This window comes from Papaver somniferum, chromosome 1 (genome assembly GCF_003573695.1).
Source record: "Papaver somniferum cultivar HN1 chromosome 1, ASM357369v1, whole genome shotgun sequence".
In the NCBI taxonomy this organism is placed as follows: Eukaryota; Viridiplantae; Streptophyta; class Magnoliopsida; order Ranunculales; family Papaveraceae; genus Papaver; species Papaver somniferum.
Genome location: NC_039358.1, coordinates 100,593,974 through 100,666,062, shown reverse-complemented (window position 1 = coordinate 100,666,062; position 72,089 = coordinate 100,593,974). Strand labels below are relative to the sequence as shown.

The 72,089-nt window shown below is 35.9% G+C and overlaps 3 protein-coding genes across 3 annotated transcripts; 1 reads left to right on the top strand and 2 right to left on the bottom strand.

The window, feature by feature from the left end:
- Nucleotides 1-10,510: 10,510 nt before the first annotated feature.
- On the bottom strand, nucleotides 10,511-12,937 carry LOC113331585. Its single transcript, XM_026578290.1, has 4 exons — nucleotides 12,675-12,937; nucleotides 11,680-11,754; nucleotides 11,428-11,568; nucleotides 10,511-11,134 (listed from the first exon to the last, which is right to left on the bottom strand). Exons 1-4 carry the CDS (start codon nucleotides 12,843-12,845, stop codon nucleotides 10,799-10,801), a joined length of 723 nt encoding a protein of 240 aa, XP_026434075.1. The 5' UTR covers nucleotides 12,846-12,937; the 3' UTR covers nucleotides 10,511-10,798.
- A 38,257-nt stretch (nucleotides 12,938-51,194) lies between these two features.
- LOC113295293 (UDP-N-acetylglucosamine diphosphorylase 1-like) lies at nucleotides 51,195-57,890 on the top strand. Its single transcript, XM_026543647.1, has 15 exons — nucleotides 51,195-51,593; nucleotides 51,809-51,863; nucleotides 51,952-52,103; nucleotides 52,677-52,716; nucleotides 53,209-53,301; nucleotides 53,369-53,481; nucleotides 53,576-53,650; nucleotides 53,942-53,981; nucleotides 54,109-54,191; nucleotides 54,283-54,360; nucleotides 55,572-55,715; nucleotides 56,473-56,540; nucleotides 56,722-56,836; nucleotides 56,980-57,139; nucleotides 57,354-57,890. Exons 1-15 carry the CDS (start codon nucleotides 51,420-51,422, stop codon nucleotides 57,449-57,451), a joined length of 1,488 nt encoding a protein of 495 aa, XP_026399432.1. The 5' UTR covers nucleotides 51,195-51,419; the 3' UTR covers nucleotides 57,452-57,890.
- A 6,025-nt stretch (nucleotides 57,891-63,915) lies between these two features.
- On the bottom strand, nucleotides 63,916-67,442 carry LOC113295287 (urease accessory protein D-like). The gene is made up of 8 exons (XM_026543637.1): nucleotides 67,119-67,442; nucleotides 66,963-67,028; nucleotides 66,799-66,873; nucleotides 66,659-66,703; nucleotides 65,734-65,967; nucleotides 65,216-65,298; nucleotides 64,935-65,094; nucleotides 63,916-64,291 (listed from the first exon to the last, which is right to left on the bottom strand). Exons 1-8 carry the CDS (start codon nucleotides 67,215-67,217, stop codon nucleotides 64,178-64,180), a joined length of 876 nt encoding a protein of 291 aa, XP_026399422.1. The 5' UTR covers nucleotides 67,218-67,442; the 3' UTR covers nucleotides 63,916-64,177.
- Between the last annotated feature and the right edge of the window lie 4,647 nt (nucleotides 67,443-72,089).

Sequence of the window (72,089 nt, the reverse complement as noted above, 5' to 3'; positions counted from 1 at the left end):
GTAATTAAAAACCAACTTTATCTACCGATTAAGCATTATTTTTGTCACAAAAAAATCTATGTTGTTGAATCAAATATAATCGGTAGAAAGTAATCTCACATAGTCTTTTCACTTCTCTTCTCCCTTCTCCTAAAAGGAGAAAAAAACCCCTTAGAACTTCCACCTTCTTCTTGCTCAGATCTAGTCCTTTTGGGCTAGATCTGAGCAAGCATTTTTAGCTTTTTTTTTTATGGGTAAGAATAATCTAATTTTTGTTTTTTGGTTTTATTGTTTTTGGTGTTTATGGACACATTTCTTTGTTGTTTGGGCAATCTTTTCTTCGTCTTTTGGACGATTTTCTCTTTGCTTTAATAGCGATTCTTTCAAATATCCATGGTGTTTCTAGGCTTGCTATTCTCGATTCATCAAGAACATCAATGATTCTGCTCGGCGTCGATTTGGATTCATCTTCAACAAGAGGGATTTAGGGCACCCTGATTCATTTGGATCTACAAGATTTTGGGCAAAATACTTCATTTCATTTGGAGCATCTCTTATTGAAGAAGATAATCATTTTAAATGGTCGTACTTGATTCCGGTTCACACCACCATTCATCACTACTACATCTACAAAAATTGGGTGTCTTTGCAGTTCATGGCTCTTTCTCTTTGCGATGTACTTGCAATTGGTATCGTCATTTGTATTTGTGTTTTGACTATCTTGTATTTTGGTGTTTTTGATAATCTTGTAAGCAATCATGTAATCATCATTTTGGTTTGAATGAATTGAAATGTGATTTCCACAAAAAAGTAATCTCACATAACTATTGATTCAAATGTAGCCCGGAAATTATTTTGATTTTAAATATTATAGTCGGTTGCTAACAATTGCTACTTATCTTCCGATTAGTTCAAATATATGCTTCTCTAATTTCTCTAATCCTCTATTATAAACGGTAGACTTATTAAAATTAACTACCAATTATGTCAATATTAGGGCACAAAAAAGAAATAACCAAACACAATTGGTAGATAATTATCAATCTTAGGTACTGATTCTGGTCGATGTTCTTGAGGAATGAAGAACACGATCATAATCGAGATAAAAACTATAGTGAAACAACTGATTATGACCAGTATCGGAAACCCTAGAAAAAATTTCGACCATTCATTCCATTCAAGCAATAAAAACCCAAAAATTTAGTAGAATCTTACCTTATTGGGGCCATTTAAAATTAGTGGAGGGTCTGATTATCATAATTAGTGGATGATTCTACTTCATCTCCAACATCTTTGTCGTGTTCTTCGTTTTCTTCGTCATTTTCATTAATAATTTCTTTCGATTTTAATATGTTCCAAATTTTGGATCACTTATAGGGTCAGATTGATGATATAATTGCTTCACGCGAGCTCTTGAAGTTCGTTAGCTCTAGTCATCGCTATATAAAAGGATCGACGATAATTTGGTTCGAAAATTAACGACGGCGAAGAATTAGATTTGAATTGAACGAGGGAAAAGAATCCCTCCAATCCTCGATCCGTAGACAAAAGGAAAGAAAAAAAAAGAATGCTTAAAATGAAATACAAAACGAATTAGTTTAGGTTTTATTAGTGAAAATTGTATACGGGTATTTTGCATTGGCATCAGAACATCCTATAATGACAATTTCTTTTCGGATCGCCTTCAAAAATGGCAATCTAATTAAATAGGTACAAAATTGATAACACCAACGTCAAATTGTCCTGGCGGAAGAAGAAATGAAGTCAGCATACCTGTAAAACTAGACGGTTAGGGTCACTTCCATCAGCAGACATCCTTCTTTTTGGCTCGTTCGGTCCCATTGTCTTTGTTAGAGATGCTATTCTTATACATATGTACTAGATAGCATTGGAAAAATGGGATCCCACCCATTTGTCCGATTACAGTGACCTTTTGAATTTTTGTTTGGTCACGTTGAACGTTGCCCCTGGTGGGTCCAACTAATTCTGATGCGCAGGTTGATACAATTGAGATGTACATAAACCCAACATAATTTATCATCAGGTGGCGAAGAAGAAAGTAGTACGAATACAACCAGTGGACAAAGCTCACATCGTCACACGACGGGCAAAAGCTCATCTATTCCATCTATTTATCTCAGTGAAAAAACAATAACTCTTCTCACGGATGTTTAGAAATTCGTAAGATATGTTGGAAGAACATTGAACAATTTATTGAGAATTTTGGAGTTCACTGATCTATGACTATGAGCATCTTCAATGGTTTAGTTTTTTCGTTTAGTGTAACTGAGTCATAGTCCTAAAGTAGGTTTTAGTTTGCATTAGCGTGTTGGTTTAAATTAGAGTTTGTAATCGCATTGTGTCCTGTAACTTTACTCTGAGTCTTTCCTTTTTGTATTTTTGTTTTTTCAAGTACTCATCTAAAGACTCAGCTCAAAAGATTCATCATGAATCAAGAAGAAAAACGAGGAGATAAACAAGTAATGTCCGGGCTTCACACCTCAACAACTGGATTCATATTCATGGCTAGCATTTTCGATCAATTGCATCAAAAACCATCATCAACAACAATGTTTCTCTGGACAATTTTATGTCCATCAAAAATACAGATTTTCTTGTGGAAAGCATTAGTCGAAGGCCTGCGGATCCTCGACAACCTTCATCATTTTCACCTTACCATTTCTACCAGCTACCCCAACTGCAATCCTAATCCGGAGTCTGCTTTTCATTATTTGATCATCTATGTTGTTGTAGTTGATAAATATCTTGATATCTCATACCTTAATGTACAGACTCTTTAGTAAGTTAATAAATATTATGCTTCAAAAAAAAAAGATCTTCAATGGTGTTTGGATATATATCATACGTTGAGATAAAATAAAACCAAATTTATTAGTATGACCCACAATAATTTCAGAGGTATATTTATGTTTTTAGAACCATCTCCAATGGAATTTGAATACATATCTAGTTGTCTTTTCTTTAGAGCATCTCCAATGCATAGGGTCAAGGTCATCATATGTGGAGGTCTTATTAACACATTGTTATGTGTGGGTCATTATTAAATGACAAAAAAAAATGTAAATTTTTTTACCTCAAGTTGATCTCCAATCTCCAAGGTATTATCTAACAAACAATATTTGAATTTAGAGACAAAATAATGATGTGGCTTAAAGACCCAAGGTCATAGTGAAAGTCTTATTTACACTTTCTCCATTACCCCCACTTAGCCATGTCATCTCTCTCTATGACCTTGACCCTTGTGTTGGAGATGGAAATTTGGTGCAAAAAGTCTTAAATCCTAGGTGTCATTCAATTTTAAGATCTTTACCCCTTGCACTGGAGATGCTCTTATAAGTCAAATCCCATAAAAATAATTTAGCATTTAAAAAAAAGATGGCGTGGATATGAACGAGAGTCTTTAAAAATAGATACTCTCATCCAAACTCAAATTGCCAAATAAGATAAAGTTTTACTTATACAACTACCACTGGAGAGAATATTCTTAAAAATAATTTTTTAAACTCCTAGGTGGTATGAGTTTTTTTAGATACTCAAACTCCTTTGAAAATGCTCTAAGGAGTAACTTGTACAGCCCTTCTCTCTACTCTCTATCTTCCTCCTCTATTCTCTTTCGTCTTGCTCTCCATTGGAGTTGGATCTCATGAGTAGGTTTCTTTCATTTTCTTGCTTTGAAATTGGTTTGTAGGATTAAGATTTAGTGTTATTGTTTCTCTTTAATGTGTTGTTGTCGTTTCGGCTTTCTCCTTGGTTTTCATAGCGCTCTTATAACGTTTCTTCTTGGTCTTTATGGCCTTTTTAATGTTGGGTATGTCATTATGAAGAGCTTCTTCGAATCACACCAACAAAAATTGAATCTCGTTTTCAACAAAAGAGATTTAAGAATTCTGTTGGTTTTAGAAGTTGTCATGATTAATACTATGAGGCTATGAGCATCACACTCTCTTGTTTTGAGAGTCATCTTTTTCTTATGAAAAATATCTATCAAATGGTGGGATTTTATTCCAATCCTCTTTCTTATTTAATCGTATCTCTACATGTATTTGAAATTTTTTTCGGTATTCCAACTCTCTTCTCAAAAGAAGACTTGAATGTAGTTTTTATTACTTATAGTCTTGTTCTTGACCATAATATAATCGATTTGAAGATGTGAATAAAAATGAAGAAAATTTTGTAAAAAAATAAATAAAAATTACTTGTGTTAGTTGATTTTTTAATTTTCTTTGTTGAAGCAATGCTAGATGGTGTGGTCTCCATCCAGAGATTGAAATGTATGATCCATGAAAACCATAATGCGTCTAATATACTTCAACAACTTCAAATAAATAAACAACATCTCATCTATGTATGTTTCCAACTTCTAAACCGATCTCTATAACACCAAGCGAGAATGATAGATTTACTTTGGGCAAACTTTCGAAATAAATCCTGATAGAGATAAAAGGTGGGTCCAATTTGATTACAGCAATCTCAATGTTAGAATGACACACCAAAGGCCACAAGACACGATTTATTTTCAGAAGAAATCACGGTATATTTTTCACTGTATCTAGGTTTATTCAACTACGAGGTGGTAACAATTAGAGCTCAAGTAGTAAAGCCTTTGTAACACGAGTTATTGATTCTCTGGGTCTTCAAGATGCGGGATTTGAAGGGGCACCATTTACTTGGTCAAACAATAGAAAATGAAAGGCCAATATATGCGAAAGTATTGATGGAGCATTATCGTTCTAGTGGATACATATATTCCCTGATACAAAGGTAAGTCATCTAACCATGGTAGGATCCGACCACACCCCCATACTCCTTGATACAAATCCGGAAACCAAAAAAAACTCAAAAAACCATTTAGATGCATCAGATCCTGGTTATCTCATCCTATGTTAACTTCAATTATGGCGGCATATTGGAAATTTCACGCTACAGATTCCTCGACAAGGAATTTATTAACAAACCTTAAAGCTCTGTCTGCTGACCTAGCTCATTGGAATTCAAATGTCTTTGCTAATATCGACAAAAACATAAAGAAATTAAATAATAACATAAAGAACATCCATAAATCAGGAAATTTATCTTCCAATATAGATATTCTCAAGAATTTACAAGCTAAACTCGGAAAATGGTATGAAATCAGAATGATTATTACCATCAACTATCCAGACATAAATTCTTAAAGAATATGATCAAAACACAAAATATTTCCATGCCTCTGCTACAAATAGGAAGAAAATAAATGATATACACAACCTTCGAGAACCTTCGGGCATTTGGCTTTCAGATCGAGACTAAATCAACTCTCTCTTTATCAACCATTTCACATAAATCAGATCTACACAATTGACTAGCTACAACATTGATCTATCGGAGATAATCATGCCGTGTATTTCAGATTCAGAAAACTCCGCCTTAATTCAAATCTCATCTAGAGAAGAAATTCGGTCCACCCTGTCAAATATGAACCCTTGGGGATCCCCAGGCCCGGACAGATTTCAACCGGGTTTTTTTAAGGCAAAATGGGGAACCCTGGGTATGGATATTATTCTCTCGATTCAAGATTTCTTTAAGACAGGGAAAATGGCGAAAGAATTTAATCACTCTTTTATTACCCTCATCCCAAAAATTTCTACTCCACAGAGATCAACGGATTTCAAACCCATCAGTCTTAACAACACCATTTATAAAATTATATCAAAAATGCTAGCCGACGGACTAAAACCCATTCTAAATAGATTATTTCGCCTAATCAATCAGCTTTTCTTCCGGAGAGACAAATCACTGAGAACGTTATAATCACTCATGAGCTCCTGCATTCAATGAAAACTTCCAAAGCTAAAAGAAAACATTTTTTAGCTCTAAAAATAGATATCTATAAAGCTTTTGATGGGGTGGAATGGCCTTTCATTAAGAAAGCTCTATCTTCTTTAGGTTTTAGTGATGCCTGGGTTAATCTAATTTTACAATGCATTTCCACCACTTCTTTCTCTATTCTTCTAAATGGATCCCAGGCCCAACCTTTTCTAATTCTAGAGGAATTAGATAGGGAGACCCCCTATCTTCGTACCTTTTTCTTATTTGCATGGAGATCTTATCTAGACTCCTTGAAAAAGCAACATACGAGAAAATAATTTCAGGAATCAAAATAAATAAACATTCCCCAACTATATCATACCTATTCTTCGCAGATGATTTCTTCCTATTCACTAAAGCAGGCCTAGTAGAAGCAAAAATTTTATTGGATATTCTATCTTCTTTTGGAGAAATCACGGGGAAAATGGTAAATCTCCAAAAATCTGGAATTTATTTTAGCTCAAAGATTCATCCAAAACGTGGAAAAGCAATAGCGAAGATCCTTAAAATTCCATTGATGACAAAAAAAGATAGATATTTTGGAACCCCTCTTTTCTTTGATAAAAACAGAAAGGAAAACTTTGAACCCCTTCTCCAAAGATACTAGGCGTCTTTATAAGGTTGGAAGGCCAAGCTGTTATCTCAAGCGGGAAGGACAGTCTTAATTCAATCCATCCTCCAAGCTTATCCAACTTACCAAATGCATGTGCTGGCTATTCCTAAAGAAACTCTGGATAAATTAGATAGAATTCAAAGAGATTTTTAGTGAAATAAAGATGAGTCGAAAAGAAAAGGAGGTTATATAAAAGCATGGATTAGCATGTGCAAGCCAAAATCGCAAGGGGGACTAGGTATTAAAAATCCTCATAAATTCAACATAGCTCTCCTAACGAAATTGGCTAGTCGTCTAATGACATAAAAAGATCAATTATGGGTGAAGTTGCTTGTAGCAAAATATTACCATAACTCTAAAAATGGAGCTAATACTAAGATTTGGGAGGACAACTGGATACCCAATTCAGATAAACTTCAAAAACCGAGCGATATAGAAGATCCTTTACCGGAAAAAGTTCAAGACTAATAAATTCTGAAGGTTCTTGGGACATCGAAAAATTAGACGATCTATTTTCTACAGAAATAAAAGAAAAAATTGTAGCTATTTCACCAAATAAAGGAGAAGCAGATAAAATTAGATGGAAACATCATCAATCGAGAGTTTTTTCGACCAAAAACAATTTACAATTTTATCATTAACCAGAATCGGGCTTATGAATACAACAGAGATTTTCCTTGGAAGAAACTTTGGAAAATACAAGTTATCCCAAGAATTAAACTTTTTGTATGGAAATTATATCAGAAGATCCTTCATATGAGAAGTAGACTAGCATCTCATAACTCGGAGATGTCGCGAGAGTGTCCAATAGTTTGGTTGTTCTTTAGATGCATTAAACTCCAAAATTCACACGGATTTGATAACTTCTTGGATAGAAAAATGGATTACAGATGCAATTTTTTTCTGCAATTTATTGAGAAAATTAAGACAATATTATGGTTCATTTGGAAATATAGATGTGAAGTGGTATCCCGTCCCAAACCCAACAGTTTTAATAGATCATATTAAGAAGTTTATGATCTCTTCGAATATCAAAGATAAGAAACAAACCCATTGCATCCAGAAAGTAAAGGGTATAAAACCTTCTTGGTCCAATATTAAGAATGATTGGATAATATCCATAGATGCTTTTTACAAAAAAAGAGGACCTATTAATGAATTTTGCTTTCATGCATACTACAACAGGTTCCGAATGGGCTTCCTCGGCCCTTCATGCTGAAGCGAAAGTTCTTCTAAAGACGGTAAAATGGCTAGAAGAAAATTTATTGTCTAGCGTAGCTATCGTCACAGTCTGTAAAATTTTATCAGTTTCCATCATTAACAAAGACAATTCTTAGTTAGCGGAGAATACTATAGAAGAAACTATTACCATTCTAGGAAATCTTCCTCAAACTCAAGTTAGATATATAAACAGGAATCACAATGAAGCAGCGGACTCGAATGCTAAAGAAGCGAGGATCAGAAAATTTCAGCACAGGTCAATGCATATGCACCAGCCAGTTCAAAAAGAGAGCATTAGTTCTAATATTTTTGATAAAAATGAAATTGTAAAATTATTGAATTATTTTGTTTAGTTTAATATACCTAATCTTTTCATCAAAAAAAAAAACTACAAATTGATTTTGAGGAAAGATTCCTTCACACTCTCAAATTCATATTGTCTCACACTTTTATTAATATAACTAAAAGGTAGGGTAGTTGGAGCTAATATTTTAGGGGATACTTATCTTACAAAATTCTACATATCTGCACACAAAAAAAGGCATTTCGAGATTTTTATAAGACAAACATATCCCCAAAATATTAGTTTCACTTATAATACCGTTTAAGTTCTATTAAGAAAAACAACTCCCAAAAATACGAGATAATGTAAATTTATGAGTGTATAGATATAGAACCTGGCTTGATTGGGGTATACCCAAATTAATTGGGGTATACCCAAATTAATTGGGGTATACCAAATGAGACAAAATAAGGTCATTTTGAAGTAAAATACAAACCCCCTTATCCACATATTTACAAAAATGGCTAATCTACCCTTGAATAATTAACACTGATAAATGTGATTAGGATAATTAATTTAATTAGTTAATTAGTTGATTAAAATTTTGAAATTATGTTTTATTTTAGATTGAACTCATGGATGTGGGTAGATTTTTGAGATTTTTTTTTCTTTTAAGAATTTACTTGTAACGGAAATGAAATCGTACTACCCAAACACTTATAAATATGGGATTGTAGAGCCGCTGGACGATTTTATACTCAAAATTATAGAAGGAATCAACATTTTCAGTTATGAAAGTATGAAAAGTCGGCAAGGTCTATGGATGAAGAACATGCCGACTATATCCGGTCGGCAAGGTCTGCGGATGAAGAACATGCCGACAACTTATGGCCGGCAAGGTCGATAAAAAAATACCCTGCCGACTATATGATTTTTGACATACATAGAAGGTGTTATAAATGCATGATTAGTCGGCAAGGTATTAATTTCATAACCTGCCAGTTAAAATATAGTCGACAAGGTATAGAGATGGATATCTTGCCGACCCTGTAACTGTTAATCTCAGAGATGAAAAGTCGGCATGGTATTCAACCTTATACCCTGCCGACTATATTTTAGTCGGCAAGGTCGACAAAAAATACCTTGCCGACTTTTGGTTCGTTTTGATTCTTCGTTTTTTTTTTTTTTTTTTTTTTTTTTGATTTCACATGTATAGTTAGAGTGTAGAAGAAAGATTTTGATTTTTTTTTAATATGTTTTGGTCGGCATGGTTTTTTAGTATGGGCAATTTGGTCTTTTAACACCTTTTAGACACCCCTTAGCACACTAGTTTGGATAGGAATAAAATGGGTATACCCCAATTAATCTGGGTATGCCCCAATCTCGTCAGATATAGAACCCTCCTTAATTAACTTTTAAGAGTGTAATAATGGATATGGAACCCTCCTTGATTAAGTTTTAGGTTTCAATCAAGGGTTGAAAAACACCCGTTTTTCCTGAAAAACCGCCGTTAAAACGGTCACGCTCATATATCGTGGCCGTGAGGGTCCCCGAATCTCGTGCCTATAAAAAGCCGATAAATAGGAAATAACGACAGTTTTTTAGGACCGTTTTTCCGTTTTCACACACGTTATAACTGTTTTTCTAAAATTGAATTTTACGTTTTTTGCTTATAAATAACATTTTAATGCGAGTTTTTTAGACCTTTTTTTTTTTCCGTTTTCACGTCAGTTATAACCGTTTTTATAGAAAAATAATTTAAAAATATTTGTTAACAATTCTTTACTTTTTAAATTAAAGATTAAAAAATTACAATAATAACTTTGAAAATAAAAAATAAAATAACAATATATAAAAAATGTCATAACAACGTTATTAGACCCGTTATAATTGTTTTCACGCACGTTATAACTGTTAGATAGGGATTTCAGATCATAATTTTTTTTTATTTTCTATTTAACCATTATAACACCCGTTATTTTAAAATAACGTATAAAAAACGCGTTTTTTCCGAAACGTTTTCACACCTGACAAAACTCGTTATAACGGTCACATCCAGTGGCGATGACGTGAGGCATGACCCGTTTTTCAAACCCTGGTTTCAATAGAGTAAACTAACAAGTCTCGGTGTCCCCTCTACTCTTAAACGAAGGATCTTGTACTGCAAGCTAACTGTTCTAAAAGGTAGACCAACCTTTAATATGGTATAGGCGTATAGCTAGCTCTTCTCAGTTTCTCTTTCCAGATATATTGGAAGTGACCACTCGAAGATTCATAGAGTAGGGTATGAGATGAAAGAGTAGGGTATATTCATTATTCAATGCCCCTAGCATTCAAATCTTATCAGCTATGAAATATCAATCAGCAACGATCTCATATATAAATTTACACTTTGAGTTTCATTATAAATTTACGCGTAGTATTCAAATCATTTCTACTTATCAGTAACAATTCATTAAATTGATTTAGCAATTATAACCAAGTAAAAGAAAATTTTAGTAAATTCTTAAGTTTATATTACATAACCATGCATGCATATACCTATCTATATATTTATGTGCATTTTCCATTACATCGATTACAAAATTGGTAAACAATAACGTACCGCTTTCTACGGCTGTGTATTGCCACCTATTTCCGTAATGGAAACGCTCTAAGCAGCACCTTCCGACGAGATTAAAGAAGAAAAAGAGAAACCTCTCAACATAATATGAGTCGAGATTGCTAATCTCAACATACGTACATGCCAATTCTTCAGAGTTCATCGCTAACTAATTAATAACTACCTACCCTACAACCATCTTAAATTTTCTGGAAGGGTTTGATTTTGATTTCTAAGAAAGTGGTGCTCTTTGAGGAGCTCCCTTTCTTCTACTAAAGGAAAAAACATTACCAGGGAAAAACCCGTTTCCTTTCTTTTTCTTAACTAAACCTACCGAGGAATCTTGCGAAATACCAGAATTGTTCCTAGAATTGTTACTGGAACAAGATGAATTCTTGAAACCCAATGGGTGATCTTCCAAAATTGAATTAGGAGTTGTATCATCTTCTTCTGTTATGTCTGAACCATCCATTTGCAAACCCTCGAACTGCGAGAACTCGAAATCGGATTCGTGGAATCTGTATAGTATACTTGACAGGTCTCCACCTTGTAGTACCACGTGATCAACCTGCATTTCATTTCGTTTTCGAGGCGTACGTGTTATTAATAATTCAAACTTAAGCTCTCAACTTAATCTCTTTCGATAAAAACAGATACTCAAAAAGTTATTTTGTTTAATGGCACAATTTTAAGGTACGGGTCAAGGATTATGAAATGTAGTAAGTAACTATATATATGTATATGCTAAATTTCATGATGAAGAACGAAAATCGAAATTAAACATCTAGTGTGATCGTACGGATCAATCATATATTATTCATTACTTGTAAACTAGTGTTATTAAGTAACTTAAAGATATACCTTGCAAGAAAGTGAACAGAAGTGATATTTCTCTTGGAGAATTCTGTCACAATTGTAGCAAATATTGGCGGAACCCTTGCAAGCCCTTGTCTGAGGCCTTGGGTTCAAAAAGATTACTTTCGCACTGTTTATAGTGTAAGGCTGCAAAAACATAAGTGTGATTTCATTTAACAAACATGTCTTGAAATTTTAAAGATTATTATCATTGGTCAAACACAAGTCATCTTCACGGACTAATTAAAATTCTTCTACCTGAACATAAGAACAGTCGATAAGCTTCTCGAGATCATCCAATCGAACCACATCGTTGTAAACGTACCGTCGCACCTGTACAGCAACTTTCATTATTAGTTAAGATTTGTTGCAATGATTACCACCAGCTCACTCAAACTCGTTTAATTTAATTATGCAGTTCTTACTTTTTCTCATTAAACGTCTACAATTTGAATTAAGCAAAATATGATAACAATTCAGAGGTATGATACCAAGGATATTTTAGTAATTTATGAACAAAAATGACAGTTCTTAGGCACTAGGGCAGCATCATTGCTATTGAGGGTGAGGTTGAAGAAATTTGAATTATATGTTTTAAATTCAGTACAGTAAAATTATTGATGGAAGTAAAGAAGAAGGAAAAATTGGTCAAACTTTCACTTTCATGAAAGCAACGGGAGCTAAGGAACCTTACAGAAAATATGTATAATAGTGATTTTCTAAAAGAGGAAAGAAACAAATCTAAAACAGAGGGAATCAATGGAAAATCAGACAATAAAATACAAAATTTCCTAACAAACAATACTTCCAAAATTTATCCAACAATTACAAACAGAATACTATCAAAATTAAGTAATTCATATGAAATTTTCAAGGAATTGATGGATTCTAAAGAAACAGAAAAACGGAAATTGGATTTGGAATGGAATTAATCAACTAAAACAGCAGCGGATAATATAACAAAGAGCTTTTAAGTTGAATTAACAGTAACAGTGAAGCAAAACATTATTTTTCTTCTCTAAATACTATGAAATTTAGTTCAAGAACAGCAAGATCTTTTGAACAGTTAATTTACAACCTCAAATCACAAAATTCAACAAATGAGTATAAACAAACAAAGCACAATTAATCAAAATGATAGAGCTAAATTTCAAGAAACAAAAAAGAAAAAAACAGAGTAGAATTTGAATATAACCAGAGTAGTGAAAGAGAAATTGAGTAAAAGTGTGTTTGTAAAAAAAATGAAACTGAACCTGTATGAGTGGATGAGAACGATGAGAAGAAACACAGTGAGGGCAAATACTACGAAGACAATCCAAACAGAATACGTTCTTCTCATTTTTCCTGCGATTCTCGTGGGTCCCACAATTTGTAAAGAATGTTTCAGCAATTAAACCTTCTAACCATGCTGGTTTCATCACCATGATTATACCTGAAGAATCAATGAATCAAATGATCAATTCTCTTCTCTCTCTCTCTGTCTCTCACCTTAACCAATTTTACCTGTAGCTGCACTCTGCACAGATGTTCTTTTTGAAAAAACCCTAACTCAGAAACCTCAGTTATTTATAGCGTGATACGTGGTTTTGGACAAAAGGCGGTTTAATTCATTAAACACAAAATAAAAAATAAAAAATTATATATTTACATTTTTTATTTTTATTTTAAATGAAAAATGAGAGGGATGGTGATATGGTGTTTATGGCGGGAACACAGCAAGCGCAGGTACTTTTTTCTGAAAAAACTCTTTTTTTTAACAGGTTTTTGTTTTCTTATGATTATCAAGTAAGGTTTAGGATTTCGAAATATTACTGGATTTGCCACATTACTCTGTGGAAGCTCTGTCTATTTACAGATCAGTCCTTAACATAAAAATACATTTGTTTTTCAGTACCGATAAATTGTCGTTGTACCTTTCTAGTGCATGATTTTTCAAACAATGACAGCCTGGAGAAAATTTGATTGACATAAAACGGTTAAAACTTTTTGACATGTATTAAAGTCACACTGGCTGATTTGCTTACCCTAATTACAGAAAAATTACTTGGAACATTGGAAACAAGAACATGTTATCAACTCAAAAACTTGTCCCTCCAGAATCCCAATGGATTTGTCTAATTACAATTTTTTTTTTATTCTAGAATTTATGTTGGTGTTTACTTATTCGTTTCTAGGGGCCATCGCTTGTGAAGTTATTGTTTAGCCTCCAGCTAATCAAAGCTCCAGTCTTCAAATGCTGTTTTACCCTCGTCTATCTGTTGGTGGGTAAGTTTTGCAAACCTGGAAGGCAGTGTAGAAAGTAAGCTCAGGATTTGAGAAATCGGATCTCATACATTTCCATCTCAATCGCCGTGTAAACCGAAACGAAGAAACTAGGATGGGATAAAGGAGAGCTGTTACATGGGAGCGTGTTTTGCAAACCACCGAACCAAACTATCCACTCTAGTAAAAACATAGTTGTTAATAACTCCTGAAGTTATCCCTTAACTACTTTTATTTTTTTTATTTTTTTTGTAACGGCTTTCAAAAAAGATAATGGTCCTCCTCGACAAAAGGCCTAAACCAAACAGGAGGGACAGACGAGTACATAGACGACTTGTTGTTTTTTACCAATTTAGCTAGTTCATGAGCAACAGAATTACAAGTTCTAGGTTGAATGTCTTTAAAAGATTGTATCAGTGCTAGGGATTCCATTTGAGAATGTGTGTTGAAATAATCATAACATTGTTATGTATTCCAGTATAATGAAAACAATTATCAGGCCCATTTTTCAATTTTTTATCATTCAACAACCCACAGATGGAAAATTTCACGCATATCCTGTTTTTTCCATGAAAATTATTTACGAGCCTAGATTTTGCAAAATTATCATTTTATTAAAGAGAAGGAGAAATAGTTCATAAGGGTTCGTGGAAGTTACTCTCATTAATTTCCTCGTAAGTTACCCCTAAACTGTAATTTCGATTGTTTGTTTCAAAAGGCGATTTCATGATTTTCAGATCAATTTTATGAGTGGATTTGATCATGGAATTGTATATATCGAAAAATATACGAGGGTTAATCGGGTAATATGACTAGTTTGACGGTGAGGACGAGAGGCTAATGAAGAACAGTCCTTGCCTAAATTTTTGACAAATATGAAAATCGGAAGATCACCTCTACCCAGCTGTAGAAACATAGAAATATCAGAATTTTGTATGTCTTTAATGCAGCATCAGAAGTATATAATTCATACTTTATATTCCGCAAGAAAATTAAGAGCGTATCATAGACAGTCTTGAAAGCTCGCGCGGCGAGCTTTCAATTTTGAATCTATAACGATTGGACAGCTCCTACATGGGTTGACCAATATTATAGAGCAATATTGTCCCCAAAATGTCATTGGTACTTAAAAATGAAAAAAAAAAAAAAAAAAAAAAAAAAAAAAAAAAAAACAATTCGTTTGGCAATCTGAGATGACTTACTCCAATATACTTTCTAGAGAATCAACTAGACAAACAAACTCAATCTAGAGAAAAGTATATCAAAGAGTTTATATCTCTGTTTCACAATGTAATCAGCAAATCAAGCAGATAGAAATCCGCGAGCCTGATTATTATGTGAAACAACTTGAACGGTACCAAAGACCAATGTTCAAGTGTCAATCAATTTAAATCAACAACCAAAGGTTGGATTATCTAATTGATTGATCTTAACGCACAACCTGTGATATTTCAATTATATAACAAAATATAATGCGGAAAAGAAATAACACACACACCAGAATTTTGTTAAGGAGGAAACCGCAAATGCAGAAAAACCCCGGGACCTAGTCAAGTTTGAACACCACACTGTATTAAGGCGCTACAGACACTAGCCTACTACCAATGAACTTCGGACTGGACTATAGTTGAACCCTAATCAATCTCACACTGATTCAAGGTATAGTTGCGTTCCTTACGTCTCTGATCCCAGCAGGATACTACGCACTTGATTCCCTTAGCTAATCTCACCCACAACCAATAGTTGCTACGACCCAAAGTTGAAGACTTGATAAACAAATTTGTCTCACACAGAAAAGTCTATTGGAATAGATAAATCTGTCTCTCACAGAAATACCTATGAGTTTTGTTCCGTCTTTTGATAAATCAAGGTGAACATGAACCAATTGATAAGACAGACTTATATTCCCGAAGAACATCCTAGTATTATCAATCACCTCACAATAATCTAAATCGTATGATGGCGAAACTAGATATGGTGGAATCACAAACGATGAGACGAAGGTGTTTGTGATTACTTTTTATCTTGCCTATCGGAGATTAAATCCCGAAAAAATCTTAGAGAAGATAGTACTCAAACGATAGAATCAGGCAAGATCTAAACACGCAACTACAAAGAAAATAGTTGGGTCTGGCTTCACAATCCCAATGAAGTCTTTGAAGTCGTTAACCTACAGGGTCTCGATAGAAACCTAAGGTTAAAGGAGAATCGACTCTAGTTGATGCAACTAGTAACACACAAGAGGTGTGGGGATTAGGTTTCCCAGTTGTTAGAGTTCTCCTTTATATAGTTTTCAAATCAGGGTCTGAAACCCAAGTTACCTTGGTAACAAAGCATTCAATATTCGCCATTAGATGAAAAACCCGATTCAACCAAGCTAATATCTTTCAACCATTAGATCGAACATAGTTTGTTACACACAAATGAAATGTACCCTCATTTAGGTTTATGTAACCGTACCCAAACGTGTACATCATGTTGGCTCACAAATAGTTAACCGAAGTTAGCCATATGATTACTCTCATATCAACCTTATTCATCTTAACCATAACTAGTTCAAATGACTCAAATGAAACTAGTTAAAGAGCCGTTCAATTGCTATATTCTCATAGAAGTATACAAGAACACAATTGAAGCAAAATCGGGTTTGATTCACTCGAATCAGTTCGTGAACATTATAGTCACAGTTTGATTTCAGAAAGTAACCAACTCAAGTATGCAAACGGGTACGCATACTTAAGCAGCCGATCCGAGTATGGTTGTGCCCGTACGCGTACGGGTGTGCATACCAATTCACAGTTCCAAACTCCAGCAGAAATTCACGGACGTGAGACTTCCGCCAGTATGCATACGGGTACACATACTTGCCCGGACATCCAACAACCACCAGTACGCGTACGGGTACGCATACTTCAGGTTCCCGGTTTTGGACTTACAGATAAATGTGAGAACACACTTATGATTCTAAACTCTTTATTTCAGTCATTGAAACTTTCTTAGAGGATGGCAACAGCCGTTTTCACACACTATTAGCATCAAAGCAATTTTCAAGATATTGAAATAATCATAACGAAACATTCCAAGTCCACACCAAATGATTGTATCACACAAACCATGTAAGATGTTACTCGGCGATTTTCACATGGTCATATTCTGACATTCGTCAAGAATATAAGATGAACTTGGTCGAAGCGAAAACTTGCCAACACATATTTCGAGAAATATATAAGCGAGACAAACTCAGCTCGAAATCTCAAATGTGTATAATAGGAAATAGAGTAGAAATAGACTTTCCAAGTGATATCTGAGTTTCAGTCTCCACATACCTTTTGTCGATAAAGTGCCACAAGCTCCCCTTAGTAGTTCTTCGTCTTCAAATAATGAACGTCGTGAATTCTAATGCTCAACTACACAATCTATGTCCTAGTCCGAAACATCTATAAATAGGCTAGAAATCAAGACTTATAGTTTTGATCACTAACATTGACAAACATGCTTGAGATAGAAACGCATGCGAGTTCGACCGAGTAGTGATCTAACAATCTCCACTTTTGTCAATTTTAATGACAAAACTGTCAATACATATGGATTACAAAATAAATAAAACTACGTAGCTTCTCATCCAAATGCTTGATCTCCTTGGCATCTTCAACACGACTCGAAATCTTCGTCACTTCCAAGTACTCAATGATCCTAAGCGTGTTCAACTCAGCATCATAGTGGTTGAAGATCCATAGCGATAACAATGAGAAAACAAATGCTCCCAATCATTGTTATACAGTGTCATAGTATTATTACACAGCATCAAAGTTCAATTGTGTCACAACTTTGACCATAATACTACGGTGATATGTATCACCTCCCCTCCCCCCCCCCCCCCACCCACCCCACCCCCCAGTCAATACTTCATCTCGACATGAAAACCACTCCCCCTTGCATAATGATCCGTAAACCATATGTAATTGTAGTATGAAACTACACATTAATTCTCCCCCTTTTTGTCAATATAAATTGGCAAAGGTACGAAAATTAGTGGGATCCTCATGAAATTTTCATAGAGATACTTCATGACCAAAAGAGAATAACATACCAACTTATTTAGATGCAATCATAAAGCCGAAGATAAACGCATTCATCAAGGAGTTTATAAAGATACAAGATAACCCCTATAATATTCCACAGCCGCACTCCCCACAAGGATTTGGCAATAAAGCACAAGATCAAAAAGAACTCTCCCCCATAAAATGTCATTCAAGAAAGAACAATAAAGGCGACCTTGCTTTTACAAGAAAAGAAGGATTTCTTTGGAAAAAACCAAATCACATGAAAAATATGGATTTGAATCCAAAAATCTCCATTGAATCAACCACAAAAATGATCAATTCAATTGGCCATGCTCGACAGAAGAGAACTTACGGAGCAACACAATATATACACAAAAATGTGGATCGGAGATAGACCAGGAATAAACAAGGATCCATTCTATTTTTCATCACTATTTGCACAATGACATATAATAGACCTAATCATTGTAAACAAAAGTGCATCCTTTCTTCCATCAATATTTGCATAATTACATAAAAGGCTTAACTTTTGTTTGTCAAAAGTTCATTCTATCTTTTATCAATACTTTCATACCAACATAATAGAGATAACTTTTGAACAAGTATGGGACAGTCACAGGTTCACGGATGTAAACAACATATCACATAACAATTTGCAATATATAAAATCATAAAGATTAAAATTGCAAAAATCATCTTCCAAATAACTTAGAATTTAAATAAATAAATCTAAAAACATTGAAGGTGAAAACGTTGGAAATAGCTATGTGTATTCACAATAATGGCTATTCCAAACCCTAGTAATCCTTCTAAAAACACAAGAAATAAATTCTCATAAGAAGTTTCATAGACAAAATAAATCAAAAACAACTTAAAACCAATCGATAAAGCACCAAAGACTAGTCATCTTCTTCATCATCGGAGACCATAAGAGTGGCTTGAATCCTATCCATCTCATCTTTGATTTCCGGAAACTTGGTAGCAATCACAAGTAATTCTTATTGAACGCAATTTACCTTGGCGCCAATCTTATCAATACCTTTGAGAATTTGATGAAGAAGATTCATGGCGGTGGAACATGTGTCATCAAGTGTGTCGCTTCTTTGTCTCTTGCAAGCATTATCCTTCATACGTTTGAATGTACAAGGGCGGACTAGCTTGGGAGTTCTAATAGAGTTCCCAATCGGATCTATGGAGAGAGCGCGACAAATTCGCTCAATCAAGCAAGGATATCCTAGCTTCTTGTTGGAAGACGTCATCGACATCATTTGATATAATATGAACCCGCAAATGTCGAGACCTTGAGTTCCCAAAACAAGAAAATAGACCAATTCCGCAAACTCACGACTCCAACGAGAATTCTCAATCGTGAAGGGACAAAGGTTTGATATACCAAGTTTACCAAAGGACATCAACGCAAGGTTGAGATTATTAGTAGGAAACTTTCCTTCATTCCAAACAACACCCTTACACAAAGACCAAGAAAGATGGTTTTATAAGAAGGTCTTTCATGACTAGGTCTTGGAAGGCGAAATCTTTCCAAGGGAATATTAGTAATTCTTGAAATCAACTCTCTTGTTACATAAATCCTTTGTCAATTAACCATGGTCTTGAATTCCATGTCGTCATGAATAACATCATAGATGTTAGCATAGAAGATTCTTGTAAGAGTGTCAAAACCTTCACCAAGACCATTAAAAATATTTCCAAGCTTAAACTTTTCAAAGCAAATTAAATCCTCTTTATGTCCACTAGAAAAAATCAATTTCTTTTCTAGGATAAATACATTAGATGAAATCCTTTCAAAAACTCTAGCACAAGAATCATCGACAAGTCTAATCCTAAGAGAATCTTGATCTATAGGAAAATTCATGCTAGAAGATGAAGAACCCAATTTTTTTGAAATTCCTTTTGAAACCTTGAAATTCATCATGAGATCTAGAAATTGGAAAGGAAAACAAGAGGAAATCACTTACTTGGAACGAAACTTGAACACCTTTTTTTTTTTTTTTGCCTCCAAAGATGATTTAATGGAGGAATTTCATGAACCCTAGAGTGTTCACGTACGCGGGCAAGATGGGAGGAGGAAGAAAGTACGCGTACTCCTTCTTTATATACCCACTAATGGGCTTGAACCCGTTTCTGAACCGCGACCCACAAAGGGAATGTAGGATTTTCTTTGATGTTCACACATCAAGGTTGTGCAACTCGTGAAAACACACATTTGTGTGAAAAGACGGTGCAGTAGAAAGCTTATTTAAATATCCTAGAATGACAGAGTAACATATTAACCCTAATATACACAAATCAAACCATTTCTTGCCCCATCTCAAGATATATACAAATGGGGTAGTGCCAAGCAAGTTACCAAGTGGCAAGGTGTGCAGAGAGATCCTCATGCACCATTTTTGGTTGATATTTGTGAGCATTACCAGTGATATAATCATAGTAATGATGATAATCAGGGTCAACCGAGCTTTCTATCTTCTTTTTTCATATGATCAGAAAGGAGATTTTTCCGATATTTTAAACCAGTATCAACAACATGAGAACCTATTTCATTGGACCTACTTGAAAAGACGAGGGTACCCAAATATACCTCAATCTAAAACTTTTCCACCTATAAGTCCTTTATCCGAAAGTGATTTTCTATGGACTGAGTCGAGACAATACAACGAATCGGTTCACACTTCGTGTGATCATCTATGGATACGAGATCAAGACAATACGACAACAATATAACTTGCGTGATTGACTATGGATACAAGATCGAGACAATACAACAACGAAGTATGATTACTTGATAATAGTTTTGAGCTTAACCAAACACTATAGGATTGCTATCAAATAATTAAGAATTAACGTTTGTGTATTTTACTTCTAATTATAATAAATCAATTATAATTGCGGAAATAGAAAAGTAAAAGACACAGCAAGATTTTGTTAACGAGGAAACCGCAAATGCAAAAAAAAACCCGGGACCTTGTCCAGAATTGAATACTCTCAGAATTAAGCCGTTATACAAAACATAAACCAACTTCGTATAGTTGAGACCAATCAACTAAACCTATAGTTCACCTAATTCCCTCAGTATCCCTGCGCCTCCAACTTGTAATAAGTCACACACTTGGAACAATTCCTTGGGTTCGTATTCCAAACAGTAAAGGAACAACAAATCTATTCGGTAACAACTATTTTCAAACAACGTGATATGAGTTTGAAAAAAGGCTCTTCCGTTTATCCCAATAAACTCCTTTGTCGTGTTCTTAGATCAATCTATTCAACAACTACCAAAGTAATTGTTTAGACTATGCAATCAATAATAGGATCTGATTAAGATACTAAATACTGATGCCAATCTACACAACTAATCAATCCAATCTATCAAAAGATAAACCGATTATAGTTGGATCCCCAGCCGATCAAGTTTTGTGCACACCAAAGATTATGAACTCGAATAAGAAATCTTTTTTGTCTTAAAATCTTCTTAGATCTTCAATACACACCTGCACACAAACAACTTGAATCTCTTGTGATCAATCATACACATAACGAAGTCTGTTAACGATGGATTATCACAAGACGTCTTTAGATCTACAAATAGTCTAAAGATCCCCGTCGATACTTCGATCTAGTTTGAGTGAATCTTATATCAAAAGAGAAAATTCTCAAGTATAAACAAACTAAGTGCAATCAAAGTTCAACAACCATTAGTCAATTAAATCAATCAAAAACTAATAATAAACTGCAATTATCTAGTTTCCCACCAACTGTACTCGTAGAGATTCTCAATCCCAAAGAAGTCTTTAAAACGAGCGGTCGTAAGAGATTTCGCCTAATTAGGGTACTTTCCTCTCCGAATAGACGGCTCCACCAGTAACAGCATAACTAGGTAGTTTTGCTGGCTCCGAGGATTAGTTTGCTCGAAATGCAAACTTCAATATTTATAGACCAAGGAAGTTTGGAGACCAAGGAATTTCCAAAACCGAATATTCTCAAAGATATGCAATAAAGCCAAATTCGGTTTTCATAATTCGTGGAAATGCTCTGTCCAAATATTGACCAAAATCTCAGTAGAAAATCTTCAATTAGTAAATGCACATTACCAATTTTTATTTTCTAAAGATATCAATTTAATTGCTGGAAATTAAAAGCATATAAAATTAAAAACCTTAATTAAAAGATTCTCAAATTATTTTGATCCGGGATTCTCCTTTAGTTATTAAGGAATATCTTTGGACAATAATAGATAATAATTATTGCACATGTTCAAAGTATGTTGACATCTTTACTTTGTAAATCCCTTTTCATATTTACGATCTTGGAACCGATTTACCACACTTCCAAATGATTTTAGAATTGGTTCATCTGATTTCCAAAAACTATGTGATTGATCAAAAACATTCAATCACCATTTGTGGGTTTAACGGTTCTACCAAACAAAGTTTCGGTTCTACCTCCAAGTGGCTACTAGGATCGGTCACACTAGTTTCCATAAAATGGCTAGCTGAGTACCAGGATCAGTTACCACTTATTTATGGTACTTACTTGTGATCGGTTGCACAAGTTATAGGATCGGTTAAACCAATTACTAAAACTTTTTAACCTACTACAAGGATCAATTACACATCTTGTGGTTAATCCCACCAAGTTCTAGGATCGGTTACCTAATGACTAGGAATGGTCACACCAATTACAAATATCGACCATACCATCTCAGGTGATTACTTAAGATTGGTTTCACTAATAAAAGTCATACTGATATATAAGTCAGGCATTATGAATAGTTTTACCAAGATACATAAACAAGTTATGAGCGGTTATACTAAACACATATATTGGTAATCCAATATTTGCAATAAATAACAATACCAATAAGCCTAGCAGTTTCCCTTTCGATTCACAAAACAAGTTTATGAATTGCACTTCCTTTAAACGAATGTAAAACATTGTTTCCTAGGGCGAAATCTTCACCCATACCCATACATAACCCCAACAACATTTATACGATTATGTTGATGTCTTATATACGCAGTTCAAAAGATAGGCGTTATACTTCATATTATAATTCCTTAATACTACGTCTAACTAGAGTATAATCATTCACAGCTTCACAGTTATGTTTTCAATATAGCACGACTTGAAAGATACGTTAGGAATGAAACAGTTCAAGTCAAAATATTAATAACCTCAAGAGGAAGGATGATGTTGTCGATGCAGCTCTTTACTTCCTCATATTCTTCAAGTCTTCGAGTAATACTTGTATGTCTCATATCCTAATAACTTTCTAGCTAACCTATACGAAGTTGACTCTAGTAAATAATCAAGCGACTCTTTAAATGAGTTTTGGTTCACTAAAATATGACAACCAAACTTGACATACCAACGCTTGGTGGGTTCAACCGAGATATGCTCTAACAATCTCCCCATTTGTCAATTTTAGTGACAAAACTCTTACATCATATGGATAAACAAATTACAAATTCATTATACATACGCTTTATTCCAAGCTTCAACAACACAATAACTTGTATACATTCAATCCATAAATGTCGTTGTTGACATATAATAACAAATCTAATACTCCCCCTAAAGGTAAGATCGGTAGATTTTTAATCCGCACGTCTTTGTTATTTCCTTTGTAGTTAAGATAACCACAAGTATCAATATGATATGTTACCCCCCTTAGTCTATGCTTTACCCTTTCGTTAGATATAACGTTTAAGCACCATTGTCCTTTCCTTAGTGATACCAAATCACTTGTTTACTCCATATATTTCTCCCCCTTTTTGTCACAAAATGATAAAGATACGAGCAAATAAAGGACAAAGTGAAAGGATCTTACAAATCTCAAAGACTTGCAACCTATAAGAGTTAAGCACGAGGGTGTTAGAGCACTGCTCGGTCAAACTCGCATGCGTTGCTATCTCAAGCATGTTTGTCAATGTTAGTGATCAAAACTATAAGTCTTGATTTCTAGTATCTTATAGCTAAGTCTCGGACTAGGATATTAAGTGTAATTGAGGTCAAGGACTTCATGGAGATTCATCATACAAGAAGAAGATCTACTTAAGGAACCGGTGGAACTTCTCGACAAAAAGATATGTGGAGACTTGAACTTATTTGTCACTCAAAAGTCTATCTATTCTATCTATTACTCTTTGAGACAAAAGACGTATGCTATACATATAGACTAGATCATACACATTTGGTATTTCGAGCCGAGTATACCTCGGCTATCTATATCTCGAAATATGTGTTGGTAAGCTTTTCGCTTCGACCAAGTTTATCTTTACCTAGTGACGAAAGTCATGAATGTTTCAATCACTTTGAAAATTGCTTTGACGAGAATTAATAGATTGTAATAACTATATAACGTCCTCTAAGAATCTTTCAATGATTGGAATGAGAGTTTAGATTACATAACCAATAGATTCCTTGAACCGAAGTTTTCGAACTTTGTTGATCAAGAGAACCGGAAGTATGACAAGTGTCAAGTCCGCGAACTCAGTCCGTGAACTGCCGAAGTTCTCAAACCCGAGAATGTCTGCTGGAGTTGACAAACTACTTGCGTGATCCAAGTCCGCGAACCCAGTCCGCAAACCGGCGTAGTTCTCGAACCCGAGAATTTCTGCTGGAGTTTGTAGACTCTATCCGGTGTCTTAAGTCCGCGAACCTAGTCTGCGAACTTGAGAAGGTTATATATCTAAAGATAATTTCTGAACTTAATCTTAAAAGACTAAGGAATGCATTTGCAAACCGTGGCTATTAAAGTTCATGAACCGATTCGAGTGAATCAAATCATCTTTGCTTCAATTGTGCCTTGTGTAGTTACATAAGATTTCCTTGCAATTGAACAACTCAATTAACTAGTTCATTTGAGTCAATTGAACTAGTTATGGTGAAAAAGAACATGATTGGTATGAAACGCTATATGGTTAACCTCTTTGGGTAGACTATTATTGAACCAACAATGTACACGTTTGGGTGCGGTTAACAAACCTAGAAGCGTACAGTCATTTGCGTATGACAAGCTAAGTTTTCGATCTAACGGTTGAGAAATATTAGCTTGAATTTAAATCAGGTTTTCATCTAACGGTGAATGTTGATTGCTTTGTAACTAAAGCAAAACCCTGATTTAAAAGGCTATATAAAGGAGACATCTAATATTGTGCAAAACTAATCCCCACACCTTACGTGTGATACTAGTTTGCGTGCTAGAGTCGATTATCCTTTAACCTTTGGTTTTTTTCTTCTAAAACCAGGTTAACGACTTAAATACTTCATTGGGATTGTGAATCCAGACCGATACTACTTTTATCGTAGTTGTGTGATCTCATCTTGCATCTTCTATCGTAACAGTACAATCATATTGATTGGCTTGAGATCGTGAGAGTTCACCGATAGGCAAGATATAAAAAGTAATCACAAACATCTTCATCTCATCATCTGTGATTCCACGACATCTTGTTTCGCTACCATACGATTAAGATTATTGTGAGGTGATTGATTAATCTAGGCTGTTCTTCGGGAATATAAGACCGGATTATCAATTGGTTCTTGTTCACCTTGATTATTATCAAAATACGGAACAAAAACTTTTAGGGTTTTTCTGTGGGAGACAGATTGATCCTTTGATAGACTTGTCTGTGTGAGACAGATTTGTTTATTGTTAAAGCCTGCGATTTTGGTTCGTAGCAACTCTTAGTTGTGGGTGAGATCAGCTAAGAGAATCAAGTGCGCAGCATCCTGCTGGGATCGGAGGCGTAGGGAGTACAACTGTACCTTGGATCAGTGGGAGACTGATTGGGGTTCAACTATAGTCCAGTCCGAAGTTAGCTTGGAGTAGGCTAGTGTCTGTAGCGGCTTAATACAGTGTGTATTCAATCTGGACTAGATCCCGGGGTTTTTCTGCATTTACGGTTTCCTCGTTAACAAAATTCTGGTGTCTGTGTTATTTTTATTTTCGCATTATATTTGCTTATATAATTTAAATAATATAGGTTGTGCGTTTAAATCAATCAATTGGAAATCCGACCTTTGGTTGTTGATTGATATTGATTGATCCTTGGACATTGGTCTTTGGTACCGTCCAAGTTATTCCTTGTGTTTGATTATAGACTCGGTGATTTCTATTAGATTGAGTGAATCAAAACAAGAGAGAGATATTAACTCCTTGAGATACTTTTACCTAGATTGAGTCTAACTTTCTAGTTGATTCTCTAGAAAGTGTTTCGGAGTTAATCCATACAGATTGCTAAGCGAAATATTGGGTGGTGTTGTTAGACCCCCGCTTTTTCAATTGGTATCAGAGCAGGCAAACACGTTCAAGACCTTACAAGTCTGTGTTTGTAGCGATCTGACTCTATGGACAGAGGTTTTATCTTTATTAACGTACCACCAGTCTTCGATGGCTCTAATTACTTATGGTGGAAAATTGCTATGCGAGCTTTTCTTCAAGCACGTGATTTTCAATCATGGGTATATGTTGGTAATGGCTATGATGCTCCCGTTGTGGCAGTTGGAGATGTAAACGTTCCCAAGAATATTGGTGAATACAGCCCTGTCGAGATACTTGCTGCAAAGCAAAACTCCGACTGTTTGAATGTCGTCATACAAGCCATTACCCCAAATCTTCAACACCATGTGTCTAGTATCACTAGGTCTAAAGATGCTTGGGATATCTTAGAAACCGTATTTGAAGGTAACTCCAGTGAAAAGGAAGCCAGGCTTCAAAACCTTAATTCCGATTGGGAGAACCTTCGTATGGCAGATGAAGATACATTTGATGAGTTTAATCACAAAGTGTCTGAAATTGTTAATGCATCTTTTGCATTGAGTAAGACTATTCCTGAAAAGGACATTGTGATGAAAATTCTCAGATCGCTGTCATCTAGATACGAGTATAAGAAGCATGCCATCGTTGAGGGAAATAACCTTGATAATCTTTCCAGAAATACATTGGTTGGAAAGCTAAAGATCTTTGATCATGAGCATACATCCAAAATCAGAAAGGATGTTGCCTTTAAAGCACAGAAGAACACTAAATTACTTGATAAGAGTAAAAGTGTTTATGTCTCTGAGGATGATCAGTCTGAGGGTGATTTTTCAGATGAAGATCTTGACAAATCAGTCTCCTTGATCACAAGACAGTGTAGGGATCTTCTATTGAAGAGAAGTAAACGGTTTTCAAGAGACAAACCTAGGTCATCGGATAAACCTCACAATCGTGTTCCTCCTAAAAATAGGGATGTTGACGAGGCTGATGACGAGGATATTCCACGGTGCTTTAAGTGTAAAGGTTTTGGTCATTTTGCAAACGAGTGCCCAAATCGTAGAAAATACGCTGGGAACAAAGGTCTTGCTGTAACACTTGATGAGATGTTTGAGATCTATGATTCTGATGAAGATATGAAATCAAGTGTCGGTCTTCTATGTGAAAACATTGATTTTGATAATTATAGCAATACATATATCAATCTTGATGGTTTCGGTGAAGATAAGAATCCAATCATGCTGGAAGAATCAATTGACCCAACCTTTGGAAACTCTGTCTGTAATGTTTCAGGATCTACCGTGTGTTTAGCTGTTGTTGCACCACAGATGCCTGATTATTATCCAAGATTGAAGTGTTCGTTTTGTTCTCAGAAGGGTCATGAACTATCAAGATGTTACAAGTACAAACATCAATTTAGGCACGCCAACAAACTTCAACGAAGAGCAAATCAGTTAGCAAGGAAGCTTAAACTTGCTCAGAAGACCGCCGAGGTATGTAGGATTTTATCTTCTTTTTAGAAGTTAGTTTCCAAAGAAAAAACAAGACCATTTGAGAAGAAAGTATGGTCAAATCGCTTTGATAGACAGAAGTTAGAGGATTCCTCTCATGAGGAAAATGGTGGACAAATCATTGTTCACCACAACACAAATTAATTGTGTTGTTTGGTAAATCTTGTCTCATGTGCCTGTTCAAAAGAGACAAGGTTGTGAACACACAGGATTTAGGAAAAGTTTTCTTAGGTTTATTCTTTTTTGTCTATCAAATAAAAGGAAGGGTTACTTTCGACAATTCTACTCTTTATAGGGTTTAGAGTTGGACGTCCACGAACCTGTTTAAAGGTTTCGAACCCTACATTCCTTTTTCCTCTTTGATATTCTTTATATTCCAAGACTTCTTATTGATATTGTGAATTCCAATCACAAAACTCAGTTGGTTATAGTTGTTCTCATAAGCATCATTTCTTTGGATGGAAAGGATGTCGACATGATTGTTAATCCATCAATCAAGGAAAAAGAAAAATCTCCAGTAATTCCGTCCTTGAAAATAAAAAGGAGGAATACAAGAAAGCCAAGGGATGTCCCTTCTAACTCTCAGAAATTTTCCGATGTTCTTGATGAGTTGAAGGAGGTAAGAAAGGATATTCGTGATATAAAAGCTTGCGTTTTAAGATCTTTGGAAATACAGAAAGCCCTGGTTCGACATCATCATCCAAGACGGTTTGTTGATATTAACTCCTATCTTCACGAACCTTATGTACCAATGGTTGTTGACGACAAGGAGTTCGGGAATGATAAATAATTTCTCAAAGACATTGTTGCCTAGTATGTATTCTTTTTGGCTTAGTTGGAAGAATAACTAGTGGTTTGAATAGCGATGATTGTGACTACACATAGCTATTATTTTCATCTTCTTGTTTTTAGTTTTTTTTTGGTTTAAAATTCTAAAACTGTTTGGAGGATGATGTTTTGCAATATTTTTGATTTTGTTATATTGCAACTTGTTATGGGATATTTGTGTTTACGTCCGTGAACTTTGTTGTCCCATATTTTTTTCAAAAGTAAAGTCGTTCATGATCGGTATTCATGTATTGGTTTAAGAATGAATAGACTTTTGACATATACAAAAGTTAAGCATATATTGTCAACCCTTGACGGAAGATAGGTTAAAATCTTTTGTATCCAAGGATTATTGCTATTGTATATCCTTGTGCAAAAGAATGAATCCTTGTGTATTCCACGGTATAGATCTTCATTGATCCATCTTTTTGTATTACCGTGAGGCTCCGTGATGTGTCTTATGTTGAGCACGATACAACTAAGTTGATTGTTTTTGATTAGCTTGGTTGGTTGTTCCGTGAGGTACGTTATGTTGAGCATTTAGAACTAAATTAATCATCTCCTTGGTTATTTAGTTATTACTCCACAAGTTCTCTTGTGTTGAGTACATGAACGATTAAGCCAATCACTCTCTTATATGATTAACTTAGTCGTTGCTCCGTAAGTTTACTTATATTGAGAACAATGAATTAAATTGATCACTTTTGTGGTTAATTTGATTATGTATTCCGATTAGATTATTCATGGGTTTACTTATGAATAATTTGATTGAGTGTTGGATATAAAAATCATTCTCATGGTTTTGATGTCCAATAAAATCCTTCGTTTCTCTTGAAATTAAGGTCGCTCGTTGTTGTTCCCTTGGGAATGACATCAAATGGGGGAGAGTTCTTTTGAACTTGTGCTTAATGGTCATATCTTGATGGGTGTGCGGCTGTGGAATTTTAGAGGGGTTATCTTGTATCTTTAAACTTCTTGACGAATGTTGTTAGCTTCGGCTATATGATTGCATCTAAATAAGATGATGTGTGTTTCTTTCTCTCAGTCATGAAATGTCTCTTACGGAAATTTCATTATGATCCCATTCTTGTACCTTTGCCAATTTTATTGACAAAAAAGGGGAGAATTAATATGTAGTTCACACTACAAATACATATGGTTTTCGGACCATTGTGTAAGGGGAGTGGTTTTCATGTAAGATGGAGTATTGACTAAGGGGGAGTGATACATATCACCATAGTATTATTGTTGAAGTTGTGATACAATTGGACTTTGACACTGTATAACAATGATCGAGACTGATGCTTTCTCATTGTTATAGCTACGGATCTTCAACAACGATGATGCTAAACTTACAACCTTTGGGATCATTGGAGTACTTGGAAGTGACGAAGATTTCGAGGAATGTTGAAGATTAGACATGTGGAATAAGAGATAATAAAGTTTCATTATCTTTTTTGTATTCCATATGTATTGATTTCTAGTTAGTGATCAAAACTATAAGTCTTGATTTCTAGTCTCTTATAGCTAAGTCTCGGACTCGGATAGTAAGTTTAGTTGAGCTCAAGGACTTCATGGCGATTCATCATACAAGAATAAGATCTACACAAGGAACCGGTGGAACTTCTCGACAAAAAGGTATGTGGAGACTTGAACTTATCTGTCACTCAAAAGTATATCTATTCTATCTCCTACTGTTTGAGACAAAAGTCGTATGCTATACATATAGACTAGATCATACACATTTGGTATTTCGAGCCGAGTATACCTCGCCTATCTATATCTCGAAATATGTGTTGGTAAGCTTTTCGCTTCGACCAAGTTTATCTTTACCTAGTGACGAAAGTCATGAATGTTTCAATCACTTTGAAAATTGCTTTGACGAGAAATAGTGTAACAACTATATAACGTCCTCTAAGAATGTTTCAATGATTGAAATGAGAATTTAGATTGCATAACCAATGGATTCCTTGAACCGAAGTTTTCAAACTTTGTTGATCAAGAGAACCGGAAGTATGGCAAGTGCCAAGTCCGCGAACTCAGTCCGCGAACTGCCGAAGTTCTCAAACCCGAGAATTTCTACTGGAGTTGACAAACTACTTGCGTGAGCCAAGGCCGCGAACCGGCGTAGTTCTCGAACCCGAGAATTTCTGCTGGAGTTTGTAAACTCAATCTGGTGTCTTAAGTCCACGAACCTAGTCTACGAACTTGAGAAGGTTATATATCTAAAGATGATTTCTGAACTTAATCTTAAAAGACTAATGAATGCATTTGCAAACCGTGGCTATTAAAGTTCATGAACCGATTCGAGTGAATCAAATCATCTTTGCTTCAATTGTGCCTTGTGTAGTTACATAAGATTTCCTTGCAATTGAACAACTCTCTTAACTAGTTCATTTGAGTCAATTGAACTAGTTATGGTGAAGAAGAATATGGTTGGTATGAAACGCTATATGGTTAACCTCTTTGGGTAGACTATTGTTGAACCAACAATGTACACGTTTGGATGCGGTTAACAAACCTAGAAGCGTACAGTCATTTGTGTATGACAAGCTAAGTTTTCGATCTAACGGTTGAGAATTATTAGCTTGAATCTAAATCAGGTTTTCATCTAACTGTGAATATTGATTGCTTTGTAACTAAGGCAAAACCCTGATTTGAAGGCTATATATAGGAGACATCTAGTATTGTGCAAAAATAATCCCCACACCTTACGTGTGATACTAGTTTGCGTGCTAGAGTCGATTCTCTAAAACCATGTTAACGACTTAAAGACTTCATTGGGATTGTGAAGCCGGACCGATACTACTTTTATCGTAGTTGTGTGATCTGATCTTGCATCTTCTGTCGTAACAGTACAATCATATTGATTGGCTTGATATCGTGAGAGTTCTCCGATAGGCAGGATATAAAAAGTAATCAAAAACACCTTCGTCTCATCGTTTGTGATTCCACGACATCTTGTTTCGCTACCATACGATTAAGATTGTTGTGAGGTGATTGATTAATCTAGGATGTTCTTCGGGAATATAAGACCGGAACAAAAACTTTTAGGGTTTTTCTGTGGGAGACAGATTGATCCTTCGATAGACTTGTCTGTGTGAGACAGATTTGTTTATTGTTAAAGCCTGCGATTTTGGGTCGTAGCAACTCTTAGTTGTAGGTGAGATCAGCTAAGGGAATCAAGTGCGCAGTATCCTGCTGGGATCATAGGCGTAGGGAGTACAACTGTACCTTGGATCAGTGGGAGAATGATTGGGGTTCAACTATAGTCCAGTCCGAAGTTAGATTGGAGTAGGCTAGTGTCTGTAGCGGCTTAATACAGTGTGTATTCAATCTGGACTAGGTCCCGGGGGTTTTCTGCATTTGCGGTTTCCTCGTTAACAAAATTCTGGTGTCTGTGTTATTTTTATTTCCGCATTATATTTGTTTATATAATTGAAATAATACAGGTTGTGCGTTTGAATCAATCAATTGGAAATCCGACCTTTGGTTGTTGATTGATATTGATTGAGCCTTGGACATTGGTATTTGGTACCGTCCAAATTATTCCTTGTGTTTGATTATAGACTCGTTGATTTATATTAGCTTGAGTGAATCAAAACAAGAGAGAGATATTAACTCCTTGTGATACTTTTACCTAGATTGAGTCTGACTGTCTAGTTGATTCTCTAGAAAGTGTTTCGGAGTTAGTCCATACAGATTGTTAAGCGAAATATTGGGTGGTGTTGTTAGACCCCCGCTTTTTCAGAGGGTCCCACACACCATTTTAGATAACCAATATCAAAAGCGAAACTACAAAATTGACTAAGCACCTTAGTTATTTTGCTAAACCGATTGCACAAATACAATCGCTTGTTTGATAAGACCAAAATAAAGATCAGAATGAACTTTATTTTTTCTCACCAGGTTCTAATTGTTCGAACAATAACTTAGACCTTTCACTTTTAACAAGATAAATACTAGGTTAGTTAACTAGTATTTCTTGTTAAGGCATTCGATTACAACTTGAATAACCGAATCCTCTACTTTGATAAGTCTAACTAAGATCAGAATTAACTTAGTTTCTCTTATCCGGAATCGCATTGGACTAACAATTGATCCTGAAAACTTTTTTGTTAAGCCATAAACAATTCATACAAACCAAATAAATCAACTTGCATAATTTTTTATCTCAACCGGAAGCAATTGAAACAAACATAGACATTAAAGCATCGCAATTGCACCGAAATTTCGTTAAACCTAAACAATTGATACCAAACAATAAAGCAAGATAACAATAGTTTTTCTCAACTGGAAACAATTGAATCACACACATACCCATACAAAAATATATGCAATAAAATCAGGCTTTTCTTAAACAGGAAAACGATTAACTAACAAATTCGTTACCTCAAATTCCGCATCCTCTTCACCCCAGAAAGATATATCATTAAGCGTAAGTTCACATAGAACTCTCCCCCGTTGTGTTGTTATCCTCTCGCAAGATAAAAGAACAACAACAAAAGGCAACCTTTACCAGACAAAGGTTGAAAATCGGTTTTAACTAATGCGATGCAAAAGTTAAAAACCCCGAAACACATATGCTTTTATGCTAAACCAAAACGATTCAACATATTGTGATTTTTCACACATGAGTTTCAATCGGAACCCCTTATGATCCTTTGATAAATTTACCAACATGGGCTAGAATTCAATCTCGATAAATCAAAAAGTCACCCAAACCATAAGGGTTCACACAATATGAGATCGAATATTAAGGTTATGAAAACCGAAATCAAACATCCCATAAACACATAGCAATAATAAAAAGCATTCAAGCACATGCTATATAGACGAAAAACTATCACAAGAAAAATTATAAAATAATAAATTTATTCATAAATAATAGATAGTTTTATTCAAAATAGACCTTATTGAAATAATCAAAAACTAATTGTCTATTTTTCAACAAATTTTTCAAAGATCATCTTCAATTTCCTCAAAATTTTCAGGATCTTCATCAACAGCATCTCGACTGATATCTCGGATTCTGAACACAATACCTTGATTATGTTCACAGGCTAAAGCATTAACCTTTCGATTAATATTCCGAGCATACTCCCAGTTACCGATTCCAAGTTTAATCAGCTTTCTTTGGTTACAAATAACAGTTCTTAGTAGTGTTGCATGTCTATGATGAGGTTCGATAGTACCGAGGAGGACTTGTCGTAGATTGATAATATCAATTTTAGCATCCAAACTGTTTTGGACAAGGAGATGAGTCATATCTTCCTTTTCATTTTATTTATCTTCACAACCAGATTTCTTGAAGGTATCATCAAGATGAACAGTTTCCTTAGAGTCAGTCCACTCAAAGATTTCAGAAGTTTTGCTTGAGATCTGCTTTGAGAATATATCCTTTAGCATAAGTTCTCAGACATGTTGAGTACATATACTTGAAATATCTTTAACACACACCAAACATGGATGTCATCCTTAAATAAATAATGCTGACAAGATTTGAATAGATTTTCGCATCTTATGTGTCACTGATTTATAACTTTATTAGAAAAGAAATTATTTTCTAGATCAGTATCAAGAGATACTTTTAGATAGCAAACTTATCATGTTTACACAAGTTGTTTGCGAGATAACTTTTCTACACCTGGAGACAGATTATGCATCTTTAGTTAGATTGTGTAAACTCTCTATATTGAATAAGAGATTATTGACAGGATACAGATTGCCCAGATATGTGTGTTTCCTTACATCAGTAGATTGGTCATTGTAAGGATGCACATTCCAACGCGATTAAGCGTAGGGGTGAGGATCTTCCTTACCAAACACCTTTTGAAGAATTTCTTCCTTCATTCTTTTAGGGACATTATCATATTCCCTTGAGTGGGTTTTAAATCCATCCTCTTCATTAGGAATATTGCGAGATGCTATATCCTTGATTATATCTTGTGCCCAGGATGGTATGTTCCTTGAACTTGAACCCGTGTGGTCTAGATCTGCCATCCGAAAAATTGTTGATGTCTTTAGTTCAAGACATTCTATATGTCCTTTTAAGATATCCATTCCTTGTTGGAAATGTTTTTCTAAACACTTATCGAGATATACCTTTCGACATGTCTCTATAAGAAAATCTTCAATAAGGATCTTATTCCTTATTTGTGAATGCTCCAGCGATTGTGTGAGAATTTCACACTATGTATTATGTTGATGAACTTCGTTGCATAGAGACAATTTTTGTTCCTCATAATCTATCAGATTATTTTGAAGACTGAGTGTTTCTCGCTTTCCTTCACAAATTCTTACATTCATTTGAACAATAAGTTCTAGGACATCGTCTAGACTGTCAATGGTTTTTCCCTTTTCTGAAAGTTTTCAACATGTTTGAAAAATATTTCCAACACTTTACGAAATTCATAACTTGGGCAGACTAGTGAATATAATCTCTTTTCACAATTGAAAAGAGACAATTTTTCATTAGAGATTGGAGTCAGATCCAAAACATGTTTCTTGAGTTTCAGATTCATTCTTTTCTGATCAGGAACCTGATTCGCAATCAAGTCATTAGTCATAGACTTTTTCTTTGATTTTTGAAAAGACTTACGAGACCAATTTCCATTGACCTTCTCTGAGATCTTATTCTCATTATCTTGACATACGTTAACTGAGTTCTTCAAAGTTTAGCATTGCTTTTCTTATTTTGACTCATATCTTATAGGTTGGATCGCACCAAACACAAATTGTTAGATCTTTTCGTGCCTGCTCTGACACCAATTGAAAAGACGAGGGTACCCAAATATACCTCAATCTAAAACTTTTTCACCTATAATTCCTTTCTCTGAAAGTGATTGTCTATGGACCGAGTCGAGACAATACAACTAATCGGTTCACACATCGTGTGATCGTCTATGGATACTGAAAAAGCGAGGGTCTAACAACCACACTCAATATTTCGCTTAGCAATCTGTATGGACTAATCCTAATATACTTTTAAGAGAATCAACTAGACAGTCAGACTCAATTTAATAAAAATTATATCCAAGAGTTATATCTCAATTTCTTAATTCAATACTTACTGAAGCAAATAGAAATATGCGAGTCTAATTGAATACAAGCGAAATCACTTAAACGGTACCAAAGACCAATGTTCAAGTATCAATCAATTTCAATCAACAACCCAAGGTTGGATTTACCAACTCATCGATTCCATGCACAACCTGTTATATTTCAATTATATAACAAAATATAATGCGGAAAAGAAATAACACAAACACCAGAAGTTTTGTTAACGAGGAAACCAAAAATGCAGAAAGACCCCGGGACCTAGTCCAGATTGAACACACACTGTATTAAGCCGCTACAGACACTAGGCTACTACAAACTAACTTCGGTATGGACTATAGTTGAACCCCAATCAATCTCACACTGATCCAAGGTACAATTGCGCTCCTTACGTCTCTGATCCCAGCAGGATACTACGCACTTGATTCCCTTAGCTGATATCACCCACAACTAAGAGTTGCTACGGCCCAAAGTCGAAAACTTTAATAAACAGATCTGTATCACACAGAAAAGTCTACAAGAATAGATAAATCTGTCTCCCACAGAAATACCTACGAGTTTTGTTCCGTCTTTTGATAATTAAGGTGAACAGGAACCAATCGATAACCTAGACTTATATTCTCGAAGAACAACCTAGAATTATCAATCACCTCACAATAATCTAAATCCTATGATGGCGAAACTAGATATTGTGGAATCACAAACGATGAGACGAAGGTTTTTGTGATTACTTTTCTATCTTGCCTGTCGGAGAAATTAATCTCAATCCAATCTTAGGATTGTACTCAAATATGATAGAAACAGCAAGATCAGATCACGCAACTACAGAGAAAATAGTTGGGTCTGGCTTCACAATCCCAATGAAGTCTTCAAGTCGTTAACCTACAGGGTCTCCATAGAAACCTAAGGTTAAAAGAGAATAGACTCTAGCTTATACAACTAGTATCACAAAGAAGGTGTGGGGATTAGGTTTCCCAATTGCTATAGTTCTTCTTTATATAGTATTCAAATCAGGGTTTGCAATCAATGCTACCTTGATAACAAAGCACTCAATATTCACCGTTAGATGAAAACCTGATTAGATTCAAGCTAATATCTTTCAACCGTTATATCAAATCTTAGCTTGTTATACACACATGAAATGTAACTTCATTTATGTTTGAGTAACTGTACCTAAACGTGTACAAGTCGTTGGTTCAATGGTAGTTAACCATAGGTTAGCCATATGAGCACTTTCATATCAACCTTATTCTTCTTTACCACAACTAGTTCAAATGACTCAAATGAACTAGTTAGAGAGTTGTTCAATTGCTAGGATCTCATAGAAGTATACAAGACACAATCGAAACAAAAACAGTTTTGATTCACTCGAATCAATTCATGAACAGTGTAGACACGGTTTGCAAAGATTGCATTCCTTAAAATATAAATGTCTTAGTTCACGAGTTAAAATTTATTTAGAAAATAACTTACTTAAGTACGCATACTGGTACGTGGACTTAAGTACCCGGATTAAGTTTGCTTTCAGTTCACAAATTCCAGCAGATATTCACGGGATGTGAACTTCCGACAGTACGCGTACTGGTACGCGGACTTTAGTTCCGGTTATCCTGAGCAGCAAAGTACGCATACTTTGGTTCAAGGATATTGGACTTACACACATATGAGTTGTCTCACAATGTTTATATCCAACCATGGTTATGTAATCTAAACTCTCATTTCAATCATTGAAACATTCTTTGAGAACATTATATAGTTGTTGTTCACAAACTATTTTTCGTCAAAGCGATTTTCAAGTGATTGAAACTAATATGACTTTCATCACTAGTAAAGATGAACTTGGCCAACATATTTCGAGAAATAGATAAGCGAGATAAAATCAGCTCTAAATAGTACATGTGTATAATCATAGTCTATATAGCAATACAACATTCTCTCAAGATAGGAGATAAAGTAGACTTTTGAGTGATAGATAAGTTCAAGTCTCCACATACCTTTTTGACTAGGAATGGTCACACCAATTACAAATATCGATCATACCATCTCAGGTGATTACTTAAGATTGGTTTAACTATTAAAAGTCATACCGATACATAAGTCAGGCATTGTGAATAGTTTTACCAAGATACATAAACAAGTTATGAGCGGTTATACTAAACACATGTATTGGTAATCTAAAGATTTGCAATGAATAACAATACCAATAAGCCTAGCGATTTCCCTTTCGATTCATAAAACAAGTTTATGAATTGTACTTCCTTTAAACGAATGTAAAATATTATTTACTAGGAGGAAATATTCACCCATACCCATACATAATCATAATAGCATTCATATGATTATGTCGATGTCTTATATACGAAGTTCAAAAGATAGGCGTTATACTTCGTATTATAATTCCTTAATACTACGTCTAACTAGAGTATAATCATTCATAACTTCGCAGTTCTGTTTTCAATATAACACGACTTGAAAGATACGTTAGGAATGAAACAATTCAAGTCAAAATATTACTAACCTCAAGAGGAAGGATGATGTCGTCGATGTAGCTGTTTACTTCTTCACATTCTTCAAGTCTTCGAGTAATACTTATATGTCTCATATCCTAATAACTTTCTAGCTAACCTATACGAAGTTGACTCTAGTAAATAATCAAGAGACTCTTTAAATGATTTTTGGTTCACTAAAATATGACAACCAAACTTGACATACCAATGCTTGGTGGGTTCAACCGGGCTATGCTCTAAGACTACTTGTGTTGATAATATGTTTAGTTCGTACATCATGATTACATGATTTGACATGTACCGAACTTTTATCGGAACGATTCTTTTCTTAACTGAATTAAGCTTTTCTAAGAATCTAAAAACGTTTTCAAATGATCTGAATAGATATTTGTCAATTGACCCATCACGATAGTATTCCTAAAAAAGATTAAGAGTTAATCTAGTGAGATTCCATATCTTTGAGCGTAAAAAACGTTTTCTCAACTTTCCTTCCTTTTTAGTTTTTCCTTTAGATTGTTTCACAACATCTAAGTTTTCCAAAGTCTTAGATGTAATAAGATTATCATGAGAAACCATAGGTTTGATCCATAATAATCTCTGAATAATCATTAAGAAGTTCTGGCGTGCGTTACAGATGCCAAGAGCAAGTTTTCTAAAGAAATTTCCCATAAGGGAAAACTTTTAAGGATCAGTCAAACACAAACTTGTTAGGTTTATAGTGTTCGCCTGCTCTGATACCAATTGAAAATGCGGGGTTCTAACAACCACACCCAACAATTCGTTTGGCTATCTGAGAGGACTTACTCCAATATACTTTCTAGAGAATCAACTAGACAGTCAGACTCAATCTAGAGAAAAGTATATCAAAGAGTTTATATCTCTGTTTCACAATGTAATCAGCAAATCAAACAGATAGAAATCCGCGAGCCTGATTATTATGTGAAACAACTTGAACGGTACCAAAGACCAATGTTCAAGTGTCAATCAATTTAAATCAACAACCAAAGGTTGGATTATCTAATTGATTGACCTTAATGCACAACCTGTGATATTTCAATTATATAGCAAAATATAATGCGGAAAAGAAATAACACAGACACCAGAATTTTTTAACGAGGAAACCGCAAATGCAGAAAAACCCCGGGACCTAGTCCAGTTTGAACACCACACTGTATTAAGCCTCCACACACACTAGCCTACTAACAATGAACTTCGGACTGGATTATAGTTGCGTTCCTTACGTCTCTGATCCCAGCAGGATACTACACACTTGATTCCCTTAGCTGATCTCACCCACAACCAAGAGTTGCTACGACCAAAAGTCGAAGACTTGATAAACAAATATGTCTCACACAGAAAAGTCTATTGGAATAGATAAATCTGTTTCCCACAGAAATACCTATGAGTTTTGTTCCATATTTTGATAAATCAAGGTGAACATGAACCAATTGATATACCGGACTTATATTCCCGATGAACAACCTAGTATTATCAATCACCATACAATAATCTAAATTGTATGATGGCGAAACTAGATATTGTGGAATCACAAACGATGAGACGAAGGTGTTTGTGATTACTTTTTATCTTGCCTATCGAAGATTAAATCTCGAGCAAATCTTAGAGAAGATAGTACTCAAACGATAGAATCGGGCAAGATCAGAACACGCAACTACAAAGAAAATAGTTGGGTCTGGCTTCACAATCCCAATGAAGTCTTTGAAGTCGTTAACCTACAGGGTCTCGATAGAAACCTAAGGTTAAAGGAGAATCGACTCTAGTTGATGCAACTAGTAACACACAGGAGGTGTGGGGATCAGGTTTCCCAGTTGCTAGAGTTCTCCTTTATATAGTTTTAAAATCAGGGTTTGAAATCCAAGTTACCTTGGTAACAAAGCATTCAATATTCACCATTAGATGAAAAACCTGATTCAACCAAGCTAGTATCTTCCAGCTGTTATATCAAACTTAGCTTTTTACACACAAATGAAATGTACCCTTATTTAGGTTTATGTAACCATACCAAAACGTCTACACCATGTTGGCTCACAAATAGTTAACCTAAGTTAGCCATATGATTACTCTCATATCAACCTTATTCATCTTAACCATAACTGGTTCAAATGACTCAAATGAAACTAGTTAAAGAGCCTTTCAATTGCTATATTCTCATAGAAATATACAATAACACAATTGAAGCAAAATCGATTTGATTCACTCGAATCAGTTCGTGAACATTATCGCCACGGTTTGTAAAAATTGCATTCCTTATTTTATAAATGTTTAAGTTCATGTACAACCGATTTTAGAAAGTAACCAACTCAAGTATGTAAACGGGTACCCATACTAAGGTAGCCGGACCGAGTTTGGTTACGCTAGTATGCGTACGGGTGCGCATACCGATTCACACTTCCAAACTCCAGCAGAAATTCACGGACGCGAGACTTCCACCAGTATGCGTATGGGTACGCATACTTTACCAGACATCCAACAACCGCCAGTACGCACACGGGTAGCATACTTCAGGTTCCCGGTTACGGACTTACACATAAATGTGAGAACCCACTATGTTTATATCCAAACATGGTTACATGATTCTAAACTCTTTATTTCAATCATTGAAACTTTCTTAGAGGATGACAATAGCCGTTTTCACACACTATTAACATCAAAGCAATTTTAAAGATATTGAAATAATCATAATGAAACATCCCAAGTCTACACCAAATGATTGTATCACACAAACCATGTAAGATGTTACTCTGCAATTTTCACATGGTCATATTCTGACATTCGTCAAGAATATAAGATGAACTTGGTCGAAGCGAAAGCTTGCCAACACATATTTCAAGAAATATGTAAGCGAGATAAACTCAGCTCGAAATCTCAAATGTGTATAATAGAAAACTATATCGTAATACGACTTATGTCTCAAAATAGGAAATAGAGTAGAAATAGACTTTCCAAGTGATAGATGAGTTTCAGTCTCCACATACCTTTTGTCGATGAAGTTCCACAAGCTCCCCTTAGTAGTTCTTGGTCTTCAAATGATGAACCCTGTGAAGTCTAATGCTGAACTACACAATCTATGTCCTAGTCCGAGACATCTATAAATAGGCTAGAAATCAAGAATTATAGTTTTGATCACTAACATTGAAAAACATGCTTGAGATAGTAACGCATGCGAGTTCGACCGAGCAGTGTTCTCACAGTACTGATAACAATTCTTTCCCGATTTTCTCTGACTATGCAGAATAAATATTCAAAACCTAATATAGTACTGCTATCTCTCGTACCCTGTTCTCAAATAAATGCAATGCTCCTAGATAAATTGCCTACTAATATATAACGACTTATAAATAGATTTTAGTGCTATTATTCACAAGTTCAACTTCTAGAAAATATTCCATTTTCACCAAATAAATCACTAAATCAATTTATAACTTTTCTCAACAGAATTTTATAAACATACAATGAATATTTGCTCTTTTAAACATATATATGGGCTAACACTGGGCATCCATTTAGCGCAGGAGCCATGAAAAATTGGTTGCGTATACATAACAATAATGGTCTTAAGAGCATATCAAATACAATCTCAAGTACACTCTGTTGCTATAACTCGCAAGATGCACACCTTGAAAACTGTGCAAGACATGTCTATGGCTTCCAAGTATTGGCCATCACTACCTTAGGTGAACTGAGTGAAGACACTATTTTATTCCTAAAGCGATCGAGTAACAATGTTGCAAGATACGATGCCAATTATAAAATTGGTAGTTTTCTTTTCCATAGATTGGGTATTATTATTCAAAAAGGTGTAGGAGCCCAGCTTGTTGCTCAGTTTCCTACCACCGACTTGTAAAGACCTTCTTTTTCTTTTTCAATAAAATGCCTCTCTAGGCGTTATTCTTATAAAAATAAAATAAAATACCGGTACCTAGCTCAGCTGGTCATCCCCATTCCACAAAGGTTTCATGCGCTCCAGGAGGTCCCAGGTTCGAGTTTCATATAGTGCATTATTGCAGAATTTGACATGCAAGGTAGAGTGCGACATAATCAGCCCCCTATCCGCTTCGGCTCCCTTATTTGGTTCCTCATGAGGCTCGCTGGTAGGATAGCATGGCAACCTGTTCAACTAATGTAGTAGTACGTTGTTTGGAGTTTAGCTTGTTAGGCTACCAACTAGTTTCTTGTAATAATATTATTTATCCAATAATATTATTACCAACTCGATCCCTATATACCAGCAAGCCTTAGCAGCCTACATCCAAGTTTGTGGTCTTACCTCTTCCTCACATAGCTTTGACGATACATCCCCTCAATCTATGCGCTCCCTGGATGTTTTATACTTCGAAGCGGTGAAGAAGCGGCTACCCACAAACTTTCATATGAGCGTACGTGATAGTGTGTTATGGCGGTATAATAAGCTTAAGCACATCCAAGATTATTTACTTGCCATACCCATTGGAATAAAACCCTTGGACCCCGTCAGTTCAGAAGTGTACTCAACAACCCCCTTGGCATTCTGCTGTTTCCCGAAGGTAGTCATTGTTCAAGTTGTAATAAGGTGATGGACACATTTGGAGACCATGCACTACATTGTGCTAGCGACGTCAGACTTAAATTACGTCATGATCTGGTACGTGACGTTTTTGCAGATATATGTACCAAAGCCGGTGTTGCATCACGTAAAGAATCCGCCTTAGGTTTTCTTTCCAATGGGAATTCTGCTTTGAGGCCTGCCGACCTATTGGTATACAACTGGGAAAACGGCAGAGATACATGCTTAGATGTCACAGGTGTTTCTCCCTTCACTGCAGATATTCATTCTTTCACTCCGGGTCAAGCTCTCTACAGGGCGATTCTCCATAAACGCAATAAATATTTAGAGAAGTTTGAGTCTCATGGCTATGGATTTCATATTCTTGCTTTCACTACATTAGGTGAACTAAGCGAGGACACGGTGGCTTTTGTAAAGATGTTGAAGAGTTGTCTCGCTCAAATGACGCCAATTGTGGCACTGGCAGTTTCTTTTTCATCGCTTAGGTATTGTTATTCAAAAGGGTGTTGGTGCCTAGCTTATAGCTAGATTACCAACAAACTCCTTGTAAGGCTACTCTTTTCCCTATTTTCAATAAAAATAATAATAATAATAATGAAAGTTTCGAAAGCACTCAGCATCATACAACAAGAAGGTGCTTCAAGAGGACTGCATTTAAACATCAAAAAGACTGACATTTTTTTGCCTTCTACTGACCCTAAAAGCCTTGAAGCCAGAGTGTTCCATGCTAATATAGGTATACCAGCTAGTGGAGTGAAATTACTGGGTGGACCAGTCAGCTTGGACACTAAATTCTGTAGTGACATGGTGATGTACAGAGTTGACAAGACTATACGTCTCATGGACAATGTTAAGAAGTTGAAAGACCCACAGAGTGAGATCTTACTTCTACGCAGCTATACATGTGTTTCAATGTTATATTTCACACTACGTACTACAAATCCTCAGGTCCTCCAAGCAGCAACAAGCCACTTTGATCAACACTTATTCCAGTATATGCGTCTCTTGATCACAGGGGATGATGCTGGTTTCAACCCTCTTCAATAAAGGCTAGCAACTCTACCTATGAAGGATGGTGGTTTAGGGGTATATACAATGTATGATACAGGTCTGTACTGTTATCTAGATTCATACATTCAGATTGAAAGCTTGCAAATCACAATTTTGAGTTCTATTGGTACGTCAGAGCCTAACCCCAACTTTCAGCTTGCACTCAACAAGTTCATGCAGACTTGTGGTCTTACTCCTTCAACTTTTAATATCAATAACACTGCCCCTCATCCCATGAAAGCTTTGACAGTTTGTTATTTTGATGTTATCAAGAAGAAGTTCCCACTAAGTTTACTATGTCTGAAAGGGATGTAGCCTTATGGCAGAGCAACAAGACTGAGCTTACTATGGATTATTTGAAGGCAATACTGATTGATGGACTACATCAAACTATTGGGCCGAGACAGTTCCGTGCTGTCACTCAATACATACTAGGAATCCCACTCTTCCCTGAGGAAAGAATTTGTACAATCTGTAAGCGGCACATGAACGTTTTCAGTGATCACACAGTCCATTGCGCAAGTGAAGTTGGGGTTCAATTTCCTCATGATTTAGTACGTGATGTGTTGATGGATATCTGCTACAAGGCAGGTGTTGCTGCAAGGAAGGAAGTACCAATGAGCTTCTTGTCAGATCAGAATGATCCTTTGAAACCCGCAGACATATTGGTGTACGACTGGGAGAATGGTCGTGATACATGTTTTGACGTCATGGGGACCTCGCCGTTTACCGGAAATGGGGTTCGAAGCTTTACTCCAGGTCGTGCTATTTCTATAGCTGTAACTCGTAAAAATACTAAATATTTGGACAAATGCACCACATACGGTTATGGGTTTAGCGTTTTGGCTTTTACTACATTGGGTGAATTGGGTGATGATATGATTGTCTTCTTGAAGAGATTGAAGAATTGCTTAGCTAGTTATGATGCTAATAGCAAATTAGGTAGTTCTCTTTTTCAAAGGGTAGGGTTGGCTATCCAGAAAGGCGTCGGGGCACAACTTGTTGCCCGACTTCCAACCATTTCTATGTAATTACCTTTGTAGTTCATATTATCATTATAATACCTTTGTAGTTTGTTTCCCATATTATCATATTATCATGAATGAAACAGCAAAGTATTGCTACCTAGCATCTCAGTTTCAGACTCGACAGGTTCAGTAAACCATCTTACACAATAACTTCTCGGTAGATCCAAGTCCAACATGTCAGCAGGTTTTGCTGACGTACAATCAGGTATGTGGGCTCACTAATTCTTCACTCAACTTTAATGTTACCGCCCCTTCTTCCATGCATTCTCCGGAAGTGACCTATTTTGAGGTTGTGATGAGGCAAATACCCACCAGGTTCAATATGACAGCACGGGATAGTGTATTATGGCAGAGTAATAAGATGAAACATGCTCAAGATTATCTACTGGTGATACCTATATATGGTTTGAACCAAACTCTTGGCCCTAAGCAGTTTCGAAGTGTGCTCTGCTATCGACTTGGCATTCCTCTTTTTCCATAGAATAGTCATTGTATTATTTGTAAAAGGGATATGGACATTTTTGGGGACCATGCACTACACTGTGCCGGTGAAGTTGGAGTGAAATTCATACACGATCTTGTATGTGATGTTTTGGTAGACATTTTCTTTAGGGATGGTGTTTCAGCTAGAAAGGAAGTGGCTCTTGAACTTCAGTCATATGGGAATAATACCTTGTTGCCGGCTGACTTACTGGTTTATAATTGGACCCCGTCAGTTCCGAATCTGATAGTTGTGAATCTAGATCTGATTATTTCTGATTTGGATTGATCTTACCTGACAAATGAGTTTACTAGTCACAAACTCAACGAATCTATTCTAAAAGTTTATTGGAGAAGTAACTAAACAACTTTGTTGCTTTACTGTTTGGAAAATGATCAAAGGGAGTTGAGTGCTTAAGACTTTACATCGGTTAAGCAACTCAAGATAGTGATTTCTGTCTTGGGATTCACGTGCATTGGCCAGGAGGTTGTAGGCGCAGGGATACCGAGGTAACTAAGTAACTAGGGGTAGATTACTTGGTCTCAACTATACGAAGTTGGCTTTGTTCTTTGTACAACATCTTAATTCTGAGAGCATTCAAAACTGGACTAGGTCCTTGAGGTTTTCCGCATTTGCGTTTTCCTCGTTAACAAAATCTTGTTGTGTCATTTACTTTACTTCCACATGATAACTGTTTTATCATAATAGTATAACGGTTTCATACCGTAACTATTATGAAGTGTATACCTTGTTGTCGTATTGTCTCGACTTTGTCCGTAGACGATCACACTTGGTATCAGACTTATAGGTTGAAAAGAAAAAGATTGTGGTGTACTTGGGTACCCTCGTCATTTCAATTGGTATCATAATGGGTAAATACGAAAAGATCTAACAATGTATGTTTGGTGCAATCCAACCTATAAGACATGGGTCAGAGTAGATAAAAGAAAAACGAAGAAAAGACTCAGTTAACGTATAACAAGAGGTTGTTAAACCACTCTCAGAATCAGAGGCAAACAGTGATAATGATTCTTCCTCATATGAATCAAGTTCAAAATGTTCTTCTTATATTATATTGAATGAGTCTAAAGGATCTCGTGATGAGTTAAAACTAAGTCATGTAGGCGTGTCCGATGACGCAATAAAAAATTCTTCTAGGTATGATGCGAGTCGTGTGGATACAACAATCTCTATCTCTAATGAAAAATTACTTACTCACAAAAATCGCCTAAATATCTCTAGTGAGATAATAGAGAAACTTCAGATTGGTTTAAAATCAAAGACTTCTGAATGTGAAAGGATTCGTCTAGATTACGGAAATTTGAGGGAAAATGATTCTTAATAAATTCAGAGTCTTCAAGACAAAGTAAGTGATAGTATTTCTCGAGCGAAACTATTAGAGAAAGATCGTGATGCTGCTCTTCAAAAAGTCTATTTGCTGGAAAAAAACTTGTTGAATCTGAAGAAAGGATTAACTCTCAACAAGTGAGCTTTGAAGAGAAAGAAGGTACATATATCTCTAGAGAAAATTTGAGGCCGATCTAACTGGTACTCTCGATAAAATTAAGACGTTGGAAGAAGAAAATTTGAACTTGAAAAAACGCAATGTTAGCTCAAACAATTTAACCTCAATGCTAGAAGCAAGTAGAAATCATCGTGATACACGAGGATTGGGCTATAAGGGAATAAATGCTTCAAATATTAGCAAAGAGGTAAAAATTTGTCAAATATACAAGTTCTTCTCAACCAAAGGCTTCTACTGATATCAAAGACGCTCCTAGTTCTTGTAAAGAAGTAAAGCCCGCCAAGCCTAAGAATATCATGTTCAACTAGACTCTTTAAATGCAACTATCAAAGAACGAACTTCTAATAATATCAAGAAAGCAAGGACGGTGACCAAAGATGGGAAAACCAAAATTGTTTAAGCTTCAGTGCAAGAGGTTCCACAAAAAGGTAACACTAAAGCTCACACTCCTTATGTTACTAAGCATTGTTATTTTTGTGGTAATAAAGGACACTTGAAATGGGGATACATGGTTCTTAAGATGCAAGATGCACTATCTTTTGTATCAAAATAATTGGCTAAGATTACTCCCCTAAAGAACTCGGATCACTATTGTTCAAAGTTTAGGCAAAAGAATTATTATAATAGTTCGATTTTTTTCCTATCGCTCGACAAGGTCATCTCATAAAAGACATATTTATAGAAAGAGAGATGACTTTGTAAATGCGAAGACAAGATATGATGTTTCAAATTGGAGAAAGGTTGTTTCTCAAAGTAACCAAAAGGAAAATAGTCCTAATGGTATGAAGGAGAAAACTGCTCCTGCGAAACCTACCTATAAATGGGTTCCGAAGTCATCCATAGGCAAGGAGGGACCAAAATTTAGTCACAAGAATGACATTCAATTGATACATGTTGGTAACAATGTTTATGCGTGCTTTCTTAAAAGACTAAGGAAAGACATCTTGTAGGATAAAATCTTCACCATAACCCATTCACATAATCATAACACTATATTCAAGATTATGTCGATGTCATATCTACGAAGTTCAAAAGATAAGCGTTATACTTCGCAGTCTAATTCATTAATATTATGATCATACTATTATGATCATGTCTCATCACTAGAGTATTATATACAATATGTACACTATATACAACTTCGCAATTATGTTTTCAATATAGCACGACTTGAAAGATACGTTAGGAATGAAACATTTCAAGTAAATATTACAAACCTCAAGTGGAAGGATGGTGTCGTCGTTGTAATTTGTTTCTTCTCCACATTCTTCAGGTCTTCAGAGTAATACTTGTATGTCTCAACATTCCTAAACTTTCTAGTCTAACCTAAACGAAATTGACTCTGGTATTTAATCAAGCAACTCTAAATGAGTTTTGATACTAAAATATGACAACCAAACTTGACATACCAATGCGTGGTAAGTTCAACCGAGCTATGCTTTAACAGTCTAGTTTTTTTTTGTTCTCCTAACCGAACTTTTCACTGAAAACATATGAAGTTCGGTTACGTCACAACTTTTTTCTGCTAACCGAACTTTTCTCTGAAAGCCTATATATTGAGTTCGGTTACGTCGCAATTTTTTTCTCATAACCGAACTTTTCTCTGAAAACCTATATAGTGAGTTCGTTATGTCACAGTTTTTTCTCCTAACCGAACTCATGCTTTTTCTGCTTATTTTAAACTGAAAGTTCAGCTGCAAAAATGGTGGACTGGATTAAACCGAACATTACTCTATATACCCCACCCATAATAAAAGTTGGGTTGCCTGTCCTGGAAATCTGATAGCCAAACAACGCAAAAACTCCATTAAAACTAAGTTCGACTACCGTGCCTTCAAAAACATTAGCCGGACCACATTTGCAGATAAGCTCGACTACCTGCTCTTTAGATCTTGTAGCCGAACATGTTTGACTTAGCCTAAATCAAACTATAAAATTTCTCATTTTTAGGAAATTTTGGTCAATTCAAGTAACAAAAAACTAAGTTTTAAGTATACAAGCCCGAGTAATTTGAAAGTTTGGATTAATTTTTTTTTTTTTTTTACAAAACTCTTATTTTGCTTCTTGTCCTTCTCTCTCAATAATTTAATTTTTTGAAAAAACCACGACTTATTAATTTAGTCTTACACTAATCATTAATTAGCTTAAGTGAATGATTCAACTAATTACTACACTATAGAAAGACTAATTCTACCGTTGAGATAATTATTTGGAAAAGGGTTGTTTCAATTTACTTCTGAAATGGAGTGGACCAGTTGAAACCTGTTAGACGGGCGATCTTTCGATTCTGCAGGCTCGATGATCAGTTGTTATCTGAGTTGGAGCAGATCTGGATCGGATGCAGCATTGTGTCGGTAAGTGTATGAGCATCTAACTTTTGATAACAGAATTGCACCGACGTGGGACCCATCAGATTAAAAGCCAAAGTACTAGAGCATGGGAAATGGAAGATTACAGGATGGGGCTAATAATACATATAAATAGTAATTACGTGTTGCTAATTATGGCTTAGATCGGATATCCTACAACTTCACTGTTGCCACTAAAGTTTTTTTCATCATGGCTTAGCATAGTATATTGGACTGGACATTTCAAATAATTGAAAAGGGCAACTTTGGAGCAAGACTCGAAACTGATTCATGAGATGGATCTTGTTCGGAAGATATGATTCATTCACTTAGAACGATTTTTTTGGGAGCATGATTTTATTAGGTCACCTTCCCTATAATGATAAGGGTGTCCTAAAACGTTAAAATGACTAACCTATCCTTAATCTAATTTAATTTAAAACCAACCTAATAACCACCTATATATATAACCACCACCTCCTCCCACCACCACTGCCCACCACCGCCGATTACCACCACCACCACCTCTGATTATCACCACCACCAACCACCGATTACCACCACCACCGCCCACCACCGCCGATTACCACCACCACCATCTCCGATTATCACCACCACCAACCACCGATTACCACCACCACCTCCTCCTCCCACCACCACCACCACCACCACCGCCTATTTAAGAAATGTAACAACATCAATGCAATCACAATTAAGTTCTGTTACATGATAATTTTATCGAGTATAAAAGACGCCAGCCGCAGCCTGATTCTGCCATGGGACCACTCCGGAGGTATTTTCCAACAAACCCTTCACTTTAATTTGATTTTGATTGCTTCAATCGAATAGAAATCATCAAAATAGGGTTTTAGTAGGAGTTATAGAGCCATGTTCGGTTAGGCCGATTTTTCAAAAATAGGGTTTTACTAACCGAACTTCTTGAAAATGAAGAACACGAAGAACAGTTCGGTGCTATTGGATTTAAAACTAAGTCACCGAACTCTCTGTTCGGCTGTTTCGCAAAAGATTTTAAAACTACAAAGTAACCGAACTCCACCCTTAGAACCGAAAAAAAACAAATCTAGTCTAACCGAACTGTGTTGTTGTGGCCACTATCTTGAGTTCCAAAATAACCGAACTTAGCCAATAGAGTTCGGTTTTTTCGCAAAAATTTTTAAAACTACAAAGTAACCGAACTTAGCCAATAGAGTTCGGTTGATTCGTAAAAAATACTTTTAACCGAACTCCTTGTATTAGAACAACAGAAGTCCATAAGTTCGGTTCCTTCGCAAAATAAGGATATCACCGAACTTTCGTAGTAACCGAACGTTTGCCTAATTGCATATATGCATATATAAGCCCAGTTCTGTTGATTCGCAAAATATGTTGAAGTTTGCGAACCAACCGAACTTCTAACACTAGGTTACTTTTAACCTGCAGTTCGGTTGGAAACTTGGTTGCGTTGAAGTTTGCGAACTAACCGAACACACAAGATGTACCCAAATAAATTGTTAAGTTCAAAGTTCGGTTACCTACCATTTTATCCTAGGTAACCGAACAGTACACTGTACGACCAAAACCTCCATTAACGAGCGAGTTCGGTAACCTGCGCGTTTGGAAAACGTAACCGAACTACACTTTCAGGTGTGTTCGGTTACATGTTCTTGACATACGGTAACCGAACTGACCCAAATCTACATAAATTTTTTCATTTTTTTTTGAAAGTTTGGAGCAATTCAACCAACATTATCTAAGTTTGAAGCACACCTGGGTACCCAAATACCCTTCCTCCGGTTGTGGTTGGTAAAATCCATCGTTTTTCATGTTTTCCTTCTTCATCTTCTCTAACTTTACTCTCTCAATAATTCTACTTCTTTAAAAAAAACCATCTGATTTTTTAATCTCACTAATTATCTTTAACTTAATCATCTTACTAATCATTACACTAACTATTATTAACACTAACTAATCATCACCCAAAATTAATCAGGAGGGTAATTTAGGTATTAATATAAATATCCAGATAAGGGGTGACCTAGATTTACTTCTAATGTCTTTACCCAAAATAAAACCATGGTCCCAAAAAAACCATGGTCCCAAAAAAAAATCCACATTGACATAGGACAAGAAGCGACCCGGACGATCTGTTCCAAACGATCCGATCAAGAAAGGGATATCTGGTTGGTATCCATAAAAGGAGGATGGTTAGTATCGGGTATATATCACAACAGATTCGTTATGTATGAGAAAAGCAAAGCAGGGTTCTTCAAAGTTGTTAAGTCTTGTCTTTCTATTAAATTAAAATCAAATTAAAAAACAAATCCAATTCACAACCATATAAACAAAAATCACAGTTTCATATACAGTTGTTAAAATTGAACTACACCACTGTCCTTTATATAGATATAGATATAGATAGATATACAGTTGTTAAAAAACACTGTGATAGTTTCAGAGAGAAAACAAGTGAGTGAGAGAGGAGGAAGAAAGGAAGTAATGGGAGAAATAACATCAAGTTCCGATGGTTCAGTGACAAATTCATCATCCTCATCATCACCACCACCTCAAGGTTTACTAGAAAGGTTAAAAGATTATGGACAAGAAGATGTCTTCTCACTCTGGGATGAGCTTTCTATTCAAGATAAAGATCTTCTTGTTCGTGATATTCAAGTAAATCAATTCCCACTTCACCTCTATCTTTCAATTATACGTTTTTTATTGGATCTAAATCATGTCTGCATTAATAATTTGGTTTCATTTTTATATAAAACACAATCATTACTTCATCATTCCAATTATGTCATTTCTTATTGTATACGTTTGAAATTGGCAAGTTTAATGTGAAGAATTTAACGTAATGCAATGATTATATCTCACTTTTTCAGAACTTAGATCTTCCAAGGATAGATCGAATTATACGATGTTCATTGCGATCTCAAGGTAAAAATTGCATAGTGTTTTTGTTTGTTTTCTATAACAGATTTGCGATCTTAATAATTTGTCTAATTCAATGTGAATGCATTTGCAGGGCTACCTGTACCGACAATTGAGCCTGTACCGGAGACAAGTGTTTCAAGCGTGGATGTTCGGACACTTGAAGAAAGAGAGAGATGGTGGAAAATGGGTTTGAAAGCTATATCTGAAGGCAAATTGGCTGTGTTGCTTCTGGCTGGTGGTCAGGTATATATGTGATATGACTAAATTTATATCTTTGTTTTGAGTAAACCATGTATTCTATTGAGTTACCGCACAATTCAGGGTACCATAATTATTCACAGTGAAATAGTATATTGCTTACTACGAAATTAGTGGAGCATTGTGAGTTTACTTAGGGTGGCTTGGATGAATTAGGAACGAGGCTTAGATCTGACAATGTTCATTGTTGAAGAGTCCGAATTATCTGTTAAAACAGATTTTTCTTCAACTTCAACCCGTTTGATGGATTCATCTCTGCTCAAGGAGATTGTGGAAGTGTTGAGCAGCTCACAGATATTATGCTCACAGACATTATGCTAAGTTTAGACAGGAAAAGAAAACAGTCTACTTGAATTTAGATGTATGGCATATAGTGAACCGATTAGTACCTGATATTGGTATGTGTGTGTGTGTTTTTTCTTAAATCATATATTGGTATGTGTTACCTGGAAATTGCTCTTTAGATACTCTTATCTATGATAGATTAATTTTAATAATGCCCTCTTTTGGGAGTTGGATTAATTTCGCTGAGTTTCCTAAATTCCATTCTTATTGCAGGGGTCCAGGCTTGGAAGTCCTGATCCCAAGGGATGTTTTAGTAAGTATAATCATGTATATCTTATATTTTTTTCATATATGAAGGAAATAACCTCCAGTGTGGGTTTAGTACAAGACCAATTGTTATTGGTATAGGTAACTGAAAGAGATGCTTGGTGTCCGGTCAGCTATTAAGAAACATTTAAGATCACACTTTTAGCATGAATCTAATTTTTAAACTATTTAAATCTTGTCCAGGAAACGAAAATGATAGTCTTAGACTGGGAACAATTAGAAAGCATTGTTGTACTGTTTAACTTTATGCCAAGATAAAACTAAAAAAAAGTAGTTCCTACTTATGCTAGTCTCTTAGCATGATCCATTCTCATTTTATCCGCTTCTTGTAATGTTCATTTTCAGTACATTTAGTTTAGTTCGATTTAATTAGGTTTGTAACTGAGCTGTGTGAGTACTTGATGGTTTCAGGTTCTAGTTGTTCCATGTTTTGTTAATTGCTGTCAACAGTCACTTATTGGTATTTGATGTATTTCAGACATTGGACTCCCGTCAGGAAAATCACTGTTTCAACTTCAAGCTGAACGAATTCTATGTGCTCAAAAACTTGCAGCTCAATCCGTAAATGAGGGTATGGTTATTTGCTTGTCGCCATTCATCCCAAGTTTGTGCTTTAACAATGATACATTTGTCTGCAGGCTCAGGTGGTTTTGTGGCAATTCATTGGTATATTATGACTAGCCCAATGACAGATGATGTTACAAGAAAATTCTTTGAGAGTCATAAATATTTTGGTCTAGAAGTAGATCAAGTAAGTTTTTTGCTTCTTTTCTTGTTGCTAACAATTTACCTTTTGTTTTATTCATCATCGCAGTGCGTATAAGCATACATATTTGTTAGTGCAGGTCACCTTCTTCCAGCAAGGTACCATACCATGTGTCTCAAAGGATGGCAGATTTATCATGGAATCTCCAAGCAAAGTAGGTTTTTTTTTTGTTTCCAATATTGTGTTACCTTTCCTGCTGAAAATTGCATCCTTATCCAAATAGACATATGACATCCTTGACCTGATTTATGAGACATCTTTATCATTACATGCATTGCATTGCATGGTGTGTTTTTGAGATGTCTAAGCATGTTTCTAACCTGGCTATTGCAAGAATTTTCGTCAAATTCTATTATTGTTCTTATTTATTAAAGTTCTCTTTATCATGTGTAAAACTAATCTAATGAATGTATTTAATTTATTTAACTTTTTTCCGCAAAGCTAGGTGGCAAAGTCTCCAGATGGTAATGGAGGAGTATATTCAGGTATGATATCTTCATTTGTTATGGCATGTCATCCACAAATGTTGACATCGAGTTTTCTGGTTACCTCTTAGTCTGAGTAATAGAGGTAAAGTTTACTTATATCATATTGAATTGAATTAATGTCCAGCTCTTAAGACTTCAAGGTTGTTGGAAGATATGGCCATGAGAGGTGTTAAATATGTGGATTGCTATGGAGTTGATAATGCACTGGTGAGACTCACCCTATTAATTTCTCTACATAACGTTAAGAAGATTGCCAGACTTATTATCCTGATCTGCTTACTGATCTCTCAAAAAACAGGTCCGTGTTGCTGATCCGACTTTCTTGGGATATTTTATTGATAAAGGTGTAGTTTCTGCTGCCAAAGTTGTTCGTAAGGTAACTTGTTTAACAATCTCAGTTATTTTGGAGCTATATTGTTGGAATCCCTGCACAATGAGTAAAATGTGGTTGTCCTTAGGTTTGCTAGTTTTCATACGCATGTAAAGTGTAATTGTCCTAAGCATAAAATGATCAAACTAGACCCCACTACGGTGGACAATAGCTAAACAAGAAGAATAACAAAAGTAACGATTGTGCTCTACATTAACTTTATTGCTTTAGTGAAAGACTTTTACAATGTCACACTTCTCTACCCTAGGTGTTGTATCTTTCTTCTTCAATTTTCCATATCTCTCTTCTTCAATTTTCCTCCCGAGTTCCGTTTCTAACGGACGCCCTATTTATAGATTAGGACTCCTTCTACACTAGTAATTATATGGAATAGAAACTCTCCTATGTTGGTAATCTTCCGCGAATAGAGCTCCAACCATTCCTTCTAGGAATACAATTCCACTCCCAGAATTACTCAAAGTAATTCTCTTGTATGTAAACCTGAGAATAGGGTCTTTTGATGGGCCTATGCCTAAAAATGGGTCACGAACTTGGGGAAGATGCCAAATAAGGAAAAAAATGTAACATAAGCTGCAGGTTAATGACAATAAGTAAAATCCTTTCGTGGCTCTGAAGTCTTGTTTTTAAAAACTTATTAGTATTTCTATGAAGATCATCCTACTTTACATTGTCCTAGCGATTTTCTCTGTTTCAAATCGGTCCGTCCTCCTTTTTTAAGTGTTTTTGTCCTATATTATTTTTTTAATTATCTAAGGAACATGAATTATAAATTTTTATTTACCAGATCCTCTTGTCAGCTAGGAAGTTAAGCAATTTATACTCTATGCTGAGTATGCAAATTGTTTGCATGCCAGTTTAATCATTAAAGATTGGTAGATCATTTGCTTGTTATGCAAATTGTGCGCACTAAATTTAGTTACTGAACTCAGGTTTTTTTGAAGTAATTGGTATTTAAATGTGTCATCCGCTTCGTGGTTAAACTCTCTAAGAACTCTTTTCTTTACAATGATTACTTGAATTAATCTCATTTTTATACACATTTTTGATTCAACTGATTATTTGTGCGATGTTTCATAAGTCTCTAATGCGTTACTTGTAGTTCTATATGCTACAACCTTAATTCTTTTTTGCTCACCACTATAAAGATCTGAGCTTTATACATCTTCATTTGGTTTTGTATATAAACATGATACCAGGCTTATCCGCAAGAAAAGGTTGGTGTATTTGTCCGACGAGGTAAAGGTGGGCCGCTGGCCGTTGTTGAATACAGTGAGATGGATCAATCGATGACTTCTGCTATCAATCAGGAGACTGGGCGCCTTCGCTATTGCTGGAGTAACGTATTAGCCTTTACCATGCCTTTCATCCTTTGCTATAGTTGCTTATGCATTACTTTAGTTGGCCAATTCTCAGTTCTATTGTTGGCATTATATATTGGTTACGGTGGTCTTTGGTATAACGTTGTATTGGTATCATCAGAACCTACGGAGGGCTTGATGATGTCAATATTTGTATATCCTCTTGGTCTTACTGCACTAATGTGACTTTGTTTGCACGTCTTGTAAGTAATTATTATGAGTTACAATTCTATAGCGCTTTGATACTTTTAATGAGCTTAGGGTATAACTTTTGAGCAGTTACCAAGAGCATGGAAAACTGAATAAGAGAATGAAGGAGAGGAATATAGACTCTTGCAGAATTCAATTCCCTCTCCATGCAGTGACTGGGTTGGACACACTGATAGAGTAGAAAGTAGCCGAAAATTGGAAAACATGGAAAGTAGTTAGGAATGTAAATGGATGGTTGTGCCCATACACAGCTGTTATATGATAAAAGTTAATTGCTAGGTGGAGAACATAGATCGAACTAGCCCAGTTCGAATAAAAGTCAATTGAACTGAACACAGAAAGGCTTGGTAAATATACTAACCTGCCCCTATCCAGACTTACAGAAAAGTAGACCCAGTATTCTTCATATTTCATAACATAGCATTCACTTGAATTTTTAGTATAATATTGATGATGCTTTTCCATTTATCTTTTTTTCCATCTGCAAATGCCATACCTTTTATTAAAGTATATTACTCCTTCTTTTCAGGTTTGCTTACACATGTTCACTCTGGATTTTTTGAATCAAGTGGCTAACGGTCTCGAGAAAGATAGCATGTCAGTGTCTCTCTTCTGTTTTTACAGTTTTAATAATCCTTCACATTGTCAATGTGACCGGATCAAACTTATTTCCAGTGTCTTCAAATCTAGCTCATTAATTTCTTTTGTGGTGCATTAATAATCACATTATGCTGCATGAAAATCGTTTGACATGTTGCAAAGTACTATTTGTGGGCAGTTATCATCTCGCTGAGAAGACAATCGCCTCTATCCATGGGGACATTATGGGTTTAAAGTTGGAACAATTTATATTTGATGCATTTACATATGCTCCTTCTACCGCTCTCTTTGAGGTGAGTCATACTATTGCTGACCTATAGGCCTATACCATCAGTTAATTCTGTCTGCCCCAAGCATTAGTATTTCTGCTAGAGCGGCATTATATGCTTTTCATAACAATCTCAGCAGATTCACAATTCCTTGTTGAAATTTCCAGGTCATACGTGATGAGGAGTTTGCACCAGTGAAAAATGCTAACGGGACATCCGCTGTTGACACCCCTGATAGTGCACGGCTGCTCGTTCTCCGTCTCCACAGTCGTTGGGTAGTTGCTGCTGGTGGTTTCTTAACTCATTCTATACCTCTATATGCAACAGGTAACTTTTCCTTCCTTTTCTTCTCATAGTAGATGTTCCAAAATAACAGGAATGAAACACAACACCATTTGAAAAAGTAAAAATAATCAAAAGCTAACAGTGTAAAAGTAGAAAGCATTTTTTCATGGAATCAGTTTCTCGTCCTTCGTAGTCTCTTGTTCTTCTTGTTACTAATTCCATCTTGGCTTCCCTTGTACTGATTATATTGAGTCAGGAGTGGAAATCTCACCGCTTTGCTCTTATGCTGGAGAAAACCTTGAAGCAATATGTCGTGGAAGAACATTCCATGCACCCTGTGAAATTACTTTCTAGTTTGAACAGTTTCGTTAGATCTTGGTTTTGAGTGGTTCTTTGGCAATTAATCAAAAATCAAATTTCGGCTGTGGATAGATCATCTATGTCAATATGAGTATGTTTTTCAAGTCCGATGCAAACCACATAGTATGTGGTTTAGTTGAGAAGAGTTGATCGGAACGGCAGAATTTTGATCTGAAGCCTATGTATTTGTCTTCTGGCCCAATTCTATTTTCATTTAAAGCGTGTTTATGTGTTCAGCTGACTTGTATCTTTATGTTTATTGTTATGGAAGTTGATTTGTATTTAGAACTTGTTTTGGTAAATGTTTTTTTCCCATTTGTATGGGTTGCAGTAGGTCGTTAAATCGGGTGTAAGTTAAGAACCCACAGAGGCCTAAATGGGTGCCAAACTTAAGAACTGAGATTTTATCAGATTTTTTGTTTCTAGTTCTGAACTTTCTTTTTCTACCAAGTACACCTGATACTTTATTTAGAACATCAAATTTGCCTTACGCCAATATGTTTTGAGGTTCGAAGCAAATTTAACAAATCTGATCTCCATACGCTCGAAGTGGCAATGAACCGGAACATACCAACATAGAAAGAAAGCGGAAAATAGGTGGGGTTTAAATTGAGGAAAGAAGAGTAAAATCCATGCCGACTTTAGCAGTTGCAAGGGTTTTCACTTGAACGATTTTTTAGGGACCATGGTTTTTTTAAGGGATCATGGTTTTATTAGGTCACCTTCCCTTATCGATCATGGTTTTATTAGGTCACCTTCCCTATAGTTATAAGGGGTGTCTTAAAGCATTGAAATGACTAACCTACCCTTAACCTAATTTAATTTAAAACCAACCCAATAACCACCTATATATATATAACCACCACCTCCTCCCACCACCACCTCCCACCATCGCCCATTACCACCAGCACCACCTCCGATTATCACCACCACCCACCACCGATTACCACCACCACGACCACCGCCCACCACCGCCGATTACCACCACCACCACCTCCGATTATCACCACCACCAACCACCGATTACCAACACCACCTCCGATTACCACCACCACTAACCACCACCACCACTATATATATATAGCTTAATTTAAAACATTAACAAAGATATTCTCACAAATCCATTACTTGTCATTCGTTTTTGGTTGAATAAATGAGAAATAATCATTAAAATGAGTTGAAAATGGAAGTTGCAGAGAGGTTTAATGGAGGGTTTTTTTTTCAGAGAAAAGTTTGGTTATCACGAATTAATTTTTTCTTAACCGAACTCAGAGTTCGGTTGATTCGCAAAAAAATACTTTTAACCGAACTCCTTGTATTAGAACAACACAAGTCCATAAGTTCGGTTCCTTCGCAAAATAAAGATATCACCGAACTTTAGTTTACGAAAATAATGAGAAGTCCACAAGTTCGGTTCGTTCGCAAAAATGTTAAGTTTTCTTTGTAACCGAACTCTACCTTTGAAACTTCGTGTAGATGGTGGATTTTCGACAAAGGTTAAAATTGTAAACTCATAATTATACGAAGCTCTGATTCAGCAATCAGACGTGAGTATCGAGACACGGCTCTCTCATCGAATTCTCAACGGAGAGTACTTTCTCTCAGAGTACATGTGGATATGTAGTCTCACGATCGGACAACGGCATATCTCAGGAATACTGAATACTTTCAGTGATTATTTCTATATAGCATCACATGATGGACGGCTCCTAGACAGCTTGCTCTGCTAGTATAGAGCGATAACGTCTTCAGGAACAAACAACGAGTTTACCTTGACTATATAAAGGATATGACTTACCGACAAGCTCATATCGGGATGATTAATGCTCCTAGACATCTTGCTCTGCTAGTATAGAGCCACAAAGTTAATTATTCCCAATTGCTCCTATTCCATGGTCGAATCCGCGACTGGTCCCCTGGAATGGCAATAACAATTGTTCTGATTCTATGATCGAATCCACGACTTGATCTCATAGAATAGCAATAACTATATTATCTCATTACTCTGATTTCATGATCGAATCCACAACTGGTCTCATAAATGGTAATAGATAAATCTTAATTACTTTGATTCTATGGTCGAATCTACGATCCCATGGAATGGTAATGCTCACTTTATTATTCTGAATGCGTAGTCGAATCCTCAGCTGATCCTATGAATTAATAATAAACATTTTATTACTCAGTTTTGTGAATTATTCTCCACTGGATTCCATCTACAGTAATAAATAATCAACAACCGGGCGTCTGAGCTACCTCTAAGTAAGCCCCGATTCAAATGGTGAAGGTGTATTCAACGATGATACACTAACAATCACCGCACGAACGAGTATTTCAAAAATACAACGAAACGATGAACCTATGCAAAATAGAGAAGAAAATAATAAATAATTAAAAATATTGACCAGGGTGCTGGGAGCACGGACACACGACCGACCGACCGTGTCGTGGTCAATCCCACGCCAGTTTTATATTTTTAATGCATTTTTATTATTTTCCATGATTTGATGAAAATCCTCTCATTTTATCAAATCTCCTTCGTCTCGAGGAAACTCCTCGGTTTCATGGTACTTCCATAAATCCATAAAAAATAATATAAAATTAAGAAAAGGACTGTGGGGCGTGACCATTGGCCAACCGGCCATGCGTTGGTCCCAACCGGCCCCACACCTACGGTTCCTTATTATTTTATTATTATTATTTCTCTAATTTCATGAAAAAACTCCTTGATTTCATGGTATTTTTGAACAAATCATCAAATAATAATAAAATAAAATAAATTATGAAAACTTGTGGGACCGGGCCTTGGCCGGACGGCCATGCCCTAGCCGGTCCCACACGCCCCTTTGTTTTTTTATTAGTTTTCCTTGAATTCATCAAATTCCTTGATTTCATGGTATTTCTCTCAAATTAGGAAAAATTCCCTCAAATCATCAAAAATACCTAAAAAATATTAAAAAATTATGAAAACTCGTGGGACCGGGCCCAAGCCGGCCGGTCATGCCTTCCACAGTCCCACACGCCCTTGTTTTATTATTTTAATATCTTTTGCTTCCTCGAACTCATGAAAACTTCTTCAATTCATGGAAACTCCCAAAATTCATCAAATTTCTCAAAATTCATGAATTTTTCATAAAATCATCAAAATATTATAAAATTAAGGAAAAGGCACCACGGGACCGTGGTCACGACCGGCCGACTATGCCTTGACCATGACGGTCCCACGCCTCCTCATTCCTTATTTTATAATTATTTTTCATCATCTCATGGTGTTTTCCTCAGTTTCGTCGAAACCCTAATTTTGGCATATTTTCTTGAATGGATGCTCAATTGCGCGTCAGAAAATATCAAAATTCTCAGGACTGAGATGCGGACGCCTTGGGGACACGAGCACGCTATCTTGACCGACCAAGATTGGCTCTTTGGCTCACGGAAGCCGGTCCCATCAATTTTCACAGTTTTGACCTAGTTTGCACAATTGCTCGTATTAGGTCCAAAACTCTCCCAAACACTTTGGATTTTCATGAAGTGATCGTCAGGCGGTCACGGGACAACCCAGGGCCGGTTTCATGATTCCATGGTAGGTTCCTCGCCTCGTCATAATTAATTAGGTTTTCTCACCTAAGGCTTAGACGAGCATTTTTGAATAAATGATTAAACCAGCATTTAATCATTCTTCCACCAACAAATCGTCAACTCTTCAGGAGTTCTTCGTATTTTCTCACGTGAGCATATGGACACTACATGGTTGATCCACGGTCCCGTGTAGTCGCTCCCTCCTTCGTCCCATGGTTGAAATTCTGACAACCATGAATTGATCATCAATTGATCAAATTATGGTTTCTGAATCCAAGGATCATCATTCCAGATTCCAACCTTAATAATTTTACGACAGCCTCATGGTCATTAATTTTACTAATTATGCTTGGTTCAAAGACCAGTATTCTAATTAATATTTTTTTGGTACACTGCCAATAATCCATCAGATGAGCAACACATGCTCAGACGATCAAATATTCAATAATTCATCACATGAGCACCACTTGCTCAGATGAGGAATATTTGCTCAATATTGGTTCAACAATCAATATTCAACGATCCATCGAATGAGCAATACTTGCTCACTTCATCGTAAGAACTATACCTTTGTCTCATGACATGTTCAATTCATGAGTTTCAGAACATCATGTTCAACTCAACGACTACATGGACTCATCGTCCTATCAAACCACGAAGTCATCAATTGACTAACAAACCACGAGACGTCAATCATGTCACTTGGGGGGATATCACTTAGGGTTTTGGTCTGGCGGTCTACGGCACGTGTGTTCAAACACACGATGGAATGTGAGCAAGTCGTGCAATCAGTTGAAGGAATTCACGAGGTAGTGGGTGGAAAATCAACCAAGTCTCCACACGTTGAGCAACTGGTTTCAAACACGATCTCCACTTCCCCACTCCTTGATTTCATCAACTGTCACACTTCATGGAATCATGGTGTCTACAATTCCAGTAATATAAATAAGTCTCTGAATCATGATTGAAGTATCATCAGTATCATCAATCTCACGTCTCATCGACAACACGAGATCATCAACTCATCAATTGAGTAACTACTCTTAATTGAGCAATTTCAATCATTCAGAGCTTATCATATTCAGAATTCACACACCCACAATCTTTGATTACCATTGATTCCACACATTTCTCAGCTTCCCTCCTACAGATCAACCCATCCTCTCTTGTGACCGAATTTACTCTGGAACGTTCATTGTCTTGATTTAGGCCGGAGTACTACAGATTGATCTCTCAAATATAAAGCACCCCCTTTGCAGCGGTGCATCTGTGTGAGGTTTAAAATTTCGCTCGGTTCGAGGAGTCTCCTCCGTACGGTCGTCTCCTCAATTCCTTAAAAACCAGCAAATCGTTTTTCCCCATCTACACTTCGTAACCGAACTCTACTTAATTCGCCAAGAAATAAATTTTGTAGGAACCGAACGTTTGCCTAATTGCATATATGCATATATAAGCCCAGTTCGGTTGATTCGCAAAATATGTTGAAGTTTGCGAACCAACCGAACTTCTAACACTAGGTTACTTTTAACCTGCAGTTCGGTTGGGAACTTGGTTGTGTTGAAGTTTGCGAACTAACTGAACACACAAGATGTACCCAAATAAATTTTTAAGTTCAAAGTTCGGTTACCTAGCATTTTATCCTAGGTAACCGAACATTACACTGTACGACCAAAACCTCCATTAACGAGCGAGTTCGGTAACCTGCGTGTTTGCAAAACGTAACCGAACTACACTTTCAGGTGTGTTCGGTTACATGTTCTTGACATATGGTAACCGAACTGACACAAATCTACATAAAAAATTTCATTTTTTTTGAAAGTTTGGACCAATTCAACCAACATTATCTAAGTTTGAAGCATACATGGGTACCCAAATACCCTTCCTCCAGTTGTGGTTGGTAAAATCCATCGTTTTTCATGTTTTCCTTCTTTATCTTCTCTAACTTTACTCTCTCAATAATTCTACTTCTTTAAAAAAAAACCATCTGATTTTTTAATCTCACTAATTATCTTTAACTTAATCATCTGACTAATCATTACACTAACTATTATTAGCACTAACTAATCATCACCCAAAATTAATCAGGAGGGTAATTTAGGTATTAATATAAATATCTAGATAAGGGATGACCTAGATTTACTTCTAATGTCTTTACCCAAAATAAAACCATGGTACCCCAAAAAAAACCATGGTCCCCAAAAAATCGTTCTTTCACTTTGCATTTCCTTGGGGGTGACCATTTGGCCCGTAATCCGCGGATTGGGCCCGGATGTAACCTTGAAAATCCGTTGGACATCCATATCCGTTAGATTAAGGGCATTTATATAATTTTTAGAAAACATATAGATAGTTTAGGAATTTCTAAAGTGTTTGTTTGGAATATTGTCCATGGCACTCTATATTTATATACATATATAAAATGTGTAAGAAGTCATCCATGTTGGCTTTATTTCTTCATTATAAATTTTAACTAAAACAAATCAATTGGATTATCCGTATCCAATCCGTTCATCCGTGTATCCATTGGATGCAAATCCGTTGGTGGTTGGGTTGGATGCGGATGCGGATGCCAAATTTGAAATCCGTAGTGAATTGGATGCGGATGAGTTAAAAACCGGCCAATACCGGCCCATACTCACCCCTGATTTCCCCTACGATTGCCCTCTGTGAGAGAGATGCCAAATGGCCCAAGCTCGCCTTATTCAGCAGGCCATTTCCATTGCTTCTGATGATTATTTTATTTTATTTTTCCTTTTTTTCTTCTGAAGCAATTTATCTTGTTTGTGGTATCAAAGATGAGACGACAAATATTTAGGGAACTCTTCTCGATTCTGAAACTGTATTAACTGATGCAGAGAACATCATCTACGACCCTGAAGACATTTAGAGTGAAAAGGTTTTGCCTCGTAATTAATATACCACATATTTACAAGAAGTTGCTCATTCCACACTTCATTACACCTATCAACCGATTCCACACCAAATAGTCACTTAAGTTACTTTGAATAATCCACAGTGTGCGTGCGAAAATAGTCTATGTATCAATTTCCGGATATTTTAAGATCCAGATTCCCATAGATTATTAGTAGAAGAGCAATGAACTTAAATGCTCCCATCTTGTATGAAAGTGTGATTGGTTTCTGATCAGCAATAGGGAGACACCCCTAGTAGTGGCTCCATACTAGCCAACTGATGCTGTAAAAACTTGTAGACAGATTCAGTTGTCGTAGCAGCTATTCGAACAACTAAACCTATTCCCTGCACATAAAGATAGCAGAATAAGTAAATTTGACAGTGAGGGAATTATGGTTTTCATGGATCTTTTTGCAAAATCAAACCTATACCATCCGAAGAATTCAATAAATAGCTTATGGGAGACCGATAGTGCCCTTTACTATGATTATTCAGATTGGAACATGTTCTTCTTGTTTATAAACACAAAAGACCAGACAGACACGGAAAAGACGGAACACACTGCTATAATTTTATTTAAATATTATTTTAAATTAAATGAACAAAAGCTAAATCGATATTCGAGTCAAGTTTATGAGTTTCTCCGAACCAGTGTTTTTGGTAGTTTGAAGTAAAGTTCTGCGCAATACTACATCAAGGTTAAAAGGATGGCCTAAACAGCTAAAGCCTAATTTTCCTAGGTTTTAGTTATTTTGCACTTCAGAGTTTCCCACATGACAATGAATGATGGGTAGAAGAGCCTAACAATCAACTTAGCCCAATCAATTTGGGGTTAGTTTGCATTACCCAAAAAGAAATATAAGAAAGAAAGAAGAATACAGAAATGCAGAATATTTTACTAGGACACGAAAGAGTCCAAAATCATGGATATAAAGCACGTAGAAATATGACCCTTAATTTAGAGGCACAAAAACATGAAGAGACATACCTTAGGACCAAATGCACTACAAGAAGCAACAAAAGTTGGTTTTGTTGGACCTGATTTTGTATTACTATGTCGTCCCAAGGTTGAAGGCATGTAAAATTTCTCACCCATTATTCTCTTAAGTTCTTCCTGTAATTGGTTCTGAACATTCTTTAGCTTCGGCCTACATCCATACTTACATCTAAACTTTTTAGTTCCAATGATGAGGAAGCAATTATGGTTTCGAAAAGCAATTTACCAGAAACATAGACAGGGGAAGACTTGTTATCCAGCGGAAGACCTACCCCACAAGAATGAGCATTGCAATGACTTGGTAATTTTGCATGCGCTCCACAATGGTCGTAGTGCTTCCCTGTTCAAGTAATACCTGCTTCCACAAATAGAACCATTTGAGAAGACCACTTAAAATAAATTATCTGCAGTTACTCCAAGTTGTTGAGGAAAAAAAAAGTTATGCTTAACACCTGGTATCTATAGAAAGAACTATCTGGAAACAAAAATTTTAAATTGATGTAACCTGTCCAGCTGAGGATGTACCAATTTTTATTTTTATGAAATATGCCCTACTAGTATTACACGAACCAAGAGTACGGCATCCACTTATCCAAAAGGTGTTTACATTTTCAACAAAATGGAATCTGAAAAACAAGAACAATTGTGGTCCAGATGGTTGGGAAGGCATGCTGTGCAGATTCAGATATGCATCAATAGGCAAGAGTTGTTTCAAAAGTTAAGTATTCTAGTCTTTGCTACCATTAGATAGTATGTATTATCCACAAACACATTGGGAATAACAACTTACAGAATCAAGAAACAAAGGCTGACCATCTTCCAAGTAGATGTTGTTAGTGCTCTTGTAAAGTTTAAAATCCCACTTTTCTCCACTTTCATGGCGTCCACTGGTGATCCAATCAACAATCACTAGGGTGGAGTCTAAACCCATTCTGAAAATTTGCTTCTGCAAGTACCTTGCAGTAGAGAAACATGTCACGGGGTCCGGAATAAGAACCAGAAGAGCATCCTTTCCGACTCTTGCCTACTGCCACCATCAGTAAGAACCATAAATCACTAAAATTGAAACAGTGAATGATCATTACAAAAAATAGAAGTTTTGTAAAACATCCCAGTAGTACTTTACAAATGCATTAGGTGTAGCTTATGCATTAGGCAGGGACTTTTCAAGAATATGTATTTAACGGATCTTTTCACATGAATCACATCTTCAAACAACTCCCTAATCTTGATTCCCAACGCAAAAACAGATCCACTTCAAAAACTCTTTTCGGTTAGATAGATTGTATTGGTCAAAGGGACAGTTAGATATGCCAGAACTCTTTCGAACCGATCCATCCCATCACTGAACTCCAGATGCTACCTCAAATCACTTAAGATTATATCTGAAGCATTCAGGTTTTTTTTTTTTTAACAAATAAAAGCACCACCGACGAAATGTAAGTGTGATGGAAATATCAACTCCTCCAGATTGATTGATCAACTTCCTCTAATTATTAACTAATTTATTAGTTCGTTCAAAATCTGAAAATCAAATAATAGAAGCAGGTAGTATTCTCTGAGTATCTTTGGTCCCTGATTGCAAGTTTGCAACTGTTAGTTTGTAATTTTGTATTGGTTTAGCCTAATCATAGTTCACATAAGTGAAAAAAGCACAGGAATTCACAGCAATATCAAGCAAAAACCTATTTTTATGAGGCTAGGGAAGATCGTACCTCAAAGCATTGTTCAGAACACTTCAATCCCACAGATTTGTAAACCTAATTAAATGAGAAACAATGTTTTCAGATAAACAAGTGTTATTTTAATAATACACAAAGAGGAAGAGTTGCCCTAAATTGAAGAGAAAACCAACCTTAGTGGAAGATTGAGTTGTTAATACTGCTGTGCAACCTTCTCCAACTGTAACATCACAAGAAACACAATCTCCCTACAAACCCGAAAAATAACATATAAAATCATAAAAAACAAATATCATCTTCATTTTAAAAGAAACAAGTGATTGAGGGATGCACATACACAGACAATGCCACCGCCATAGGTAAGACTATAGACCCAAGCCGCATCAGTTTTAGATGAACCCACCTGAAATCACGATAGATTACTTATTGTTTTTGATGATGATCATCAATTTTACTTGAGATTTTTTTAAGTATGTAATATAGTTATTAGTACCTTGTTGGGTACAATAAATTTGAGAGGGTATTTTGAGAAACATCGAGTGAGTGTTGACTTTCCTCTCAACTTCTCCACAACTAAAATTCCTGTTTCCATTTTCACAGAGTTTGTGTTGAAAACTAAAAGTAGGTGGAGGTACAACTCTGGACAAGTGTTATTACCAAATCCTGTTTCTGGACGAAACGGTGATGATCAGCAACAAAAGATTCCAGACTAATTAAGGTCGGCGATGTTGGACTGATCGAGTAAAAGAACGTGAGGAGAGAGAAATAGCGAGGTAATGTGGATTGTGGATAGGTATTACCGGCCCAATCAGGGAAGCGCCATCATTAATAGTCAGGCACTGCCATGAAGCACATTGCTCGACAGAATGAAGTTTCATTGGTAAAGGCAAGATATGTCATATGATGAATATAACATGCAATGGTGGCACTGATGCATATCTGAGGAGTTAAGTTTGCTCATATACAACAAGAGTTGGCTTATGCATTGGTCCAAGTCCTGATCAAAGTTTAGACAGTGTCCACAAGCTAGTGATGCAAGCGAGTGCATCATTAAAGTTTATTACTTGGATAAACGAAGCTTATGATGCATAGGGTATATGATGCATTCCGCACCATTGGCATCAGCTGAGAAGCATTTTGATGTGAGTTTTATGTAGCTTAAGCGTCCAAGCAAGCACAACTCAAGGCCACATCGTAGTGACGCGCAATGGTGGTGTAACATTTGCCCAAGTGACGGTCACGAGTTTGGTATTGGCTTTACACATATGCCAAAATTGAGAGACAAGTTGGAACGATTATAAAGTGAGTTTATAACCATATTAGAGTGTCCACAACTGTTGGAACAGGTGTGACATCCACTGACATAAGTTAAAGAAGATGGTCAGTTATGTACAACGGTTATGGGATCTACCCCTTAGACACTTACTTAGATGCACAAGGCTTGTGCATCAGTTATGCACGGTTTTTGGTCATGTTGCTGAGATATAAATATTTAGAAAGGCATTGTAAATCAGGAAGAGGAGAGATATCACAAATGTAGTCTCATGCTTGATAGAATAAGCCATCACTAAGAGAAGTGATGGCATGTTTAATCCATGTGCTGGACGAGTTTTGTAATCTTCTTTTGATGCAATAAAATTAGATTGTTGTATTATGTCTTTGTGTTCATTGCGTTGTTGATGTTATGAGTTTGTTTAAGCACATTGATGCATACCTCTATATGCCTACGGGGGCATAAAGAGTTAGTGAAAAAAGAATAAAAACTTTTGTTGCATAAGTCCTTAAGAGTGAACGCATGTGCATGCTTTGATGCGCAGTGTGCAAGGATGAGTACTTGTGGGTGAAGTTGATTCACTAAACCACGGAGTATTGCAGGTCATGTCCCAAGGTTATTGAATGTTGCAGTTTGGATGTGTGGCAGCTAGTAACAGAGCTATATTTGGGGACACAATTCTTGATTTTTCTCTCTTTTACTTATGTTGGTATCATTTTTTTATCGGATTTAGCATTGTATTGTTTGTTAGTGTTGAGACTAGAAGAAGTTGGTCACGTGTGAGATGATCAATTAGAATGAACTTTGAAGATTGAGGTAGCAACATGCTATGAAAGTTCTTGATAAAGGTGTCAAGATTCCTTCCCAAAAGTGTTAGGAAAACGTGGTAGAATCATAGGAAACATGGTTTTCAAGTGATTGCATGATAAAACTCAAAAATATATTGACTTCTATGATGCAAGTCATATGTTAATTCCATGTTTCTCACAAGTATGTGGAGATTAAACATTTGGAATGCATGTCTCTTTAGTATTATCAGTACCGTGTACCTTACATGTAGTAGTAGGAATTTGGGAAAATTCCTTAACTCAAAGATGTTATTGGCCTTTGTAGTGGCAAAGAAGATGGAGAACCTCTTATGCGAGATAGGTAAGAGGGTGTATCATCTTAGTCAGTTTGGTTGAATATTGAAGGTATCTCTCTCAAATGCATATACCTTAGTGGTAATGCAAAGTCCGGTTGGATCCAGTATTTTCGTGGCAGTGAGATGCCATAAAAGAATAACTTGAAGGCCAATTCCTATCTAGCATAAAGTTTATGGAAAGTTGAAGACAAAAACGTAAGTTAGGGAAAAACTGATATATGACGGGCTTGTGTTTGCAAAGTGTTATTGATTGATGTGATATGCGCACAAGGAGTTTGCTTGCACTTGGTTTATGGAAATGGGATCAATATGCTTGGACAAGGGTGTCCGAAGTCCTGCATTCGATCACAACCACAACATACATTCTTGTCGACTGCAAATCAACAATTATTGCTACTAGGCTAATTTTGGAGAAGGTAAAAGACAAGAGTAACCAAATGTGCATGGGCAGTAAAATGAGTTATAATTTTAAAGAAGAATGTGTCATTAAGTAATATGACTTACTGAGTTCTAGGGTGATGCTAAGAATCACCAAGTTAGTCCAATCCAGTTGTGCAAAGGTGCACAAGTTTGTGTCGAAATTCGGGTGCTAACTAGCATGACAAATGTGCAACATTAACATTTGTCAAATAGGAATGGGCATGACGAGAATGCATAATGCGTCTAAAAATACAAGTTAGGTCGAATTATAAATGCATGGAGAAGGAATGACAAAGTAGTGCTGATATATAAGGATAACATGAAGTCATTCTTGAACAAATCTTCATGAAAGCTTCAGTTTTAAGGAGTATTCAACTAAGTGTCAATCATATTGTACTTCGTTATGGTAGTTTCATAATAATGCTAATAGTTATAAGAATGCATGTGACAATGTGATTTGTAACATTTGAGACAGTAGGTGTTGTCTCGTTTCCTTGTTTGTTGATTAAATATGATGGTGAAGTCAGTATTGCAAGATTTATAGAGTCTTACAAGTTTACGGTTAGTGTAAGTATTTGCTTAAGTTTGAGTATACTTTCAGTTTGGGTCAGGCGAAAGAGAATGAGAAATATTTTTTATACAATCTTCTTCAAGGATATTTGTTTTGACCTACTCGTGATTGTATTAGGTTTTGTCCTTACATACTGTCGAACGAAAAAGTTAGTTGTGTACTTGGTACCCTCTCCTTTTCAGACGATATGAGTGCAGATTAATGGCCAATTCTCTTATGTTTAGAGAAGAGCATACTCACACTGGTAACATGTTGGTTAATGAAGGCATTCCCAAATATCTAACATGAAGAGAATCCACAGAGCAATCAAGGAAATCCACAATAAGATCAAGTGAAGTAGAACGGAGGAATAATATAGGCCAATCTCATGTTTGTTCATTTTTAACCCAATACAACCATTAAACTTGTCAAGACAAGACTTAAGATTAAAAGAAACAACATGAATAACTTTAAAAAAAAAACACCATTAGCAAAACACATACGTGTGAGTATACTCAGAAAACATCTGGATGAAAGCCATAAGAACATTTTCTCACTTGTTGTTAAATAGTGAGCTTAAATTTTTTATAACTATCACAAACAGATAAGGGGACAGAGGACATTCCTGTCTTATAGGATTTTCCGGCACAAGAAAATCCGTAAAGAGCGTCATTTATCAAAATAAAACATAAAAAGCAAGAAACACAGAACAGATCTCCTCTCAGAAGTTAAACATAGTTGGTAATGCTAAGATCAACTCCAATAAGACTGGTATATCAGCAGATTTTCCAGTTTGCACTTATAGTGGGATTGGAAAACTATTAAAATGGATGGACAAACCCCCAATTAAGTTAAGGTTTTGTTCATCGCGGCTCAAATTGAACCGAACGAATTAAACAGAGACGACCGACTCCTTCTGCACCGATCGGCTCATATTGAGCCGAGGCTCGGTTCCTGCTGAGATGTTGGTCGTCTCATATTGAGACGACCAAGGCTAGTCCATCCAATGGCTAAAAATTCATTCCCTGTAAATTCAGCTGATTTCAACTCCAAAATCACACCTTCTCTACCTTCTGCACTTACAAAATTATTATAATTCCACTTCAACCACTCCTTCAACACCCACAAAGATTTATAATTTCACTTCACTCACACCTTCTACACCCACAAACAAATTTTCAGAGAAAATGACAACTCAAGTAAATACACAAAATACTACATCACAAAGAGTCTGCGGTCCGAAGTTCAGTATGGAGGAAGATAAAGCTATCTGCAGAGCTTATGAGACATTTAAGCTCAATCCAATCAATTGTGTTCAACAACCACATCATACGCTTTGGGAAAATATTTTTACACAATTCTATCAGGAAACTGGGAATCCAAAAAATCGTGATGCTTCCGGGTTGTCACATTGTTTTGCTGCAATCAACAAAGACCTGGATAGTTGGGTATCTATGATGATACAGATGAAATGACAAAGAGCAAGTAGTGATACTGATGTCGATGTGGTAAGTTTCATTTCCATACGGCGTAATTGATTTTTAAATCTTTTATCATTTGTTGCAATAGCTAAGTAAAACTGCAACAACGAAAAACAAGAGAGGAATGACAAAAAACCAGAAGTTCGAGTTTCAAGCACGAAGCACGCTTTCACATCCTCAGAAAGCTGAATCTATACAACCCTGATCTGTTGATGGATATGTTGTACCAAAGGAATCCCCTTAAAATATTGTGGATCCCAACATGGTAGTCAATCCCAGCGTGGTGGATCTGAACATACTTCTCAAGGTTTTCCTTATTCTTCACCTGAGAAAAACTCAAACCATCAACCCAATATTGGTGCACCAATACATGGTAATTCTAATTTGAATGTTAATGGATATGATGGACCAGGGGTGAGAAAAGGGGAAAAAAGCTCAGAAAGACAGCTCAAGATGTTGCACAATCATGAATTTCATAATTCAACTTTCAAGATTATTTTGAAAAACAAGAAAATAATGATATGGATAAATTAGTTGAAAGTAAGAAAGTGGCTTCAGAAATGAATAAAGGTCGTAAGGCAGTTGAAAAGAATATT

Coding starts and splice junctions, on each gene's coding strand:
- LOC113331585 (XM_026578290.1), bottom strand. CDS start 12,845: ATGGTGATGAAACCAGCATGGTTAGAAGGTTTAATTGCTGAAACATTC. Junction 11,755..12,674: donor GTTCTCATCCACTCATACAG/GTTCAGTTTCAT, acceptor GTTGCTGTACAG/GTGCGACGGTACGTTTACAA. Junction 11,135..11,427: donor TCTGTTCACTTTCTTGCAAG/GTATATCTTTAA, acceptor AATGAAATGCAG/GTTGATCACGTGGTACTACA.
- LOC113295293 (XM_026543647.1), top strand. CDS start 51,420: ATGGGAGAAATAACATCAAGTTCCGATGGTTCAGTGACAAATTCATCA. Junction 53,651..53,941: donor TCATGGAATCTCCAAGCAAA/GTAGGTTTTTTT, acceptor CCGCAAAGCTAG/GTGGCAAAGTCTCCAGATGG. Junction 54,361..55,571: donor CTGCCAAAGTTGTTCGTAAG/GTAACTTGTTTA, acceptor ACATGATACCAG/GCTTATCCGCAAGAAAAGGT.
- LOC113295287 (XM_026543637.1), bottom strand. CDS start 67,217: ATGGAAACAGGAATTTTAGTTGTGGAGAAGTTGAGAGGAAAGTCAACA. Junction 65,968..66,658: donor GTTCTGAACAATGCTTTGAG/GTACGATCTTCC, acceptor TGGTGGCAGTAG/GCAAGAGTCGGAAAGGATGC. Junction 65,299..65,733: donor AGCCTTTGTTTCTTGATTCT/GTAAGTTGTTAT, acceptor TTGTGGAAGCAG/GTATTACTTGAACAGGGAAG.